This window comes from Kryptolebias marmoratus, linkage group LG17, assembly GCF_001649575.2.
Source record: "Kryptolebias marmoratus isolate JLee-2015 linkage group LG17, ASM164957v2, whole genome shotgun sequence".
NCBI lineage: Eukaryota > Metazoa > Chordata > Actinopteri > Cyprinodontiformes > Rivulidae > Kryptolebias > Kryptolebias marmoratus.
The window spans coordinates 19,272,103-19,344,191 of NC_051446.1; the positions used below are offsets into that span (position 1 = coordinate 19,272,103).

Below are 72,089 nucleotides of genomic sequence, written 5' to 3' on the forward strand. Positions count from 1 at the left end.
TGATTTGCCAGTGATATTGATGATGTGTCCACATTTCCTTCATTATCTCATCCCAATGCAATGATTTGCTGGAAATCTGTGGGCTTTGACATTTATGCAGGTACCACCCACTTAAACATAGTTCTAGATTGAGCAGACATCCCATCAAGGCAGCAACCATTCAAAGGCAGCAGAAAGATGTGCTTCAGCAGCACAAAAATGCCTGGAATTGCACAGCAATAAGCCCAGTCCACCAAGGCCCTGAAACCCACAGGACAGCCAACATCCATGGAAACTCAGAGAACAAAATATCTAACGCTGGTTTGAAAGATTTTAACTGATGCTTTTAATGTTGAGCCTGATTATTACTTCCAATTTATTTCCAAATACATGGCATTTACTGTGTCTATATTAGCCTTGGTTTTCTGTTGAAAAAATAAATGAAAAAGTCTTGTTTCTGAAGTAAAAGAAAAAATCATGATCAGATTCAGACCTGTGCAGATGCCATTTTTGAATTAAAGCTTTGATGAAAAAAAAAGGATATTCAAAGGAAAAAAAATAACAACAACCTTTTAGTATCTCCGTGGATTTTAGATTTTTTTTTTTACTTACATGCATTTTCTTCACCCTCGTGTTTAGCACACAACAATGACCTTTAACCCCTAATGGGTGGCAGATTTCCTCTCCCTAATGTGTGTAGGTGTGTTTGACTTGTTTAATAAGAGACTCAACAAAAATGAAAGCAGTGTAGACTGATCTGCTAATGGCATACACATGAAAAACAGCACATAAGGTAAAAGAAAATCAGAGATGGACTCTTAATAAAAATAATGCCCATTGAAGTTTGGGTGATAGCATATACTGTCTTTATACACCGAAACTAAAAATCACCATCTTCAAACAAATAGGTAAAAGCCTCCTACTGAAAGAGTACTGCAATGACTAAATGCTAAAGTTGTCTAACCCTGACTCGTGCAATGCTAATCTTTTTATTCCCTAACATGACAAAAGACACATGCTTCAGTCATGGAGAAGCTGAAACTGTGCTAAAAGGATCAAATCCATATTGTGCATTAAAACAAGAAAAAAATACTAGGATTATAAAACTAATACTCATTTAATGCAATATCGAAACCTGAAAAGATAGTGGTTGACCAAGACTTTCAGAGAAGAAATGTGGGTAAAACACAGTCAAGTGCAGCAGTTGGAGAATATTAACATCACATGAAATCAAATGAAACTATCTAAACCTTGAGGTTCATGGGAGTGTTTAAAACTGAGAGCATTTCCATACAAGAAACATGAAGAAAACTTAAGTTATATCGGGACAGGATCAGGTTTAGCCATGCTAAATAAAAAATGAGCTCAAGGGATTCCCTGAATATTCAAAATGACCAGATTCCTTCCAACAGAACAACCTCCAAAACACACACAAAAAATAAAGTTCAAAAATAAATTTAAAATCTGCAATATAAACACAAAGAGCCACAAAACAAGTACAAGGCAATTAAAAATATCATTTCTGTTTTGCAGTTTCTTTGTCATTCTGACTTACAATTTGGTCAACAAATACTTTATCACATAAAGAATTGTGTCCAGTGGATAAATGGACTGTACTTATATAACGCCTTGAAAATCCAAAGAATACCAAATATATACTGAGCTACAACCAACGCAAAGTGAAAAATAAATTCAGAAATAAAGGATTTATAAATGAATTATTTAAACAATGTTATTGTTTATGTACTAACATGTTTTGTAAATTGCTGAGCTTTGTTGAGTCTTTTAAAGGATTGGAATACATGATGAACTTTTATTTTTGCTGCTACAATAGCAGATGCTGTTGTTACTGTCATGTTTAACATTTAGACGGAAATGCCCAATCATTGCTCTTTGGAGAGGAGCTAAAGAAAGATGATGAGTCATCGGAGTAAAATGATGTACAGATCCACTTTACTTGTGAAAGCTTGATTCACTGTGTATTTTTATACACCAACACTATTCATTTTCTCCTTTCCTGTTTGTGTATTCCTTGTATTGGGAAATGGGTATGACTTGTACAGTTTAAATGCATGTCTCGCCTTAAGGACATAAAATTAATTTGTATTCAGTTAATATGTCCTCCATACACAAATGGACTTATGTGCTATGATTTAGAATGCAACTTTGAAAGAGTTTTGTGTTAAAAAATGAAAAAACTATTGACAAAAAATTGTGAGTGATAATGTAGTTTTGCAGCACTTGACCAGCTCTTAATAAAAAGTAATTTTCTATGACAGTTTTGAACGGAGACGTTCTTTATTCTTCGAAGCATTAAAACTAAAACGAAGGCCGGATTTCAGGTATCAGAGGTCATTCATGCTATTTTCAAACAGGCTCTTTCCCAATGATGCGACCCCAGTTTGAGTTTAGCCGGACAGGTCGGCAGGTGAAGTTCAACATTTACGTCACAAATCCTTCCCACAAGGACACCTGTTGGCTTTTGGTGATAAGAGGCAGCTGTTTGTTGGCGCTCTATCAGCAACACTTTCTGCAGGGCAGCATTGAGACAAGAGGGAGGAACTGGGCCCTTTACCAAATATTTTAAAGATATGACAGTGACCCTTCTCTTACGCAAGCACAGTCAGGAAACAAGAACTTCACTCATGTAACTTGTGAAGGAGGTGGAAGCCGTCCTAAAACAGAGGGTGAAAGAGAAATTAGATGTTTTTTCTGTGCAAATTAAACTAAACAATGCAAACTTAAATAAAAAGGGGGCTAATTCAAAAGGACATGAACTGCTTGAAAAAGCTGTACAATGATACAGAGATTACATAAAACTGACATGATTTGTAGCTATTTTTTGTAAGGTTTTGGTTTTGTTCTTCTTCCTAGTTGTGTTTTGGTCCTAGTTGATCAAACTACACACTTTTTTTCTGTTCTATGATCACTTCCTTAATGCATATTTCTAGTTTGGGCTCATTCATGACTGGACCTGTGCTTGTGCTCAGCCCAGCTTACTGTATGTCTAGTTTTATTCACAGATCTAATACCTGTATTTTAATTGTTTATTTTCCCTGAAACATTGGATGTCATAACCTACCTGCCCCCAGTGTATTGCTCACCTGCTTTTGCTTTTTCTCAACTTTTCTATGACCAAAAACTTGATTATTGTTTTCTTCTTATTATTTTTTTTAATCAAATTTGACTAAGGCCTAGGAAGTTCAACAAAAAGGATCTGGCACCAGTGAATGGATGAATGCATCATGAAACTATTTTTTGTTTTGGGGTCAGGGTTATTACTAGAGATGTGATGTTCACAAATGATCCAAATCTTTTAAATTTCTCTTTAAGATGAATGAAAGGGAGCCAGATTGCAGGCAGTAGAGTCATTTATGTTACTTCTTGTTTTCCCCCTTAGTTGCAGACACACATGCTCTTCCTTTGCTGTTCTACTGAGACGAAGAACAGGCAACAGAAGGGGCATGGAGTTGTTATAGTTGGTGAACATGGCTCTGGAGGATATTGGGGTTGCAGGCTTGACAAGTCACGTGGTACGTATGTCACTACGCATGGCTGTGCAGTCTTTTGAACGGCTCTTTGAATGTAAGATCTGCAAGATCCGGATCCCTTTTAAGATCCATAAATCCCATCTCTAGTTAATACTGACACTATAAACACCCCGACCCATTTGTCTAACTTTCCATCTATCTTCTGCTGCTTATCTGTGGTTAGGTCTCTGAAGCAACACATGTAGGAGGGAAACTGAGACATCCCTTTTCCCTGCAGCATCCTTGGGAATCCCAATGCATTCCTTGGCCATCTCCCACTACATCCTAACATCACTCATGAGCAAGACTTCCAGATACTTGAACTCCTCTGCTTGAGGCCAAGACTCACCCGGAGGGAGCATTCCACTTTTTTCCAGTTGGAAACCATGGCCTCAGACATAGAGGAGCTGACTCTCATCCCAGCCCCAGCAGAAAACGGTTGTGGAGAAAGCAAAAGAATGGATGAACAGAAGAATGTATTTAATAAGTAATCCAAAATTTATCATTCTTTTTACAAAGCCGTATCATTAGATTAATATTATATACATATATATTATATAGATTGTCACCCATTCTTAGGAAGCATTCTGCAGGTGTTTATGGATATCCGCGTCATGCCACAGGTTCTTTGTCTGACTGTAAAGACTGAACTTTACAATTATAATCTATATTGCTGTGTTGCTTTAACATTATGCTTAGGGTGATTGTTATCCATCCCCGTTTCATTTCTCAGGAAGAGTCTAACAGATTTTCCTCAACCTGTGTCTTTATTTTTAATGTTCTGAAATTCTGAGCAAATTTCCAGGCCTTTTAAAAAGAAATATGCCAACAGGATGATACTGCCAACATCTATGCTTTCGCTATGGAGATTCTGATTAGATGTGCTGGGTTGGAACATGCAACACATGATCAAGTAGTTGGGCAAAATGAGCATTGAATTTGCATTCAAAAACAATACTGTTTGATTCACAGACCACCACCATCCCCCACCACCCACCCAAAAAAAAAAAAACCTCACACTGTGTCTTTTGTACAGTTTTTCCCCCTGCCTTGAATCCAATCATCTGTTTTGGTTATTAAAACTCTTGTCAAGCATGGCCTTCATGGACAGAATCCAGAACTGGTCCTATCTTTTCCCTCTGGCTCTTATCTCCTTCGAAAGTCCTTCACAAGTGGTATAAAGATGCGAGCAGGTCTCCTGATTCTTTGCTGTCACTGTTGAAGACAGACAACATGCTGCCTGCTGTAGCAAAGCTCTGCTGTGGAATCTCCTACCCACACCTCAGGAGTATGGCAGGTAAACACAAGTACACAGTTTGACAGAGGGTGTTTCTCTTTCTTTATAGCAGATCCTGCATACTGATTGGGATTTTTCTTTCAACTGTGCAGGACTTCAGCGCACAGCTGTAGCAGTGATAGGCCAGGAGATCGCACACCTGAAGCAATGGGGACGAATCCAACATCTCATGGGAATACATGCTGGTGAGAAAATATAGTCCTGTTTGTGTTACAATGGGTTTTGGAAAGCACATGTTGAGCTTTTACTAAGAGGAGTTGCTTGCAGAACCTAAACAAGAAAATTCCAAGTCTGCAAATGAAGAGCAGCTGTTCTATATTCAACACGGCCAAGAAGCAATGAGAAAAGCTCTCAGTATGCTGGAGGACAGAGAAGGGTGGAAGGTCGAGATCAAAGAGGTAACTCTTTCTTTGTATCTTTATTGTTTCACTCGCTGTAAAATGAGTCAGACCTATATATAACCGTTAGACAACATTGCTCCTCTTCAGAGCAATGGGGATGTGATCTGCAGCAAAGTGATCCCAGGGTCCAGGACGGTGTTCAGGTTGGAGGCGGTCTTGGAGGCCAGTGTGGATGAGCTCTATGACCTCTTGTTTGTCAGAGTTGAAGAGATGCCCCGATGGAACCCAAGCATAAAACATATCAAAGTGAGTGAATGACCATATGAAACATGTGCTCCAGTTGCCATAGATGATAATTGGAGCACCTGTTTCATTAGATGGACTATACTGTGTTTTCTTTTTCCAACCCTGTTAGAAGTTAGAACTGAGCTCATTCAGTATTTCTGATCACAGCAAGTTCACTCGTCAAAATTGAATGTATCCGCAATTGCTAAAAAAAATGAAAAAATAAAGACACTAGGCTGCATGTTGCTCCGTTTTGCAGGTTGCTCTTTGAATTTAGATAAAACAGATGTGGCTCTAATTTGTGTTTCTTGCAGGTTCTGAAACAAGTTGGGCCTGAAACTGTTGTGACTCACGAGGTTTCAGCTGAGATGGCGGGGAATCTGATTGGCCAGAGGGATTTCCTGACTGTCAGACACAGCTGCAAACAAAAATTTGGAGTTTATCTTGGAGGAGCTGCGATTCAGCTGGAGTCATTCCCACCTCAGGCGGGCTTTGTGAGGTATGAGATCACCTGCTGAGCTTACAGATTTGAACAGGCAAACACCATGAGTCATAAATCATTCAGTGCAAAACTATTCTCAAACGTTCTATCAGACCTACTATGTTACAGCCCTTGAGTTGACAACAAAAAGAAACAAGTGTTTAAGGTTGCTCAGACATTTTCATTTGACCTGACAATCTCCATGCACAGACCCTAAATGTTTCTGCTGACCTGTTTTATGTCCAACAAACGTATAAAGGCAATGATGTTTTGCCTGCACACACATGTATGTGTGCATGTAAATGTTTTTACCAAAACATTTTATCAACCCTATTACAGATTTAAATGAAACTCTCAGAATGGATGTACATCTACAACTGATTAACCATTGGAGTTAATCCAAATTCAAATGGCCACCACAGCTAAGAGGCATTATCAAATGTAAAAATGTCTGTAACTTAGTTAGTTTTGCAGATATTGAGCTAAACTTTGATGTGGAAGTAGCCAAGAGTCATTCATACATACTCTAAAAGCTAACACATGATGCAACACTACACTATTTTGACTAACATTATACATAAAAGTACATTTAAGGTTTAACTAAAACAGCTATAATTCTGCCATTTCTCAAGATGATCTTATTCTGGTATGAAAGATAATGGGCAATATGCATTCCTTCATAGAATGCTGGGTCCTTAATTTGCCACAATTTTAGTGGAATTCAGCAGAGTGTGCACAGCAGCTAATCGTTGACATGATCCTGTTCATTTGGTATCAACAAAAAACATTAATACATTATATTCAACAAGTATAATCTTGTTTTCTTTCTTCATTCTGTTTGTTGGCAGCAAATGCAGCTTAAGTTTATAACTAAAAGTTTGAGAAGGTTTGAAAGAAACAGACAATATACAGCTCATGAGACAAGTGAAAACTTTATTTAATGCTAAAGTTAGATTTTCTTAAATCTCTGCAGAGCTGAGGATGGACCAACCTGCATCGTCATCCGGCCTCTGGACAAGGACGCAACAAAAAGCAGCTTCACATGGCTTCTTAACGTGGACATAAAGGTAACTTCAGAAGCATTTCATTTTGTCACAAATAACACAAAAAGCTTTAATGTGTACAGAGTCGCTTTATCTCAGTGAACAAGTTTGCTTCAGAAAGGAACATGATTATTTCTGACAAACAGCAAATTTCTCACATTAAGCAACATCTACCATGCATAATAAACAATTATTAAACAACAAAAAATATTGTTTTAGTAAGGAAGAATGCTGAAATGATATGGGTTTTGATTTGGATAAGGCAAAGTCGAATTTCAGTCTAGATACTTCAAACAGGGAACTCCTTTTCAAATCCTGACGGGTAAACCTGAAGGACCCTGTTCATATTTTCCCACAATAAAACCTAGACGCCTCGAGTCACCGGGATGTGGAATGCACATTTTTGAGATAAGTGGTGGCTACAAGATAAAAATAGGCACATCTGAGTATGCTGGTGACAGAGATATGAGATCAGACAAGAAAAGGCCAAGGATGCTGGGGGTGGGGGGCACGTAACACGTAGTTGATGTGGAAAGGAAGCTGCGTAATTTAGAAAAAAAAGGATTCGATTTTTTATTGCTTGTCTGTTAAGATAAATTTATGTCTCTATTATTTATTGTAAAGTGGCCATGCTAAGCAATTAATGGCGCTTTGGTGCCCTCTTTTCTTTTACAATCATTAAATGGGATTCAGGGCTTGGAGAGAAAACTTGTTAGCAGATCCTCTTGGAACAATTTGTAAAATCTTTAGTCTCTTTAAAGAACCATATTTGCACATGAACGGCACCTTTGTCATTTAAAACCAGCGGAGGATCCATCCTCCTCTGTTTAGCAAGACTAATGCTCAACAGAATTACAATCCATGTCTGTAACAAAGATAACTTTCTTCACAGGGCTGGCTGCCTAAGTCTATTGTCAATCAGGCTTTGCCTCAAGCACAACTGGATTTCACACGTCACCTTCGCAGACATCTCAGCCTGAGATGAACTGAATTGTTCTGACGGCCACACTACAGCGGCACCTTGTCATCGCTCACAGAGGAAGAATGGGAGACGGGGGCACGGTGACAGACTGGCTGCACGGCGCAGGGCTACCCTTTTGGAGAGACAAGCTGACCAGGAAGAGATGCTCAACTTAAAGGAGAGCCAGCCAGGACCAGTGCCAGCCTGGCAGAAGGAAGCTGGCTTACAATAGGAAAAATTATCACATCGTGCCACTTAAACCTCATCAAGAGTTCCTGTTTGAGAGTCATCACTTGTCTCTTGATATGACGACCTGTATATGACCAGATAAAATTAATAAAGTGTTTAAATGTGCTTAGACTGATTTATTTTAATCCGTGCTCATATGAATAGCTTGAATACATTAATACATACAGCAAGTGGCTTCTCTTAATTAAAATACAGCAACTTTGTGTGAATTATGTAGATAAAACTAATCTCCTAATCAGAGGAGTTCTGCACAGTAAGAAAGACACCAAATTTCAATATAACATTAGTAAAAGCAGCTCAGTGGAGGGCACAGAAATAATGAGAATCTTTGTTCTTTCAAACGTATTTTACTTCGCTCACCATACCACTTAGAAATTCAATAAATATTATCATTTAAAGCTTCCATTCATGTCTGTATATACAAGAACTATACAATGAACATAATGAAACTTTTTAACAGGAAGCAGGAACTGTGTAACAGAATGACCAGTCAAACTCTGAAGCTTTTAGGCTTATACTTTTTTTTTTTTTTTTCCAATCGCAACTTTCATAACTTCAAATTTACACTATATACATGATCTGGAAACTGAATGAGTTAAAAAATATCCTAAACTGTTTTTTTCTTTCAGATTTTGTTTTTTTCTCTCCAGTTTTTAAAACATTAGGTGACAAACACTGACAAAAAAAGACAAAGGCCATGCTACAGTACATAAGGGGTTGGCTTGCAAACAGACTTAATTTTTTTTTATTTACCAGTGAGGATATTCACTGTTGTGTTAGATTTTGACAATAAAAAAGAGCACCAGAGACAGAGAAGCCATGAAGCTCCCTGCCAGGAGCGATGACCATTAAAACCATCAGTGTGCAACTAGACAAGATTACAGACTTTTCAAGTGCCTCGTTGTAATCAGTTACAAACTATTGCGAAATTACATATAAATGCGGCTTGTATAAGTGGGACATTTTCAAATCTTATAGCATATGTTCAATAACTTGGCTGACTGAAAGGAAGGGAAACAATAAATATGAAGCAAGCTGCCATCTGGTTTTGTTTTGCATTAAGATTAGACATATGGGACTAAAAATGTACAATTGTACCACAATCTTGCAGTTAATTGGCTGTAATGGTCTAAACACAAGAGAAAATAATGTGTAAAGGTGAACACAATAGTGTTAAAAAACTAATTAGACAGCCTTAAATAACTCTTATTGTGCTAATATAAGATAATCAACAAAATTCTAATAATTAATGACTAAAAAGCAAATGGAAAAGCAGAAAAATTTAAATAAAACAATGTATTTGGTAACACTTCTTGCACCTGAAACTCTTTGTTTTACCCACCATCTCATATAAAAAAAAAAACCTTCCGATTAGTCAAACTGCTATAAGAAGTAATATGTTATAAAGAAGTAACCTTGTGGTTGTTGTCGTGTGAGATAACCAGCCTGTCTGTGGGTTTTATGATTTGATTTTGGAGTCACTTTGCTTGCACCATTTTAGTTTTAAATTTCAGAGCCAATTCTTATTTGGAGTTTGCAAGTGAAATAATCAGAATCAGAGAAAAAGAAAAAGAAAAAAAAAATTATGTTAAATATATTACTAGGGAAAGTCAAGAGTAAAAGGGAACTACAACAAAATTATTTCTTGTGTTTAGGCTGGAAAAAGGATAATGCAATTTTATTTTAATAAACAAAGTCTGCAAATGATTTATGAAGCCAAACAAGGTCAAGGTCAATAACTGGTCCAGTGGCACACTGAAGAATGTTTAGTGATCACCTCCATGTTCACAATCCAAGTTCAATAGTAGTTCTAATGCACTTGAAAAACAACAACAACAAAAAAAAAAACAGGCTTACACAACTGTACACAGATAAAGACATGAATGTAGCTATGCAGTCATCACATTTTGAACAAATCTCTTAGTCTGTTTAGTTTACAGCACCTTTGTTTTGACAACTTCTGTTTCATATTTTAAGCACACGTAACGCTCCAGAGTTTTGACGAGGTAATCATCACTGGGCTTGTCTGGGTTCACTGGCATGGAGAAAACATGCTGAAAATAATTCAAATTAAAAAAAAAAAATATCTGCAGAAAAACAGACGAGTGAGCTGATTTTTGAGACAGTCCTACTGCAGTCTCGGTCACTGTTCAGTTCTGAGCTGCCGCGGTTCTGTGCCTTAAGTCCCTCTCTGATCCTAAACTGTCCCTTCTTGAGCTGGCAGCGACGGGGCCTAAAGTGCTCTTTGGACTGTGCTCTTTGGTTGCACCTCCGTTAGAGTCTGCTGTGGGCCACGATGGCCCTGGAGGTAGACGAGTCTTCACATCAGAATCTCTCCTCTGATCAGTTGGATCGGAGTCGGTAGCTGGATGCAGGAGCTGAACAGCCTCGGTCGGTGATGGCGTTTGAGCCGCGGCTGCCGCGGTTGGTGCAAAGATGGTGGAAAACAGTCGTCGTCTTATGGCTCTAGTGGTTTGTGGCAGGGACTGGGCTGTGGTCGCTAGCCACCAAGCCTTGGGTGAGGCAGAATGAATGAGAGTGGAGGTTTTAGGTTCTGTGTTGGGCACATCTGGAACATCTGTAGTAAAATCTTCCCTCTTGTTGCACGACTCACAACAAAGTTTATAATATCCAGGAATGGAACAGTAACGAGCAAGGACTTCCATTTGACAGAAAATCGATTTATCCCCCAGACATGGCTCATCTAGTGACAACAAAAGACAGAAAATTGAGCAGTTAAAACATTATTTTTTTAGCTTTGCGTCACCATGACTTTTTTTCTTCTTCTTTGTAATCACAAATCGACTTACTGAAAGAGATTTTCTGGACAGGATTTTCAGGAACCTTTTCATATAAATCTTCGTCGTTCATTGTAGAATTTTCAGCTTGGACAATGAGTGAGGAAAATTCTAATCCTGAAGCGTAAAACAAAGAGAAAAAAAAGGAAAGATTTTTTAAAACTAAGAAATCTCCAACAATTTGTTTCCTCTAGTAAAAGTATATATTTATATATATATATATATATATATATGTGAAGCCATAAAAAGGCCATAGCACACAGCCTATATTACATCTTTGTGTTTTTGACAACAAACCAAAGAGGACTTGATTATTTATTACCAGTCTAGAGAAACAGGAAGAAATGTTCACTTTGAGCTCTTTAAAAAGCAACACAACAAAACCTGCAGGAGGTCATCATTGGAGGAATGTTTTGACGCACGAGCTTAAATATCCTGTCTGATTTTTTTTTCTGCCTACTGAATATATCAAAGCCCAAGAGCATTTTGAACAACCCGAGTGAGTCATCTCGCAAACAGAAAATCACATCTAATAACAGGGCTCTCTATACATTTCAATAAATATAGCCAAAACAGGTGCCTCTTAATTCGAGAATAGCGGATTTCCGGACAATAAGAGTGCTGGTACACAGTGATTTAATTTGTAGTGCTTTCCTGAATAAACCAAAGTTTCAACTCTGTGCTTTAAAACATTCTAAAATATCTTCTCTATTTTCTCATTTATGCTTCAGTTAAATGCAGCCTTGATGTGAGAGACAGATGAACAGAAATTGCTACATGACAGATCCTTTGTTCTTTAGGTATTTGTGAGAATTCACAGCAAACCTCTTCTATGCTGTTTTCTGTTTGCTTTCCTCCAACTCTTTATTGTTACGTCCACATTCTCGCAATATTCTCATAAAAAATAATAATATTTGACATTAAGTAAACCATAACTGTTATTCATGCCATGCTATGCTAAACTAAAAACAGTTATTTCCATTTTCTATCATATCCTAACCTCTCGGGTGCCAGTGCAGACTGTTTCAAGTCATGTTTAACTCGTCCCACTCAGAGTGTCCAGCTGTGAGAAGCAACATGTGTGCAGACGGTCTTATTTCTCTGATATTACACAGTTTGGGTGAAAAAGCTGCTCTACATTTCAGATTGTTGAGATGTTTTGATTTGCATTTATAACAAGTTTTGAACTGAACATAAAATTCATTATGAGTAAGGTGATTTCTTCCCCACTAGTTTGTTGCAAACATGGTTGGATTAAGATTAAATGGTGGCAAAGGAAAAAATACTTCCTTAATGATGGACACTGTTGGTCAGGTGTCCCCATTTTGCTGTATTTGACAGATGTTTTTTGTTGCAACAGATTATTGTAACATTAAGAGGATCTGTGCTCCTTTGTGTCTCTGGGACTTGTGGTATTTCCTGTACTAAGTTCCAACTTATTGTTTTAAATGTTCTCTCACTTTTGTTTTTGTTACATTTTAAAGAACACCCCAACTTCTAGAGTTTTTCTACTGACATGTAGCTGGCTCTCACCTGGACATGGACTTAGTTTGCAGATAAGGACTGTTTCCGGCTTCTCGCCCTCACAGTCTCCCACCGTGTTGTCGCTGGCCTTGCATACCACCTGCCTTTGCTGAATCCCTTCTCCACAGGTCACCGAGCACTGTCACACACCACCAGACACACAAAAACAATTACAGACAGGTGTGTTTCCATCATTTTAGGAAACTTGATATTGATGTGTATTTATTCCTAGAGACTTAGACAATAGCTAAACAGAACCAGGACCTGCAACATGATATATACTCAATAATATATTTTCCAACCATCTTTATTTGTCTTTTTTTTACTTTTTATAAGATTCTGTAGTGAATATCAAAATGCTTCCTTCACCCCTCTGTGCAAGAACATAGACACATACTGTATTTTCATAGATTTTCAATGACTGCACACAATATGAAGCTTTAATGTGCTCATATTCTAGCAGGAAGTTGATCAAAACCTGCAGCAGCAAAAGCCAGTGTGTGTAAAGTCCTGACACTTGCCCCATTTATTCTAGTTTTATATCCTAGCATATGATGGATGTTCATAAAAAACAAGGACCGTTTTTCGTTTTGTTGCTATAAGACCTATATATCAAAAATGTGAGTCAGAGATCCAGACAGCAGAAGCAAGATACTGTTGAAAATCTTCAGACTATGATAAAGGCGTTCAAAGTTGGTAAATCGTAGAGGCTAGAAAATATTCCTCTGCAGAGTATAAGGCACTCTCAGCATACAGGATATGTGTAAAAGAATCCAGCAGACACAGAGAAGAAAAATGACATTTCCAGATAGTTTAGCTACAATAATTTACCCCGGTTTTATCTGTTTCCAAACTTCAACATTGAACCCACGATAAATCATAATAAATAACCTCTAATGTTAGCAATTTTATTGTTTGAATTTATCTTTCTGTAAGTAAATTGCTGCAAAATACATTTTGGGCTGACATTTACCAGACTGTATAATAAAGTCACAATTACACATTTCTTTTTACCGTAATCAAACCAAACTAATTATTGTATATAAAATGTCTTCCTCATACGTTTGTTATAAAGAGGGAAGTATGCTTAAAATACTAATGCTATTGGTTAAAACAGCTTGTAAACATGTTTATAACGGCTGTAATATTGGGCATTTGATCGTGGGGATTTTATGAAGTTAAAGAAATGAGTTTTGACTACTTTCACATGCACTTAAGGTTTTTTAAGTTAGCTGTGAGTGAAGACAGCCATATTTTAGGTTAATTAGAAACCTTTTCCCTAGAGTGTCAATCAAATATATTAACAGATGAAATATTATGCCTATGACAGTCATTTGCAGCTCCATATCATCTAGCAAACATGAACACCAGGCATGTCAGAATCCTACCAGCATTACCTACAACAACCAGGCTTAGTTACCTGAGACCACGCCCCAGTCCTCCACTGGGTGGGGCATACAGTGTGGTTACATGCCCTCCTCATTTCTGGTCGACCAGTGGTGCAGTGTTTGCTGTGGACGGGCCGGTTGGTGCCATTGTGGAGCGACTGCATGCACTGCACCACCCTGGTCTGGTAGCCAAGCTTCCCACAGGTTTTACTGCAGGGACTCCAGTCTTCTACCACCCACCTTTAAGATTAAAGATATCTATCTATTATTTCCATACTGTATATTAGAGTGGGAATGATGCTGCAGGAATAAGACAGATGACTGTGGCAGTGTTGTGATATTTTACAGCTGAAGATCACTTACGCTGGTTGGCTGCAGTCCTGCGCGTTACAGCGTTTGCGGATGGGTTTAGGCTTTTTACTGGTTTCACAGAAGTTGCGATGTACTAAACGGCTGTCACTCTTCCTCCTGCATCCATATTTTGTATACTGTATGCCTAATGAAGACAGAAGTGTGCATAATGAATCTTCCAACAACAAAAAAAAGTCAAACTGTAAATTTTATATTAACCAGAACATTTGAAGACTCAGAGATGTTTCAAAACACACGTTTGAAGCAATCATCTAGATTAGATTAGGTAATTGTTGATGACCATGTAAATCTTTTGTAGAAAAAGTTAATTTATTAAAACATTTATATCCTTCAGTGGAAGGATAATTTAGACAACTCTCATCTAGGGTAGAGAACATTGCTTTGCATATTTTGGAAATATGTTTTTAATCATTTTAAAAGAAATGTTTCAATGGTTTGGATTTTTGGACAAAAGTAATAATACTCCAACAGATTGACTGCTACAAATCTACATAGAGGTTTTTGCAAAAATTACTTAAAGACAAATCAAACCCAAGGAGAGCTGAGTATTTTGGGCTTCCTGTCACAATTACACTGATTACATCGATTACATCGATTCTCAGGTTTTGGAGTCCACACACAAGAGCTGCTGTCCCAAATCCAAACAAAATATTCTTTAAATCGTGGACATTTTTTTAAAGATTCATCATTTTACTCTAACCCATCATTATCATTTAAAGTAAAGTAAAACAGGAACATCTGCACTAATCAGTCATAGCATGACTAATACTGAGTAGGTCCCTCTTCAGTTGCCCAAACAGTCTTAACCCATTCAGATACAGTTTAGTGGTAATGGTATCTGTTACCAGCCGCCAGGTTCAGACTTGCTTGTTCAGCACATCCTACTGAACTTTAACTGGACTTATTATTATATTTGAATGACAACAGACTGAACTTGTGTGTTGTGTTTCTCATTCAATACCTTTTTGAAGGACTGAATGGATCATTATTATGCTGAAAGAAGCCACTTTTACAAAAGGGTTCAGATTGTGTTTATGAGATTGGCAGAACCTAAATTTTCCTAGTAGAACAACATTCAAAGCGTTGTATTACCCTTTCATAATGCAGCTTGTCCATAACCAGACACTTAAAATAAAACCCTACTCGCCATGAGAAACACATGACAGTGAAAAAGGTAAACTTGAAACTTGCTAAGTTGAAAACTTCTGATCTCTGCTAGGACGCTCTGATCCAGAGGTAGCAAAATGATTTTAAACTCCAGCAGTGCATGAACCACAACAAGGGGAGAGGTTAATAGAGGCTGTAAACCAGCAAGGTACAAAACATTATTTGGACAACCTTCTTTTTCAGCTTCCCACATTTTGAGCACCTAACCAACAAGAATAAAACATGTATAATGTTTTGTTTTGTGTAACGTCTAGTTTATTGTTAATTTTTGTCTCAAAAACCCAGCCAAGGACTAGATTTGCAAATTAGCCTTTGGCAAGACAACCACTCTACAAAGCAACTGTGGCATCGTTTTAACATGAAACATTGTTTTTTTGCTGTTCTTTTCAAATAAATTTACAAAACTAAACTTATCTAATGTGTCCAGTTTCAGGTGTAAATTGTAAATTAATCAATCCCAAACAATTGGAAATCAGTTGATTGTAAATTGACAGCAACTCAATCGCAAAAGAAAAGTGACAAATCATTTTGACATAACTATTTTTCTAACAGACACAGCACTTACAAACGAAAATCAAAACTATAATAAGAGTCTGACCCACACATCAGGATTTCTCTGAAAACATAACAAATTCTATCACTCTTTTCTTTTCTTTTAATTTTTTTATTATTTTACACAAACACTCACTGACCTCCCCCACATGGTTTGGAGCACTGAGACCAGCTCTTCAGAGCCCACTCATACGTGTCCAGTTCAGCCAGAAGCACGTTGTTGTTGGTAATGAGAGGCAACAGATCCTCATGTATTATGTATTTATACGTCAAGCTAATTTTTACGTCTTCCTTCATCGGATTGACCTGTAACAAAGCAGGGAGAAGTTATATATTAATAATAATAATAATATTAGTCAGTGCAAAGTTGTAGCATCACTCACCAGAACTACAATGCCTTCATGCAGAGGACCAGAGGTTTTCAGTGTCTCCCTCTGACCATCATTGGCATACTCCCACTGTAAACCATTTTCAATGAAGGTCTTCGATTCGGCATCGTCGCTCTTTTCATTTAATATGAAATTCTCCGTAACCTGATTCTTCACGGCTGTCAGCAATGAAGACAAAGATATTCAGGATTATTAACTATATGGGGAAAAAAAAACAACTATTTGCTTGCCATGACATTTTTTTTGTAATGAAAAAGGAATAAAATTAGAACTAAAACTCAACCATTTCTCCACTGAACAATTCAGCAACAAATTCTGAGATTTCAGTCGCTGTTATTCTCCAACACTAAGCCCTTTGAGCCTTGTATCATCTCGTATTCTCATGAGCTTATAAAAGCCACACAGGAAAAGAGCAGGGAAAAAGAAGAGCGGGGATTTGCCAGTAAAAAATACATGTCAGTCACACAAAGAGTCATTGTACGTTTTAAGATATGAGTCTGTCACTTCTTTTATAAAGTTTTCAGTCTCATATTCTTACTATATAATAAATATGAATATGTGCCAGAGTAATATTATTCAAATGTCAACTATAGAATATTGTGTTAGCCTAACATAATTACAATATTTCTAATTTAAAACTAAAGATTTACTATTTTTTGTATATCTGCTCAGCTTCTAAGCATGAAGTATTTTTTATTTAATTTCACAATTTCAGTTGTTTCAATTGTTTTATTACTTCCCATAAAACTGTTTCTAATCAGTTAATATGTTTATGAAAGGAAATGTGAAAATCTTCTTAAAGAACTGAGCAAATAATCAAACAATCATTTCTATTGTGGATTTATAAGCAGAAAAAATGAGGATAAACTTACCTACCTACCAGTACGAAACAAAGTTTAGCTTGTTTTCATATATTAATGATGTAATATGATTACTAATAAACATCGACAGCAATGACTGTTCAGTTTTGGATTTTTTTTTGGTCGTTCAAAGTTAATTTCAACCCATATTTTAACCAAGTTTGCAAACTTTATAAAGAATAGCAAACTTTTCAGTGCACATTTTATTTACTTAGAGCCCCCAAAATATGAAACTACACAGTAAAAAAGGGGGTTAAAATTTACTCACCTATTATATGAGGGGAGGTCTCATTCTCTTCAATGGTTATGTGGCGAGCTCCCATTGGGATGTCAAACATTTTCAGCATTCCTAACAACAAAACAGGATAAATAAGGGTTCAGTTAAACAGTGAGCACTTTTTGGGCTGTAAAGCTAACAATTATTGAATTGATACTGAAAGTATGTTTCTATTATGAACAATATCAGACAATTACCATTTTTGGGGGTCTTAGTGAGTGTGAGCTTCACAGTGCGACAGTGGGAGTTATCCCCCTCACACACTCCACATTTGTCCTCCTGTTTGTAAGAGCCCACCTCCTTGTCGCAGCCTACGTGCTGCAGGGAAAGAGCAAAGGCTGTCAGTCAAGCCAGCGCCGTGCTGCAGTGGACTTGTACACCGGCTGAGTTTATGTGCAGAGAAAATGATGTCGTGTGTGGCTCAAATTTGATTTGGGTTGTTTAAGATCATGCATCTCAGGGGGAAACACGTAGACATAACAGGGCTGTAGCCAAAACACAGAGCCTGGTCCTGCAAAGACTCAACTGAGTGTCCAAGGTGAAATTGGAGATATAACAAAATCTGTGTTAAAGACATGGTAGTAAAAATCTCTAATACAAATACATAATTATGAATTATAAAAGACATTATATATTTATGTTTTAGGTGGGATTTTCTAGAATCATAAATTGTTTCCTAAAGCCTTTATTTCAGGATGGTAATTTTAATCAGACTCACCAGACACTCCCCCCGAGCGCACACACTGAAGGGGTCTGAGTAGCTGCACCTTGTCCCATCATGCATCACCTGGTTCATAAACACCACCTCTCCTGTTTCCTTCGATTTACAGCTTAGCTCGCATTTACGGGCCTCTAAAAAACCCAAAACAAAGATTCATACACGCCTTGATTAGCCAAAAAATGCTTCTCAGATCTGAGAAATGCATCTGCAAGTCCTTCAAGTTATTTAACACCTAAGTGAATCTGAACGTGCGTGCAAAGAGTTGCGCCTGTAAATATCATCTGTAAATGCTTTGTGTTGCGTAAAAACCACCTCTGAGCATTAAGTGAATTGTTACAAACTCACCATCTGTGTGCTCATATGGCAGCCAGGTGTGCTTGATGCTGTTGTGGTATTTGTTGCTCCTCTGGATGCACTGCTGAGCACGGAAGTCCTCGTACGGGCCAGCGCACTCCTCCGTGTTGCACATCTGGTAGTCGAAAGCGGAGCCAGGGCAGTCCCGGCCACCGTAGGCGGGCCTGACCGATGACAAAAACACAATGCAGTGAAAATACTTGGCTTTTTTTAATATTCCCAAAGAGCCAAAAGTACATTTTTGGAACAGGAAACAATATGAACTAAAATCCCAAAAGGTCAAAAAGGAAAGAAAATAACTTGTTGAACTTGTTCTGAATGGGAAAAAAGCCTTTCAGATGAGTTGCCTTCTATTCAAGCAGCTAGGGATACAATGAAACTAAGTCAACAGTCATTTAGAACTATACTGAAGTTATGATAAATTAAAGTTGATTAAAAGTTTTATTTACATCTAAAACCAGCTGTTGTTTCTTTCACATGAACAGCTGTGTGCAGTGGTTTGAGCACGACCCAAGATCCTTGCTAAGAAGCCTATTTTTGGTCTAAACTTTGTAAACTCTTTGGTCACAATTTAAAAAGCTAATTTTCTAACTCTGAACTGAAGACTGTCTTCTAATCTGCCTTTCCTGATGATATGTATATTGTACATATAGGAAGAATTTCCCCACGGAAACTTGGATAAATAAACCATTAGGGCCTTTCCAAGAGCATTAGCTCGACGTAGTTTGTATCAGTTTTGTTTTCAATTGTGCTACAAAAACAACAGTTTTCAGTTTCACTTCTTTTCTTATTTCTATTCAAAGTTTTTACGTTTTTTTCCCCTTTTATACAAGCAATATCGTTTGTGTGGCAGCTACGCACCTCTGGGTTTCCGCTGCAAGGTGGTGCTAATTTTGTCACTTAACTTGGCACTATACGCTTTCTTCACCGCAGGTACATTTTGCTCGCCTCAGTTGGCAAAACACTGTGCAAATATTATAACGAATAACTCTTTCATTCAAGTGCTCCAGTGAGTTATTATTGTGTAACAGAGAGTGAGCACAAACAGTATCACGACCCTGAAACCAAAGCAGCAAAATGTAATTACTGCTTTTAGAACCAAGCTTGGCAGCTAGCTGAAGCACCTCTGAGGATATTGTAGTTTTCTTCTCATCTTATTGTTTTTTCATGGGCCTTTTTTTTTGTTGTTAATAATGCTCATTTTTTGTGTGTATTTTATCCTAATTAGGATGTGGCAGCTTTAAAATTATTTTTGCTGGTAATTTTGGCACAATTTAACATCTTTTATAATAATTAACTGCCAATGAAAGAGTTTATTTCACACAGAGAAACGTTTGACTGAGCTTTTATAAGTGTAACTATTGTTCAGAGCTTTTTGTTACAGTAGCAATGTTTTATTAGGAATGAGCTAAAACAAGTCTGCTATCCAGGTTTGCATTTGCACTTTTACAGTGCGTCTTTTCTTGCGTGACCACAAATCATAAAAAAATAATATTTGCCACTGCAGACATAGATATTTTACAGTGTGCCCTCTTTAAGACCAGCTTCCTGCTGCTGAAGCACTCACGGGGGATTGTTGCACTGTCGGTTTCGGGAGCGGACTCCACCGCCACACGTTCTGGAGCACGAGCCAAACTTTGACCAGGAGCTCCAGCTTCCATCGTGTCCCAGAGGCTCCTGGCTGGACCTCCAGATGCAGTGGCCCTTAAAGCACCACTGAAAATGAAATAGGAGGAAAAACGAATGAAAGAAAGGTCAAAATGTTGTGGAACAGGACAATTGGTTGCTTTGTGATTTTCCTTTTTTTATCTTATTCTCAAAGAACTCTATTTTAAAATGATGTTGGAAAAGAAAAACTGCTCCTACCTTTCCTGGTGCACACTCTGTCCCATCTACAGGAGGACCTTTTTTGGTTTTACAGAAATACTGGTTGTCAGGATGGCTGCACCACAGCTGCTTGCAAGGGTCGTAAGTTCGAAACTAAATCGGAAACATATATTTAAGCTCCAGTTACTCAAACTGTTCAAATAAGTCAATACTTTAGATTTTACACTGGTGTGCAGGACTTACTGCTGTGCACATTTTATAACCAACACCGAAATCAAAGCGGCACTGCTCATCCATTGAATAATTTATTCCAGGAAGCTCAGGAAGCTTGGGCCATTTATGTTCAAAAGGATCATCCAGGAGGCAGTCATAAGAGCTGTGGAAAGTTTGAGAATAATGCCGTCATAAATGTGACACAGCCTGTGGGATTTTTGGAAACCAGACAGAGCATAAACGTCTTATGGGAGCAGGGAAGAAAGATGAAAAAGTACTATTTAAGAAGCAGAACGTACTGGATGTATCTGTTGAGCTCCTGCTTGCTGCATCGCGACCAGTGGTAACGATGGAAAGCTGCTTGGACAAGTGGTGCCATGATGCTGCCCATACTGGTCTCATCGGCACAACGGTTCCCCTGACCGTCGTGCTCCATACCCAGACTAAAAAAAATAAAACGTGGGCTGCTTAGACAGCAGTGCACACAGATAAAGAGGAAACTGTAGGACTGTAAGAAGTGGCATGCATTTATTATGCTTAGTCACAGATAGCCACCATATATTACCCAGTCTTTGTTGTCACTGTTTATTCTCATTAACAGTTCACATGACATCATCTCATAATTACAAATGACCATTGCACTAAAAGACATGAAGGACTGTGCTTGAAATCTCACCTTGCATAAATAAAGAGACAAAAGTAAAGTCCTGCAATGCGCAAGTCCTTTTTTCTGTTTTTGCTAAGTTGGCAAATGAACCAAAATGATTATTTACTGAAAATGTATTATTATTATATAATTTTTCCTAACAAATACGTATTATCTGTGTTATTTGTATGTTTCTGTTATATCAAAAGATAAGTATTGTGTTTTGTGACTTATCAAGGCTAAATTATTTTGCCTTGCAGCTTTATTACTATCAGCAGACCATCAGATCGACTTTGTGTTGCGTGACAGAAGTTATCATAGCGTTGGATTGACTGTATTTTCTTTCCCTGTGGTTTGTGGGCAGTGTCAGACCAGTGGGAGGCAGCCACGAGTTCATGTCAGCTGATGCTGTTTGAAACAATAATTGAGATAAGTGAAAGCAGACATGAACGGTACACGTCAGCATGAAGTCATCACTAAATCTGGCCTTCTTCCCGGCTGACGATATAATGACCTGCAGAAGGTCAGGGTCATAAAGTGCTAATAAGTACTGCCGCTGCTCCACACAAATGATACTGTTTGCATAATTTCCATAATTTCTTTTGTTTAGTTGTTCCCTTGTTTTGTTCTCACATGCTATAATTTATGATTTAGTTTTATACATACAACTCTCCAAAGTGCTGCAAACGTCTACATACATATTTATACCAACCCAGGTTAATTGGCTGCAATTGGCATCAATTTTCTTCCCTAACACTAGAATTAAACCGTTTTGCAAAATGTCAAACTGCTGCTTTCACATTTACAATCTAAGCAGACTGAAAACCAGGAAAGTGTGGAGCCTGAAATGCAGAAAAAAAATCATGTGTTTGCAGCACAATAGTTGACAATAAAGAATGCAGTTTCTGAGACACCCTGTAGTTTCTGTAACTTTTCCAATTGTAATCGTTTCATTGTTGTTTAATACATGTAAGTCAATCACAAGGTATTGTGTGATCAAGATTGCAAACGATAAACCCACAAAGGCCTTTTATTGGCAGATCAAGAATGCCTCCTTGACAGATTATAAAAACTATTGCATGAAACAAGTCAGCAACAAGGTTTTAGCTCTACAAGCTTTTGAAATATTGACAGAGCCTCACCAGATGTCAACGAAACACATAAATATTTTTCTTTGGTAAAATGAAGTATTTGAGTTTAGGTAGTCATTTTAGAAGTTAGTGCTCATGCATATCCATAAAATTGCAGGCAAATGCTTTTTATAAAAACAGATAAATAATAAAAAATATTGAAAACAAAATGTTCTGTAGGACAACAAATGCTAAAACAGATTATTACAATCCAAATAAAAAATAAAGAGATGCTGTAATCCTCCCAGACTGAGTTTGGAGAAGACTTTCAGTGGGTTTAACCCTCCTGAAGCCGTAACTGAAGAGAGGAAAAGAAGCCCTTTTAACTTTGGGTCTATTTGACCCGAAGGCCATGTGAGAGTTAACACTGTGGGCCACCTTTGAAATGTAAAAATATGACTCACAGTTAGCATAAAACAGTCAGTAAGTTGCAGGCTGTTAATACCTTTTTTAAAAGTAGATAAAAAAAAGTTTTTTTCTCTTTAACTGATAAGCACAGTGGTTGTGATCAGAAAGTTTGAGTTTTAACCCTCCCGTGGCCTTCACGTCAAACTGACCTTAAGTTACAAGGGTTTCTCTACCTCTCTCTAGCTCTCTCTCTTTTGAGGGCTTCAGGAAGGTTATAAAAGCTAAAGCAGTGCAGAATCCATTTTCTCTTGAAAAAAAGAATAATCGCTATAACATATTCATCCACTCAGCTACACGTCTCCATAACTCTCCTCAGGAGACCTAAAAGTTATCGCAGCATGCTGGAGGCAGACTCAAAGCTTAAATCTATAGAACTGCGTCATACCTAGCAGCAAAATCGAATTTTATTTAATCTGACCTGAACGTGTTTGGACTGCGAATAAAACAAAGTAACCAAAGCAGCAGAGACAACCCAGACACTGTCTGATTGGTCAGGTTAGGTTTTGGTTATATGCTAATCGTTACATACAATAATGTTTTTGCACATGTCTTTGCATCTGTGTGTACATGTGTTTGTTTGTTTGTCTGTTAGCAAAATATCCCATAAACCACTGGAAGGATTTTAATGTAACTCTCAGTAAGTAATCACTGGATGTACAACTGATTTCACAGCTGATTGCCGCCTCAGCCAACTAACCTCTCAAAACACAAAACTGGCTATAAGTCAGATATTTTTTACAGATATCAACCTAAAATTTACTGTGTTAGTAGATGAGACTCATCCCCAACTCATACTCAAATAGCTGACTGATCACACAAGATCTGTTTTTAAAACTTTGCCTCCAATTATTGAAGTAAACTCTGTCTTTTTGTTCCTTGAACCACTGGATGGATTTTATTGAAAGTAATCACTTGATGTACTTCTACAACTGATTAACTTTTAAAGTTAACTCAAATCAGTATAACTCTGTCAATTTCAGATATTTAGCTAAAATTTGGTGTGGTAGTAGCTGGGACAAATTCATAGCACATACTCCAAAAGCTTTACGTTGGGCAACATCTACGCTTAAAACTTTAACAATCTTTTTACATAGTAAGACAATTCTGACTCAACAAAAACACTTTTCCTATCATTCCAAGTGTGTGTGTAATTATTGGAAGTCACGTGATATTAATACATTTGAAATTGAGCAAAACATTTTAGATGAGCAGCTGCTCAGATCTAACTGCTCGGGAGGGCAATCAAATCCAACAAGTTTGGATTGCACAGGTGTTTTCTACCATGCTAAAAGAAAACAGTCAGCAACTGACTGGTGCAATTAAAGGCAACAGGGTGCATTTGTAAATTAGGGCAGTAGATTTCTGATATTTGTTTGTGAGCTGAGAACGATCACATCTTTAGATGATTATTATTTGCCCCTTTTTAATGTGACAGAAGAGTTTGAATGCAGATAAGGCATTCAGAAAGAATAAACTTACATCCTATTTAAACATCCTATTTTCCTTCTAATGCCATTTTACAACATGTCAGTCAGGGCTGTCACAGCACTCAATAATAACATCTGTTTTTAAAACCATAACAAAAGCAGTCTTTCGGTAGTTGCTGATATAAAGGTCAGAGGTCACTAACATACAGAGTAGAGTCTGTTCCCCTTCCACTATTAATGGAGGAAGAGTTGGTGGCCTGCTTTCTGTTCTTTTGTGTGATGTAACTGTCAATCAAGTCTGTTTGGCTGGCTTTTGATTCCTGTACCACAGTGAGAGTCTGGGTTCACAAATGTTACACCACTTCATTTTACTTTAAAGCTCATTTAGACAAGAAGGGTGTGCGTGAAATGGACCAGCAGTTACACACAATATCTCTAGTTTATGACCACAAATAAATGCCTCATATTTATCCATGATTTTAACCTGTTGCAACATCAACTCTAAAGAATGAGCTAAACAACTCCACAGTAGTGGAAATACATTATCGTACTAAAAACACTACAGGGCTCATCAACAAAACTTGTATACCTTTCACTAAATATAGTAGGTTACTGGGCTGCGACTGTTGCAGATGAGCTGGCAAACATCATTTAGGAGGGAGTCTCTAAAATGTTTGAAGGGGTTCTGAATTTTCTTGTGTGACAGAGACTAGAGTCAAAATACAGGTCTAAAAACAATGATAAATAATAATAACTATAAAACTGGTCCAAATCTGCCTATTTTCATTTCAAAAGTGTACTCCAGTAAATTATATCTTAAAACGTGGGTCGCCTTGTTGCAAACTACAACAGACATTTGTGTATTTTCTTGCAATTTAGAGTCACCAGTGACATACAACCTTTAAGGGTCATAAACATGGCTCTGACTCCTGCACCAAACTGTCTGTAATTATTGCCCACTGCTGAAAAGCGAAGGCAGACGATAATGCTTTTGCTCTTGACTGTGTGTGAGCGTGGTTTTTAAGGTCATGTACAACTGACCTTAGAAAAACACTACACTGCTATAATTCACTCAGTTTTACAGATATTGTGCTAAAATTTGGTGTGGTTGTAGCTGAACTTTATTCATAACATACTTCAAGTGCTACTCATTGGGTAAGATCTTTGTGTCACATGACATCCTCCATCTTCTCTTATGTCTTTTTTTAAGAAAAAAAAGGACAAACATAGCAATAATATAAGATGTTATAAAAACAATAGATGTATTTACTTCTTCAAACTGCTGCCCTTTTATCTGAAAACATATGAAGCTGAAGATGTCAGACCACATGCTGTTTCATCAAGCCCACAGAGCCCCATTAAAGTTTGATCACAGGCTGCAGTTATAGACCACCATGCAAAACTATCATCCTAACTGAATGTGAAATGAGAGACTGCCGGGCCTTTCATTGTGAAGCTGTTACTCACACATGGCCGGTTTCATGAGCGACCACGAAGGCCGAGGAGAAGCCGTCCTCGTGGTTCAGAGTGCAGCTCCTCAGAGGGTGACACATCCCGGTCACTGGAGCATAACCTGAGCCAAAGAAAAGACCACACGACCCTAACAATCAAGAACCAGTACGATAAGGAAAACATCTTCACACAGTATGAAAGGATGGAAGGTATAAGAGAACTAAATGGGGTGATGGGGTCATTGTGAGAGTCTTTTATAAGTTGTTTTCACACCAACTCTGGTGTTTGAGTACTCTAAGAAACTCACGGAAGAGATGATTACTTAATCTCTTAAAAAACACATCTCTATGATAAATGAGTAATGATCCGGTGAAGCACTTTGCATTCAGGAAGGAACACTCTTTGTCTCTCAAGGTAAAATGCTTCCAATGAATCACTGAAGAGTAAAAGTAGCTGTGCCTCATGTTCATGTTATGAAGTGTAAGTGATGCTTTTCATTAGGATTCAGTGATTATTCAAGAAGGACTGCCTAGTGTGTCTCTGCCTGGCAAGTGGCATGCACAAATGAAGCACTAATGATTTTACATGTCGAATAAAAACACTCTAAAGGTAGCTTGTTTAATAAAATAAAAAAAAACAAACCCTGTCAACATCATTACCCAGAAGACACCCAGCTGGCATAGCAACTTAGTTTTTTTTTCAGTGCACCAGGGGACAAAAAACTTTTTCAGCTAAGCACAAACATGATACATAACTCGATCAAGAGGTGTGCAGCATTTCAGCTTTTGGTTTGGTTCAGAAGCAGCGTTCTTTTTGGCATCTTTTAAGGTAATTTTCATGCTTTCTGACTATCAGAAGCCTTTTTTTTGGCATGCAGGTAAAAAGCAGCAAATGCAGCAGGCAGATAGCTGGTGGTAAAGACTCAAAAGGCGTGTGTTTTGGGTTATTTTGGTGGTGCTCAAAAAAAGAAGAATCTCAGCAGCAAGTTTTTTTCAGTTGAAGCATGTTTTTTTCTTTGTTTTATGCTATGTGACTGCGCTGTAGCAAGACCACTAAGACCACTTTCTAATCCAGACAACTGATGACTCCAATATTAAGTGACAACATAATGGGCAAATTAATGCTGCAAAGTGAAATTAAGCAGTTATAGAGCATGACTCTTTATCTGACAGGCAGATAAAAAGAAATCAGGAGAATGCAGATTGCATTCCCACAAAGAGGCCAGCTCTGGAGCTTTGCACACTGAAGAGAAAACGTGCAGAAGCAGCAGCTATGGATTTTTTTTTCCTACTCAGTGAGTGAAGTGGTCTGCCGTCAAGTTGACAAACTCAAACAAGATATGTTGCATGGGAAACCATTCAGTGAAAACAATTTAAAGGAATGTTTACAGTGAATCATTGTCACAAAATGACTCCACTGAAGCAGTTTATGCATTCACAGTCAGCTCATAAAATCATTCCCAAAAGCTAAAAAAAAAAAATCTATATTTGGATAGAGAATCTACCATCCCACAACTAAACGTTGACAAGAAGGTGTGATGTCTTCTTGTGACCCCAGGACACATCACTGGGTCCAGGGCAACACAGCGCAAGGTGCCATAGAAACCAGGGCTTGTTATGAACACAACACAACTGCAGCTATGACAACGACTGTGGGTGTGACAAGCAAGCAGGTAGCCTAGGGCCGTCCTCTAAACATGGCACATGTGCTTTAAACAGGTAAAACTGTACACAGGTTAATGCAAGATACTGAGCTTGTTTGCTCATTCTGCAGTCAGTTTCTGTAGAAGTTTGGCTGCTCCCTTCTTATTGTTTTGAAGGGCTGAAAAAAAGAAATACAGGGTGAAATAGTTTGGGGAAACAGTGTGTACTGTAGAGCACAAACTGGCTTATAGCTGCATATAGACAGAGCTGTGAGAAAGTATTCAACCCCTTACATATTTCTGTTGATTGGCTTTTTTTGTCCCACTTACACATTTCGGTTAATCAAACAAATGTTAATATCAAACAAAGATAAACTGAGCAAATAAAAAATGACGTTTTTAAATGATGATGTCATTCATTAAAAGGAAAAACAGTCACCCAAGCTAACCTGGCCCTGTGTGAAAAGGTACTTGCCACCTAAACCTAACAACTGGTTGTGACAACAATGGGGAAAATAACTGCAATAACAACAACTATGAATCTTTCATATGGCTGTGGAGAGATTCTGCTGCTGTGCTTCAGGTCATTGTCCTGCTGCAGAACCCTAACCCCCAGAGACCCTAACCCTAGCCCTGAGCCAAAAGGCCCTAACCGCTTAAGGTCACAACCAGACATTGCCCAGACATTAATTATGGCAAAGTCATCCCGGTCTCAGAGCAGCAAATCAACCCCAGACCATCACACTACCTTCACTGTGTTAAACTGTTGGCATCATATTCTCCTTCTGAAATGAAGTGTTTGTTTTACACCAGAAGCAACGGGGGACACACCCTCCAAAAAGTTCCACTTTCTCGTCAGTCGAGAGAATATTTTGCCAAAAGTCTTAGGGGGTCATCAAGATGTTTTTTCTGGTGAACATGACACAGGCCTTGGTGTTGGTTTTTGTCAGCAGTGGTTTAAGCCTCAGACCTCTCCCATGTATGCTATTTTTGATTTTTGTCTCTTTCTTATTGTTGGTTCATAAACATTGACCCTAACTGAGGCCTGCAGTGCTTTATATGTTGTTCTGGGTTCTTTTGGGACCTCCTGGATAAGTTCTTGATGAGCTCTTGGAGTAATTTTGGTCGGCCAGCTGCTTCTGGAAAAGTTATTTGTCAATAACTCAGTTTTAAAAAAGAAAATCACAGTTAATTCATGATTTAACTTGTAAAGGACATAGCTTTTTTCCCTTAATAAATGAAACCATGTTTTAAGAATTGCATTTTGCGTTTATTCAGGGAATTTTTGGCTGAGATTAAAAATTGTTTCCTGTTCTGAAACATTTAAGTGCAAGAAAAAAATCTGTAAGGGGGCAAACACTTTTTCATAGAACTGTAATATTTATAATAACTTTGAAACTAATATATATATATAAATAAAAAAGCTCATACTGAACTTTAGAAATCTGAAGAATGATTTTAAAAGACAAACTAACCAAACTAATCAACATTTCTGTTTTTTCTCTACATGCCAAAACAATCTTTATCATCATATCAATCGTTCATTTCTTTAGGGTGGCATCAACATCAAGTCAGCAAGGTTTTGGAAAGCTCAAAATGTTTTTCTGTGAGGGCAGAAGTTCAGTCCGTGGCCTCAGTTTCCATTGACCTTACCTGGGCAAGACTTGAAGCCAACCCCTTTGTGAATTGAAGCAGAAATCAGCACTCAGTCTGCACAGGCCTCGATCGAGAAAAATACAGTACCTTGCATACCTGCGGGACCAAAATCTTGCCTTGTGAGGAAGATGGCATGGTCGTGGTACTCGGCGTGGTCCGGGTCGTGGCGCTGCTGCGTGTTGGCCCATCGGCACACCTGTTCCAGGCTGCGAGATGGGTTGCCACGCTCAATCAGGCTTATAGACTGCACAATAACAAAGAAAAGAAAAGAAAAAACGGCAAACTGTGAACGGAAATGTAATTACTTATCCTTGTCAACCCCCTCCACAGGGCTCCAATCTTTTTCAGGTGGAAAAGGACCCACTGACATTTCACCTGTATGTGATGTGCACAGCCTCTCACTTTGAAATGTATGAAAGGAGATAAGTTGTAGATTTATTTCTTGGGGAAAGTTGCAGAGAGACTGCACAGCCCAAAATAGATTCACATAATAGTGTCTGACAAACGGTAACAGAATTCTTAAGTGACTCTAAGCTTCTGAGCCTCTTTTCTTCCACCACCATTCATGTGTGTTGCTAAGAGACATTTGAATAAAAGAAAACTGGACTCTTTTACTATCAGTAAACTTCAGCAAGTTGTACTTTATGTGCAGATAGTAAAAGAATATTATCTTATGAAAGAACCCTTCCACTGCCAACTGACATGAAGTTTGTTAAAAAAAAAAGTTATGTGATTGCACAGGTTATTTCAAAGTTTTATGTCATTTGTTAGCACTTCAAGTGTGTGCTGGTGGTTAGTCTCAGCTACTACCACACCAAATTAAAGCTCAGTATTTGTAAAATTGACTGAGTTATGGCCAGTTTTGTGTTTGCTAAGCTGTGGTGAATATTTTGAACCAGATTGACTCTAAACATAAATCAGTTATAGAGGCACATCCAATTATTGCTTTCATTTACCTGGGGTTCATGAGATATTTTGCTAACAGACTGACAAACAAAGAAACAGTCACACACAGGAAATAACATGATCACCCATCTTTTCATTTCATAACTTCTACATTGAAGCTAAAGCAACAATGGTGTGAATCACAGCACAACGAGGAAATCAATTTTTGTTCACAAACCACAAGAAGTGTGTTATTTCTCAAACTGCCACCATGAAGATATGCTTGCAAAAGAACAAGCTCTGCTGTTTCCTCCATGTTATAAATAATTTGTCCAGTTTGATAAGAGGACACTGATGCTTTGGGATGGACAACTACACCGCCTGTGCACAGAGCTTATTAGACCAGGAGAAATGAAGGGGCCCCATGAGATCTTTCTAAGCATTTGTATTTTCTTTTTCCATGTCCACAGCAAGCAAGGCTAATGACCCGTTCGAGTTCATCTAATTGGGGTTGTACAAACAGCTTCTTTCTGCTTTGGCAAACAAACAGCAAAAGTCAAAATGTCCCATCTCCAGGCAGCATCAGCCAATTATGCAGATTAAAAGGCTTTTGATGACAGATGGGAATGTACATATTGCAAATGACTGAAGAGTAGCTGTACCCGAGCAGATAATGTACAAAACTAAAGGCGACATACAGAAAAGTAGCATCACAGACAAACAACACCATGGGTTTATATAATTCTAGAAAACTGCAAATATGGAAAATAATTTGACTGGATTACATATTTAATTTATTGAAATGCATATTTTTTTCTCTTCTTTCCAGTTACAGTAATAAATGAAAGAGTCTTTTCATTTTTAAGGTCTCAGAACGAGAACCAGTTTCTGAATGCAGAAGTTTAAATTTGACCGTTTGAATATTTATCTACTGAGCTTTATATGTTTAAATTGCTTACTGAGGAATTTACAATTTACTGAGCAATTTAAATGTCATTCTTCTTGGGACACATGATGTCCATTTTCTAATACCTCTGTGTTGGACTTGCAGCTGCGGATGTCTAAAAGTCCATTATTCTCATCTAAAACGAATGCTGTGAATATCCAAAATAAAATTCTTATTAAAGGAAACTTGCATGAAATATCTGGTTTTAAGATCATGACTATTACTTTATCAACTGGCTTGCTGTAATAAGTCTGTTGCTTTCTTTCTTGTTGTTTTTCCTGCACAAAAACTGTTAGTAGCCTAGGAAACCTCAGTATTTGTATAAATTACAAAAAAAGGAAAAAAGTCTATCTTTAAAAAGAAGCCAGGCTACACAAGGAATAGTTTTGGTTTATATGATGTTAAGTTGTCTCCTTGGTTCCTTAAATTCATCTGAACAGAGAGCCTGACTTTCTTTCTAAATGACAGATAATTTAAGAAGTGGCCTTATTTCCCAAATTGGTTTCAAGTGACTGAAAAGATCCATACAACTAGTTAATGTGTGCAGTATTCATAAAACATTACTCTGCAGTGTATTAGTTTCCGAAAGACTGGAAGCAAAAAATAAAAAAGTTGACTCCATTTGCATCTCATGTGTTCAGTAATAAATATTCTACATTTTATGTGTTCATTCTGTAGAGAGATAACACAGATTGATGTCTTGTTTGGGTGGAGTTGTATATAACCTTGTTTCAAAGACTTAAGACCTATTTCAGGACTCTGAAGGCGTTTGTGAAGAAGATGACGAAGTGTCTGGAGTTTCCATTGCATCATTTTCTTTTTCAGATTTCATGTCGGTGAGCTCAGTCAGTCTGTCTTGTTTTGAGTCCAATCAAAACTGAACGGAACATAAAATCATTTCTGGGCAGCGGCAGCAGTATTCATGAGTTTCAAAGCGGTCCTGTCTATTTTAATGTTCTTACTCAAACATGTGTATAAAGGAATTTAAAAAACTCTGGAAACTCAAAGACGAACAACAGCGTGTGCCGTGGCTCACCTGTCGATACCCGACCATGATCATCCGGACAAGGACGACGTTGATGTTGGTTCCCAAAGATTCATCATGGTAGATTTCATCAACCTTAAAACAAAGAAATAAACATTGTCGCAGATTAGAAAAGTGCAAACCATGTGATGATTCTGATCATCATAAATAAAGTGATGCAGTGCAGAGAACATGGCTGTCCTCGATGCAGAGTGTTACTACAAATCTTCTGTCTGTGGGAGGAAAAGTAAATAGTTGTTACTCAACTTGAAAACCTAAAATTTGTGTGGGCAGGGTTTTAAACAGGCTTTAAAAAACTAAAAGCAAGGATCTCTGGGTTCTTCTTAAGTTTCTAGGGGACACAGTTTGGCTAATTAAAGTCAATTTACTACAAAAGTGTGTATTAACAATACAATAAGTAAAAACTCTAATTGTGGCTTAAAATATGCAAATTTGAGGCCTCATATCCATCAAGTTGGCTACTGAGTACTGTTTTATTTAATGGGTCTTTGATAGAAGAAGCTCTGTTGTCTGTTTCATATGTGTGCAAATTTGAAAATAGATCGACTATTATAAAAGTCGTTAACAGGATTCTCAAGTTCAAAGCTAAATTATGTCAAGGTAATCTTTCTGCAGAAACAATATATCAAATACCTGATGCCAAAAGGCAAACTGTAATGTTTCTGCCTTTGTGTTCGTGTGTGTTTGTGTGAGGGTGTGTTTGTTTCTCTGTTTGTTACCATGATACAGTACATCGTGAACCACTGGATAGATTTTAATGAAATTTAAGGGAATGAAAGTAATCATCGGAAGAACATCTAGAACTGGTTAACTTTTGGAGTTAATCCAATTCAAGATGGCTGCCACGGCCAACTGACCTCGAAGATCACAAAAATGGCTCTAATTCGGTCAGTTAGTTATTTACCTGACATTTGGTGTAGTAGTAACTAAGACTGACCCCCAACCCATATTTTGAGCACTAACAGATTGCACAAGATCTTTGTGGAATTTTGTTTTGCCATTAATTATTCTGACTCCATCTGTTAGCAAAATATTTCATTAAACAATCGTTGGATGTACATCCACAACTGATCCATTTCTAGAGCCAATCCAACTCAAACAGCCAAGTGATCTTAGAAAACACAGAAATGGCTCTATTTTAGTCTGTATTACAGGTATTGAACGAAAATTTGCTATGGTAGTACATGACAGTCCAGCACAACACATACTCCAACTGCTAACAGAGCTTTCAAGATCGTGTAAGATATTGCAATATTGCATGAGATTGTGACAATGTTTTATTCAAGGTTTAATAAAAACATCTACAACTTTCTCAGCATATGTTGAAAAGTGGTGAGTGATGTGTATTCCTTTAAGGCAGTGGTCTCCAATCCTGGTCCTGGAGGGCCACTATCCTGCATGTTTTACTTGTTTCTCTGATCCAACACACCTGATCTGGATCAATGGGTGATTAACAGGCTTCTGCAGAACATGAAGAGGTAATTTAACCACTGAATCAAGTGTGTTGGAGCAGGGAAACAAGTAAAACATGCAGGATAGTGGCTCTCGAGGACCAGGATTGGAGACCCCTGCTTTAAGGAATGCTTGGCCTTAAATTATAACTGTTTTTTTAAGCTTTTTTTCACAGCAACCATTAGATATTGGAGGCATTTAATTGGTAGCAATTAGCAATTTGAGCCACTAGATGTCGCTAAATTATACAAGTCCTCTCAAGACTAACATAGTATGGAGCTAATATGTCACTTGTTTGTTGAAATCACTCTGCCTTACCTAAAATCTGATCAGGTTTGCTGTTGGTGCTGGTATAGTACTGCTTGTTATTTCTGATCTGCAGTGCCAAACAGAAAACTGTATCAACCACTTCTAAAAATAAAAATGAAGTACTTTGTGAAATGTGTCCACTGCCTTTTGGCTTTATTAGGCTGACAAAATAACCAGAGGCCGAGCTAGGCTCTCATTCAAATCCAGAGTCCAATTTCCACTTGAGTGTGATGCCTTTTTACAAATTGGTTGCTGCATGTTTGCACTCATTCTGAGCCCCTTAAAGCTAATCTGCTGCTACTTACTGTAGTTGATTTATGGACTTCAGAGGGGAGTACAAGGTAGATATATTAATAAGTCATTTAGTCTCATAAAAGTTCTGGATTGCAATAAACAGGAGTAACTTTAGCTTCACTAAGCACCCTCATATTTCTTCATTTTAAGGCATGTAAGGCTGCCTGTGATAAACGTACAGATTTACAAGCTTCCATAATAATTCACTGCAACATATGAACCTAATACATCATCCTCCTCCTCGTAATTTGTCCAGTAACGTTTTTATTAGGAATGAATGTCAGACAAGCTGCTCCTGCAACTCCTAGCTGGCCACCAAAATCATAAATATTTCCTAACTTTTCTGTTTATTAGAACTTCACAATAAGAGATTATCCCAGCAGGCACTTTCCCCGGATCCTGTTATATCAGCTTGTTACTTCAATTGCATCCTCTTCAAAGTGTATTTTATTACCCACTAAGCTCACAGCTTGAGGAGACAAATTTAAGAGCAAACTTTGCTCCTTCAGATTGTTAATGCTGAAAATTGCAGCTAAAATAAAACAAGTTATATATAAAGTGTTAAATCACTCACCTACAGCAGCTGCCTGCAAAAAGTTTGTGATTTGAATTAAAACCCTGTCAGAGTTATTGTCTGTTGATGTTAATTAGTCACTTTATTGAAATAGTTCACAAGAGTAATGGTAGGGGTTCATAATCTTGTATATATATTTTTTCATCCTACAACTCCTACCTCATATGTCAGTCCTCACATTACCACAAAGGGTTTACCGTTATACCCATCATGACCCAACACTTTTATTAAGCTCAACAGTGTTCAAGATAAGTTAAAACGACCACCTACTAAATGCTTAGATTTTGACTTATCTAAAAAAGCTATAATATAAAAATAAAAACCATTTGGGAGATCAAAGCTTCTGATTTTACTCTGTATAAATTACTTTACCCTTGTTTACTTTTTAAATAATATATGTTGAATATGCAACACGCACTTTGCCCTAGGCTTGAAAGCATCTGAGTGGATTAATAAAAATCTTTAATTGTCTTCTAAGGTCTTCATCCCAATAAATGTTTTACAAGCACTGCAAAACTTCAAAAATAAAGTCATGGATTTTCTTTTTTCCTTTCTTTTTAGTCTTTTATTTGTTCATTTTGTTGAAAGCTTATGAAAGCTTTAACTGATCGTGCATGTATCACTATTCGGCTGATTGCCTCTCAGCCAGGTCCTGCCTCTTATTAACACACAGCACTTGTCTAATAAAGGTCGTCTGGTTAATTAGGGTCACCATGCCCTGAAGTGAAGTCCATTGATTTCATTATTGCTGCAGCAGATCAGCCGTTAGAAAAACAACCTGCTTATGTAAAAGACAGCTCCTGTCTTTTGGTAAATGTGATGCACAAAAAAACAAATCAACTTAGAGGGCACTGGGAAACCTTACAGTTTCATGAAACTTATATGATTTTGTGCAAGGGCTTGTAAAGGACATAGTTTCAGCTGAAACACCAACAAATGTGTGCCATTTAGCTTACTTGGGTTTAAAAAAATGACTGCACAACAAAGGCTCTATCACCAAAGAAAAGCTATCTTGGCCAAATTTACTCTGGGAGGCAAGTTAAACTCAAAGCATTTAAGCAAATATTCCACCTACAGAGGCCCACTCAGGTCAATAAATGCTGTAAAGAACCTGTGGGTGACCTCACGTTTGCCCAGATTTCTAAGTCAAATACCTTTATGGGCCAAGACTGACCTATATACATGTGTTTGTATTGGACTATAAAGTAGAAGGTTAGAAGAAGAAAAAGAGGATGGCATTAAAATAGTATCATAAAAGTTCTGTTAGCAAATATTTTGGTGTATATTTTTCTTACAGGACTCAGGTCCATGCATTCCCAACTTTCTGGTGAGTCCAGCTGAATGATGGGCCAACCCACTGAGATAATTACAAAACCAGGAGGAGCACAAGAGGACTGAAATGAAACTGAAAATGAGACTAGCAGCTGGGGTCTGCAGGCGCTAGGTGTCCCTGGCTTGCGTACAGCATCACACTGACATGGACAAAACCTGGTCCCCCGGTCAAACAACGCAGCCATTGTGCCGCAGAGACCTCACCAGTCACCTTGGCTTTGTGCAGACAGGATGTTCAGTAATCAATCCCCCAGGGAGAGTTTCTCCAGGTGGTACTACGCATTCTGCAGCCACGGAGCAGGGATTCAAAGGGATTTGAGCGGGCAGAGCTCTTTCAGACACAGCAAGCCCGTGGCTTATGAGCACAGCTAAAGAGTTTTGACCCTCGTTTGTTTAAACTGCTCTTTTCTCTCTCAAAGATTCTTCTTAGATTTTTACCCAATACAAAGATAAATACATGGAAACAAGTTTAAATATAGTTATCTCACAGACTTCCTCAAACTGATTTGTCTTGCCAGTGATTTAAAACGCTATTAAGTCATCAGAGTGCATTAGACTCCAAGGACTCATTAGTGTACTCTTACAGCCACTTCACAATTTAAGAAAAAGAAAAAAAATGCTGACCTTTTTTTCTTTGTTAAAGACATTTCAGACCAGACTATATATTTCTAATTAAATAAACACATCATTCTACATATTATGGTCTTGGCAGTGCAAGCAAGCTTCTGGCACTGTTTTCCATGACTGCCATGCACTGCTCCAACTCAACTTTCTAAGTGGTCTAATGCAGCTAATCAGGCTGCCATGCCGGCTCCAAATGGTAACTGTTACAGAGTGAAACAAGCTCCCTGTGAAAATCTGACTTGGGGGATTTGGGCCCAGTAAGTAGATTATGGTGGTAGGAGCTGGTGGAACCTACAAAGAATGAGCTGAGATTCTCAACCCCCCACCCCCCACCCCCCCTCCTTTTTTTTCTCATCTGTAATCCATCAACAGCAAAAGAAAGTGTGGCCAAGACTGATGTTAATGTCCACTGGAAGATCAGATTACCAAAACATCACATCACATTCAGCATAATTTATATGCTGGAGAAGAATGTCCTGTATCTAGAGCTGCTGCAGTTAAGCAGAACATTAACAATGTCATTTTTGGATTGGTCAAAACAAATCACAAGCAGTCATGGCGCCATCTGTTAATATCATTTTCCCCACAATATTTGCATTCAAAGGCTGGTGTCATCACACTCCCAATTTTGTGTTTCTTAATCAGGATTATAGATCAGAATTAATGATCCAAGATCAATCTGGTATCACTGGTCAGGTTCTTGGACCAACTGGACCAAAAAGATGTCTAATGCGACCAAATATTGTGCTTCTAATATTCATTATGCATTTTATGACTCGAAGACAGTAAAAAGCTGAAATTCAGCAGGTTTTGTCTTTTCTTTTCTGGGCAGGTTGGAAAGCAGGTTGACGTATCACAGCTATAGATGCTTTTACTGTAAGTTTTCCTCACAGTTTCTGGGCTGCCAGAGTGTGAGAACCCTTGTGCCTTTGGTTTGCACAGTCAGACTCTGCAAGCAGTGACTTGTTTTATGCCTTTAAAATTACTCCTGCAAACGTGATGTAGTACAATTTTTTTAATCGATTATCAATTGTTGTGAAGCCATGATCCAAACAGAAATATGCACAATTAGAGGTCAACTAAAGAGGGTTTTCAGAGTTGATCTTTAGAAATTTAGGGCTTCTTTGTTAGCTTGTTTTTGGCTTGTTGATGCAGATTAGTTCATATTTTCTTGCTTTGTTACTGTCAATATTGTCACAAACTTAAGTTATTCACGTTTCTTCTCAAAATACAGTATGGCCTCTTTTACCAATTAAATAAGATTCTGAAAAGAAGATTTAAGGTCTTCCCATTTTTCCCCTTGTTATATACATCTGTTTTTAAATCAGCCAGTATGGTAATGAAGAAAGCACCTCTGCCATGAAAGGCACCCTTGTTGCTGAAATGCATGGGAGAAAAAAAGGCGTAGTGTCACCATGCCACTTATAGATGTCTTTTTACTGCTTTAATCAAGTGTGTCAATGTTCTCTAGATTTCACTTCAACCTTTAATTCCTTGTACTTTTTTCTATTTGCCAGCTAAGTCTGATTAATGTGCAAGCAAGACATTTAAAGAGACATTTAAACTTTCAACTTTAAGTAGCTGTCCATCATTTTTTTTTTTACCACTTATCAAGATTTTATGCTGAAAATCTACACTATCAATGAAAAGGTGGAGACAGCTCCATAAGACATTTACCAAAAAGCAAACTTACTATGTTCATTAGGGTGAGAACGTAGTTTTGCACATGCTCCTTGCCGTGAAAGCGCACCACCGAGTCGTCCACAGCCAGCAGCACCTCGATGTTGTAGTCTTCCTTCTTTGCGTGCCTCCTCTTACGCTCGGACTCAGACAGTTTGTGTTTGACAAGATCCAGGGCGGAGGGAAGGTTCGCGATTCCAACATCTGCCACTGCAAGATACGAGCAGGACATGAAGAAATCAGTCAACATGCAGCTGGAATCTGCTCCATGTATACATCCTCTTTTATTTCTGCTTCAGTGAAGGGATTTGTGCTTTTGTCAGATGTGATATGAAACAACTTTCTGTCTTTGAAAGAAAAAATAAAAGCAGGTGGTATCTTTTGAGATAACTCCAGGACTGTGTTAACTCTGTTTTCATTGTCTTGTTAACACACTCAGACAAACTGACTGTTTGGATGTCTGCAAAATCAGAAATTTTACTTCTTGTTTTTATGAAAAATAATAACTTTGTATGTATGATTACCAGCTCACTCCCACCATGCCAAAACAACATTCTTCCATGTAATTACAATACATCATAATATCAATAACAAGATATTTTCAAATAATTATAAACACAATATTTAAATGGAGTATTATTGCTACTACTGCTATTATTGGAATACTTTTTTCAATTCCAAATTAAAAGTCAACTCATGTGCATCTAATGCCAAAGCATAAATATGATAAATCATCTATATTACTACAAAAATGTGAACTTTTTCCCAAGGAGAAAAAAACTTGCAAAGTTGTGACTGAAGTGTCTTACAAGGACAAAAGCATGTGTAGACCAATTAAATTCACAGAACATGTTTATAATTATATCTGTTTGTTGTGATAAGAATATCGAGGTTTTGTGTAGATTTTCTGATTACAGTCATAAAACTGTCAGAACAGTGTCTACCAGCGATCTTTTAAAGTAATATATTTTAATTACTGACTGCTAAATGTATCATAAATATTAGAATTACATAATGAAAGCTTATAATCATTTGAAAACTATTTATTGAAAGCATGCATATGAGTCAAACATGACAAACTGAAAATGTTAAGTAGCACACGTTTGACTCATTAAGAGATTTTTATTTTAGTGTGAAAAGCAAAATCTCACCAACTTGAGAATCAAATTATCTTTAGTTCACTTGTCTTCCTTTCAAACATGAAAAAAGGCAGAACTGAATTTCCTTTCTGGAATATTAATCCTAAATCCATGATAGGAATTGTTTCCTTCTAGTAAATGCTTTTGTGCTAACGTTATCAGGTAAGTGAAAAGTTCTTGAAAACGTGCTTTGGGATGTAACCCACATGTGAGGCTTCCATATTAAAAAGTAATGTGGACAGAGCAGATATTATGTCATCTACTTTGCATTTTTTTCTAAAAAGTATGACCACTTCCATTGATCTGCTTTCTCAGTAGTGTCTGCTAAAATTTAAAGCCTGAATGATCAGAGCACTTGTAGTAGTTTGCACAGGTAGAAAAACTGCTTTAAACCTGCACTGATTTTGATGACCAGAAGCGAGGAACACGTTTAATTGTACAAAGGATTGTCAGATTGTGCAGAATTCTTAATCAGTTTCAACTGGAGATGTTCAGGAGAATGTTTTGCCACACTGATGACCACACAGACACTTCACAAGCTTTCTACTGAGTTGTTCAACAGCAAAGGAAAAGTCCCTCCTTTTTTTCAGCTCCCCAGTCCTCCCCGCTGTGCCACAGGAGCACAGCATTCCTCACATTACCAGCTGGTTTTGTGAACACTGCCTCCACTTCTAATAAATACATGTAGTTTAGCTACAGAAGTCTCAAAGCTGGAGAGTTGAAATAACGCACCAAAATATGCTAAATTATGTGTCCATGAGGGTTTAAATTGCATGTTTTAGCTTCTTAGCTGCTAATATTTTATGTTGTTTAACCCTATGTAGGTCTTCTGTATGTTTGGGGCTAAGAAAGCAGCACAAAGTGGGATTATTAGAGTCTGCAAACCAAAACAATGACCTGTAATATTCTGAAAGACTGATTCAAGGACGTGCATAAGGCAATAATTCTGTGTATGTTTGTCATGTGAGTTTCTTTTCTCACATTCAGGAGTCATTTTCTCTGAAGAAATCTACTATAAACTGTATTTGATCATCTACTTTTGCTTTTTAAGGCTTTATCAAAGGATTCACAATGTGATTGCATTGGTTTTGTTAAAGAAAGTGGAAGAAAGCAAACTTGCATCATCTCAATAAATCATATGGTGCTGCTGAGCAGCTGAGACGCTCTGAAGGCAGCAGAGTGCTTGTCTTTAGTAAATGTCTGCTTGGTCTTTGGTCTTGACGTGGGCTCATGTTTGTGAGAATGTTTTAGTAGAAGTCTTCAGAAGGAAGGCCAGTGTTTGTCTGTAACCTCTGTGTAGCTGTCTGCCTCAGCATGAACATCTGTTTTGCCCGTTTTAGAACCTCTGGGGTACGTTTTGGAGCAAAAATTCTCAATTTCCCACATAAAAGTGTGAAAGGAACCACATCCTTCACTTTGCAAGACCAGTTTAATCGCCAATAAGACTAAAATACTGCTTGTGATTTTGGACAAGAAGCAACTAATTATGTGAAGCATAAAAATGAAGAAAAGACTTGTGCATTCAATTGGGCATATTCAAAGGAAAACAACATATTGGTTTAGTTGTGAAGAAAATGAGAAGAAAAATGGATTTTTACCCGCTGCCTGAGACACTGTGTTATACAGTTGCAACTGCTCACTACTGTTTGAGTTCTGTTGCGTAACACCTTGTTTTTTTCTTTTCCCTGCAGACTAACATTTTTAATAGTCAGGTATAGTGAACTCTCTCATATGCTCTCCTTCTTGTATGCAGTCACAAATCTGAAACCCACACACTGCTTTTTGTTTTCCGTGATGACAGGCTCCGTCTCTTCACCCACCTTCATTGTGAAAGTCCTCCCTCCGCTGGCCTGCCTCCAGCTTGATGGCTGATGGGCGGTAAACCACGTGCACCCGTCCCTTCGCTTCCGCATCCTGTTGGCCTTTCTCAAGGGGTTCGATGAAAAACTCGCCAATATCAGTCCTGATCAGGCCTGCCTGGAAAAAGACAGCTTTGAATTAGTGCACCGCTCCTCCTTTAAAGAAAGAAATTTCACCCTGAGCCAGTAATTAAAGTGTCACAGGTTAATTGGCAGATTATGAAGAATGATGCCAGTGAACACAAATTGTGGGCCCTGAAGCTTTTCAACAATAGTCGCTAAGTGTAACAAATGTTTTAGCCTGGAAGAATAGACAGAAATATCCAAAATAATTTGTTTACTATCTATTTTACATTTTTGACTAATTCAAACAAAACATCTGAAAACAGGAGTCTGCGGTGTTGAAAGAGTTCAGTGTGTGTTGACAATGTGCTCCTGACTTTGTAAAATAACTCTCTTTCTTAAATTAGTTCCCTAGTTTTAAGAATGTCCAAACTCTTCAGCTTTTGGTGCACAAATTTACAACAGCAGAGAGTTGCAACCCCAAGTATGACTCTTTAAGGTACATAAACATCGATAATAAGCCATTTCAATAAGATAATAATGACAAAACAAACAGGCTCAAAAACCAAGAAACTATTTCTTTTCCAACTATGGCTATATTTTGGTGTCTCTTGTAACAAATTCGCTATTACTTATCACCAGTCAAGAGTCGGTGACTAACACTGCTTTGTACTTAGCAGGTGGTGTAATGTGAATAATATTAGCTGATGCCGAAAACAAAAGCAATTGGAGGAAACTAAAGGAGTAAACTAAAAAAAGCTAATTACTGCTTTTTACTGCTGAGTTTTAAAAAGGCTACAGATATTTTCCTGTAAACTGATCATTTCAAATGACCTCAGGATCACCAGTCGTCATGTCATCCATTGTTTACGTGGCAATATTGATTACTGATGCTCCATTGTTGTGTACACAGAACGTATTCAGAGGCCGTGTTGAGTCACATGTTGGCAGAGCTCTCACACAGTTACTGCTGTACAGCAACGTTTCTGCACAAACAAACAAAACAACATTAACTGATAAGCACAAACTCGCTTTATATTAATCTCAAATAGTTGTTTTATTTAGGACATTTTGTAAACATTTTCCAAAAAGCAGAATTAAAAAAGGTAACAGAAAACAAATAATCAAACATACTGCAATTCGAGACTTTTTCATATGCACTGCATTTTTTTTTTCTTTCCTTTTGAAAAAACTTTTCAACCTATCATCATCTTCACAATGAAGAGACACCAATGAGATTTTAGCAAGAATGTGTGTATTTATAGACGCTGAACGAAATCTAAATGCGGAGCAGAAAACATAGCCCTGTGGGGACAAAAAAAAGAAACAAAAACTCAAATTAAAATCTTTGGCAAGCGGTAACTCTGCACACTTAAGGTTGAGCATTTACAGCAGAGATGAAAAAAAGTGAAATAATCTCTTTAGTTTCTGAGCAGGAAGTATGACATGCTGTGAAACCTTCTCAGTGGTGTTTTATTTTCAGCTGTGGCAGGGAAGTAAAGCTGACTCTGAGGGCTAGCAGTGACTGCTTGAACCAATACTGGCTTGAGCCCACTGAAAATAACTAGAACTTTGTTAAGAAAAAATATACTTGTGTCAAGCAAAATAATTTGCCAATATTTAGTACCTATCAGCAGTAACATTAGTCATAGAGCACAAAATATGGAGAAAAGGGCAGAAGTTTTCCTACAGGCTAGTCAAATGGCCAATTTTACAGTTTTTCAGGCTTATAAAAGAACTCTTATGTTTAGTTTGTCACTGTTTTCTCAACCGATGCCTGTGTTACTATGCAAATGTATGTGTGCTGAGCATAAACAGTGTAAATGTTGGAGTCCTGATGCTGCTGAATGTATCAGGCCGCTGGGGGTTGAGCCGGTTTAATATTAGCTAATGTAGCATTCTTTCACACCAGCGTGACATCTTGGGAAAAGAGTTGTTTCAGAAGCCCGAAAACCAATAAAAAATGGACCCTTGTTGAGCTAACAATTAATCCAGACTGCATGAAGTTTTCTGCCCTTTTCTTAATTCTTTGTTTTTATTTTTGATACGGTGGCTGATAAGGTACTAACTAGTGATAACTATTTGACAAAACATCACTTCAGCAATGACCAGACCACCCCTTCAAGCTTTCATACACATCACATATAATAAATGTGTTCATCAACAGAAACTTCATTGTCAAAACGCTTCAGTCTTTTATATTCAAGTGCTTTTTTACATGTCACTGTAAGTTGAACACTGTTTGGTCATAAAATTTTAAGCCATACAAAAGACTACATTTTGATTACGCAGAGAGTGCAGCTGTTTTTTGTTTTTCCTCCTTCCTGTTTTGCATTTTATAATATATTTGTGGTGAACATCTAATGAACTGATAAAAAAAAACAGTTATTACTGATAATACAATACTTCCACTATACATTGTTCACTAAAAAATAATAAAAAAACAAGTTGAGTCCATCAAGTCTCTGCAGAGACTTCTGACAGGTTTTTAAAAAAAAAAACAGCATTGATTTAACATTTTGTACTTTGTACAGCACTTTGCTGAAGTAGGGTTATTTATAAAAGTGCGTGGTTGGTTGTGGTCCTGTCACTTCTTACTAACCAGATATAGATTTTTTTTAATGAATAGATATATTTTGTTGTCAATTCAAATAGTTTTGACAGGGTAAAGATCAGACAGCCACATACAAAAGTCTCAAATACATGCAAAGTTTTAAACAATATGTTTCTAGAAAGAAAAAAAAACAAAGTCATTCTGTTTCTGTCTGTATGTGAGCATAAAGGTCTTTTTTTTGTTTGTTGCTTTGTAAGATCCCATTATAGAGCCTCTGGCAGTATGTTCCAGCTGTAATAACTGCATCATCTCTTTATCACATTTCACACCGACTTGTCTGGTGAGTTAATTAATGGTTTGAATTTAATGTAACTACTCAGCATGTGATGATAACATCATTATCATCACCCATTTCCAGAGAAATCAAACATTTCTTTCTATTTCTGTCTTATTATCAGCTGAGCTCAAGTGATGTGTTGGGATGAACCTCCTGTAGAAGTTAGTGTGCAGTTTGCTTTTGCAATCCATAAAAAAATTTAAAAAAAAAAACCCTGAGTCATCTAAACATCTTAGTGTCACCACGGAACAAAAGCAAATATGTCTGAACCTCAGGCTCGCCGGTGCACTAAATTCCACACATCTTTCAGAGCTACTTTGAAGCTGGGCACTTTCGTGAATGTAAAACTGACTCTGTTATAGGCTGTTATGTGTTTTTTTTTTTAAGTCATGTGGCTGTGGCAGCCATCTTGAACTGAGCTGACTCCAAAAGGTTAATCCGTTGTAAAGGTACATCCAGTGATTACATTCTGCAAGTTTTATTTAAACGTCTGCTGTGGTTCATGAGATACTTTGGTAACAAACACATGCGCAGACACACACACACACAGGTACGAGAGAAAAACACCTTCATATTTCAGCAGCAGGCAATTACAAATGCAAAATGATGAAGTCAAATCAGTTTAAACACAGATGAACAACCAGTCAAATTCCAATACTCAATTAAAAATCATAAGGAAATGTTGTAACTGAGCTTAAACTGTTTTGGTTCGTATATTTTGATAAGAATGGCAGCATTCTAATAAATCATCCAATCTATTCCTCATTTATATTCTTTCTTTGCTGTTTTGTACATGATTAAAGACTGATATTCCAGATAACAGGAAAAGGCAGAATCACTTGTTTGCTTCAAGCATGGTGGTCTACTTGCATCATCTGCCGAGATAATCTGATGGAGACATCCTTTATGGCGCATGACAGACAAACACAATCTCAAAGCGGAACCACAGGTTATGGAAATAAAAAGCCAGCTTTGGTTCCTGTAATTTGTGGCCTAATATTTAGAAACTTCACAGTTGGTTTCCAGGCTCGCTCTTTGTTGACTCACTAATGAGACACAGAGCGTTAAGAGGGTGATGCACTATTACATCTGAGGTGAAGGTATGCACTCTTTACTCGCAGCAAACTCCATGAACTTCACTTACAAGATCTATTATCCCAACTCTATCATTGAGAGGAAGAATTAAGACTCCTGACGTAATATTTATAAGGTGCTGACAGAATCGGACATGTCTGGTGTGCTGGAAAAGCTTTTTTTTGTAGCAAAACTGGGAAAATCAATAAGTGAGAAGGTGGATCACGGCTCAGTGATGCTGCAGAGTTGTAGGCTGTGAAATTATTTAATGGGACAGGTTGTGAGAGCAGGGGATTATTTTTGATTCCTTTTCATCGGCTTTCACATCTCACTGTGCTGAGCCAAAAAAGGGCGCACAAAGCTGACGATCGAGATGAGGATCATAAATAGAAAATTGAGCTGATAATCAATGACACTTATCTGAATGTATTCATGGTAATAGTTCAGTCATTAAGCAGATAGCTGAATTGAAGCAGAAAATTGCAAGGCAACTAAGAGGAGGAAATTGGTTTGAAATCAAAATCAAAGTTTTTAAAAATGCATTTTGATCTAATTGCAATTCCTTATAAATCTTGATAGTACACTGTAAAACATAATATACTGGTTCAATTTGAAAATAGAACTCAAAAAGGCTGCTTTAAAAATCTAAATACACTTTATGTTGCCTTCAATAAAATAAAAACATAATGTACACCTCTTTGTTACCTTGGCTGATTAATATTCAGTAACTGATTGAACTTTTCTTTTCAGTTGATTCAATCTACATTTCTCATTTAGCTCCATTAAAAATGTCTGGTGATTAGAATCAAATTTGTAAATTGATTGAACTACAAAGTCATTACTTTAAACCTAAATGTCATTTTCTACATAATTAATGTGGCCTCTTTAAACAAATTTGTCTTAGACTTTTGTACAAGATTTAACTCATCGTCTAGTTGCTTCAGAAATCCCTTCCTGTAGTTTGGTTGGAGGAAATCCTCAATGCCTCTAAAATCTTATATGTAAAAAGAAAAAAGAAAAAAAGATGGAGGATAGTATTAGCCTTAAGTGGTCAGGGCAGAGCACAGAAACAGCGATGATGCAAAAGTCTTATTCCCCCCACCTGATCTACCTTCAAAGTCACATTGGCATGCATTAATAATTTAGTTACACACATAATTTCACTTTAACCTGTTTTGTAGTTAAGATATTAGTGTTCAACTAATTAGGTCCTTTTAGTTCAAGAACATCATCAAAACTCATCATAAAAAACTAAAGCACATTGGGATTATGACTTTAAGGTAGTCAATCAATACCAAGATTAAAACAAGACTGAGTTAATGCTGGAAGTTTGAAAATTTCAAACAATTCAATAAACTCTTTGTGCCATATTTAAAAAAAATCATACAGATGTTTACGCTGAACTTGATGAACAAGGATGCAAATGCTACCAACATTAATAAAACAACATTCACATTAAAAGTAATTAATCTTACTAAAAATAAGAAAAGTAAAATTTTTATGTTTCTATGAACATAATTGTTGACAGTGATGGAATACTGGAGCTAGATTCATATTATGTGTTTTCAAGCAATCACAAAGAAATATGTGTTGCAATTTCTTTAAATCAGAGGGGGAAAAAAATTAATTAAGAAACATTAAAACTAAATCTAAAACAACTGTAATTTAGCTAGTCAAATAAGCATAATTACATATTCTGAGTGTCATCAGATCAGCTTTCCCATTCTGAGCTGATCTGATCATGAATTTTAGTGGGGGCAATTGTTTGAATACCTGTGATTAAAGGTTTAGTTTAATTTGATATCACAAAGTAGTACTATTGATCCCTTCTTTTGCAGAAAATCAAACAAACTGCCTCTCTAAAGACAATGAACTTTGTTTTTTTTAATGCGGTTTCAAGCTTTGCAAAAAAAAAAAATCAATGATTTAAATATCAGAAGTTGCTCATTGAAATGGAGTCGATCAGCTGATAATTGACATTATCAGTTGATGGTATTAAACTGTAGCAGAAGAAGAGGGTATAAATTGTGCCAAATAATATGGAAATATTCACTAATGGGGCTTTTGGTAGATCAACATTACATCCATGCTGAAACACCACAGATTTCTTGAATAACCAACTTGGAGCAGTCATTCACAAAACAATTCATGAATAGAGTATTTCATCAGGCATTTCCATCTACATAAATGGAAAAAGGCAGCCCCTAACCCCCCCACCCCCTCAAAAAAAAAAAAGAAGCAAGCTGGCTTTCTTTGACTGTTGCTAGGCTGGTGCTGCCTCTTTTTCAGCAATGGCCACAGAAATAGCGCCCTTCATACAGTAACTGTTTATATGTAACTCATGTTACCATCACACGTGTAACTCAATCGGCCTGTTATCTGGGCCAGTTCTCAACACTGGTGTAATCATAGCCATCACTCATTGCTCCACAACAATAGTTCAGGCTTGACTAGAAAGCTCAGCTGTTGCCATCAAGAAGGGGTCATTTTAAAATGAAACATCACAAACAAAGAGATATTAGATAATCAAACAGTAAAGCATTCCAGTGGTGCTTTAATCTGATACCGGTTTAACACAGAGCTCTAAAGTATGCATGGGTTGATATTGTACCTTGAGGCAGAAGTTAGTATAATTCTCTTAATTGGAAGTCCTCTTTCAAGAAGCACACGAGGACACACTTACACCAAAGCTTATCAGAGGAACCCTGCACATAAAGTGCTGCTCTGATCTTCTTAGTTTCCAAAAATGGGGGTTTAAAACGCAACTGTGATGATAAATGTGCCCCAGTTCAGTGCTCTCGATAGGAGAACCAAATGAACCACTTTTTGAAGGTTGTGTGCCGGTGGTGTGACAAAACACGCAAAGTATGTCAAAGGTTTGGCCCGCATTCGTTGAACCAAGCGCGTGATGCGGATTCTTACACCTTTCAAAGACAGCTCTTTCATCAGGCATGATCTGCTGCGTGTCTCCCACATCAAGCACGCGTGTCAGCCCGTCTGTGCAACTTCAAATGTTCTCCTGAACACTCCTGCATGCACAGACAAGTCCATGTTTATGTTGGCTTTGATGCAAGGAAACACATGGACCCTATTTGTCAGAGTCTGACTGCAGCCTTTAAAGGATGTGTTCACCCAAATCAAAAACAAAACTTCGTGATAGGCATCTGCCTCCACCATAATTTGATAAATGTGATGTTCAAAAAAAATCCAACATGGTCTTTTGATATGCGTTTCATATACAATGCATCAAAAAGCCACTAAAAAGATCACAGAGACAGGGACTTATTGAAGTTTGATCCTACTGCATGTATAAAAAGATGGAATGTGGACTAAAATGTAAATAAAAACAAAATGATGACAAACGTCAAACATTACTAAAAGTATTCACTCACCCAACCATATCATTGAATACAGGTGTTCCAATCACATCCATGGCCACGGGTGTATAAAATCAAGCACCTATGCAAACTGCCTTTACAAACCTCTGGGAAAGAATGGATCGCTCTCAGGAGCTCAGTGAATTCCAGCGTGGTGCCGTGATAGGATGCCACCTGTGCAGTAAGTCCAGTTGTGAAATTTCCTCATTACTAAATATTCCCCAGTCAACTGTAAGTGGGATTATAACCAGGTGGAAGCGATTAGGAATGACAGCAACACGGTCATGAAGTGGTAGGCCACATAAAATCACAGCGCAGGCTCAGTGGATGCTGAGGAGCATAGTGGACAGATGTCACCAACGTTCTGCAGAGTCATCAGCGACAGACCTCCAAACTTCATGTGGCCTTCAGATTAGCTCAAGAACAGCGTGTAGAGAGCTTCATGGAATGGGTTTCCATGGTTGCATCCAAGCCTTACATCACCAAGTGCAAAGCGTTGGATGCAGTGGTGTAAAGCTTGCCACCACTGGACTCTAGAGCAGTGGAGATGTGCTCTCTGGAGGGATGAATCACGCTTCTCTGTCTGCCAATTCAATGGATGAGTCTGGGTTTGGCTGCTGCCAGGAAAACAGTACTTGTCTGACTGCACTGTACCAAATTTAAAGTTTGGTGGATGAGGATTATGGCCTGGGTTGTTTATACAACATCTCTGCTGTTTTAGAATGCCATTGTGAAAAGTGTTTGAGAGATTTTACAAAAGGTGATTTTTGAAGCAATTGTTTTAAACAAACAGGGTCAAAAATGTTCAGTTTACAACACAAAATGCACAACAGTGAACGAGTCAAAAGATGCTTCAATCAAATATTAGTTTGAGACTCATCTTTTATTGAAATTCCTTTTTGTGTATTCTTTTTTTTTTCCTGGAATTTTCTATGTGAAGGATGCTGCAGAGATGGCATTGATTTTTTTTTTCTGCCTCATTCCATCAATGTTGTTGTTGCTCCTGTCTTTCATTACAAACAAAATGACCCCATTACATGTATTGTAAATCTTCAAAAAAATATTTTAGTTTCGGAATAGCAATTACCAGAACCTAGTTTGCAGAATAAATATCAAACAAAACAAATGCTACAGTATCTGAATAAATGGACAGATCTTGCTGCTCTCAACACCAAAGAAACAAAACAAAACACAACTATACAAGAGATGAATAAAAACAGCCAACTAAAGAAATCTAAAGAAATCATTATGGGTAGTATTTTTCTCAAGGCACTCATTACCATGTGCGATGTTCTTCAAGGCTGTGTGTTTGGAATGAATAATTTACTAATTTCATTCATATTGTGAGTCACAACTCAGCATCAATCACTATGGGAAAGATTTTTTTAACTGTTTTTTTTTTTTTTTTTTGACTGTCATTTCATTTTTTTAAACATTTATTGAAAATGTGCTCTTGGTTGAGTACAAGTGGCTAAGTTCTCGCCCAAAAAGATACTTTCAAGCCATCTTTCAAATGTGTCTAATTTCTGAGAATTAGATGGACGGACAGCCGCACTGCAAAGGCATGAAAATCTTTTCTTTCATTACTGTAGGTGAATACGGCTTTGTGCTATATAAGACCAATACGTCACATGCAGCCCTGAGTCACGAAGGACACACAGTTGCCTTTCAGGAAATTATGTTATTGGAGTACACAGTGTGGCATTGTCCACGTAACATTCACTGTTTTACATAAAGAAAGAAGACCCAACTCTCTCTGTGTTGTTGTGTTAATAGTAACATGAAGAGAAAAGAGGAAAAAGAGAGATTTTTTGCTAACTGCTTACAGCTTTCTCACCAAAGAGTCAGATCAGGTGATAGGTTTTGTTTTTGGTTTTTTAATGTTTTTTACGGAAACATGGGTGAAATGCTGTGTGTCTGCATGACTCATTTAAAGCTCCTGGGTCATGAGGTTATCTTCACTTAATTTAGTAAATGTTATTTCTGTCAAGAGCAGTTCAGGGAGCTGCTTTAGAACAGCTCGAGAGGTGCTTTGGCCCGGTCAAACCTGCCAATTCAAATGTCACGAGCCGGTTTGAAAATGAGCTCCAGTTCGCAAACAGCTCTTTGTAGCGCTGCTCGGTCACAGAATTAAAACCCACTCAAAACCCACAATGACACGCGACAGAAAACTGACATCTTGACGTGATCTAGGTGGTTGATTAGAATTCAATTTGTTACAGATGATCACACTTTTTTTTTAAACTTAGGAATGCCTTTTATTAAATTCTGCGTTTCCCTTTTGAATCTATAAAGTTTTTACACGAGTTTGAACGTCAGAATGAAACTTGGACAGTTTTCACCGATCGTCCCACTCAAAAGATCAAGTTTACATTTTTTAACTTTTTTTGCAATGTGCTTTACATTCCTTCTGATTCATAAAAGTTGCCATAGTGGTTCAGTTCAGCTACTGCAGAAAGTCAATTTAGGACAAACTGATTTGTAAGAACAAAGAATTGAGAGATGACGTGACACCCTAGCTGCTCATTATTGATTCCTCAGCGCACAGCTGCTGCAGCTGTGACACGTAAACTCTTGGCCTAGATGTGGTTGTTATTGTTCGGACTTCAGCTGCCGCTTTGGTTCAGTCTGTGGCTCTGTGGACATTTCCAGCTGTTCTATCATTTCAGCCTTCCGTCCAATATTTCACCAATATGCCATAAAAACAACACCGCGGGGAATCCTAACAGCCAACGAGCAAGCAGCAGTGACAGCTGTGTCATCTCAAACCTGCAGTCACGCCGGTCAGTAAGAGAGCTGGCAAAGCACTTTTCCGTCTTGTGCCTGAGCAGCCACAGCTGAGCGACTCTTACTGCAGGCATAACAGGCAGCAGACTACTGTATAACAAGTTATCGTGTTACACCTCTGCCTCTCTGCGGAAATGAAAAGGTTAGGTAATGGGGAGGGAGGCAAACACATAAGAAAGAAAAGTAAAAGTAGCCCTAAAAGATCTTTGACTCTTTTAAAGCATTTCTTCAACACACATGAGCTACTGCCTCTGCTTTGCAAACAGTCAACTATCTCAAGATGAAAGCTTTCAGATAAACTTAGCACATATTTAAGCCTGTGTTTTAACACTTACCTGCTCTGTCACTGGTTATTCCCACTGCTCTGACCCAGACATTAACTGAATAATTAAGTGGGTTTGATCAGCATCATTGATTTGGAATACTGCACGTATAGATGGCCAATAAGGACATTCCAGGAGTGATACCTAATGATGTGTTTGTTTTTTATTTTTAATGAAGCGACTCCTCATTAAAAATCTACATTAAGAAGACACAACAACATGTTTTTAAGCCCCTAATGTTAAGCAATCTCTCACTGCACACAGAGGCAAAAACAGCTACAAGATGGAGTGTTGCTTTAATGAATAATTTGTATAAAAATATGATGCAAGTGATAGCTTAAAGGGATAATTCAGGTCTTCTGAAGAGGACAGGATAGGACTAGTCAGTATCTTACCTGCAGAAGACATCACTCAGAACAATTTCATGTTGGAGAATCTGAATTTGAATGGTTAAAGTAACAGCTTGTTTTGCTGTGCCCAATTAAGATTTTAGCACCCTAAATTAAGTTTTAACAATTTAAAATAACTAACACCTCAGATTTCTTTATAGCTGTAAAAGAAAATGCTATGCTGTAAAGTTTTACATCACATTACCTTTGTATCCGATAGTTACACAAACTATTTGTTTAACGTGTTATATTTTCTGATGTGTTTTACTTGGAATGTGTTGCAACCAACCACATATTGCATTTAAACATGGACAGTGCTTAGTGTAAAAGAAACCCATAGACATCAAAGTGTAAAAGAACCAGTGTAGTTTAAAGCATTCACTCAAACTATTACAAAATGTTTGAGGTAGGAAATGTTTTAGATGACTAAAAATCATTTTGGAATAGGCCCCAGTGCGCAAACTGTTCATATGACTCCCCCATATGAATTTCTTCCTGATTCACCAACATGAGATCACTCTGACTGCTGTCTTCTGCAGGTAAGATACTGACTACTCCTATGAGAAAGTGCATTCTCTACTTTCTTGTCACACTTAAATATCATATGTGCATGCATGACTTACCAGTCCATCACAGTTGCTGATAGCCACAGAGGCTTCTGGCATGTCAGTCACATCTCCAGTGAAAACACAGTCCCTGTGGATGCGCTCCTTGGTCTTCTCTTTAAAGTCCTCCTGCCATTCCACAAACGCTCCCGGGGCCACCAGCCTCCTGTTGGCCCTCAGGCGAAGGTGAAGTTCCTTCCCGAACACAGTGACGTTGAAAAACAAATGCTGACCTGAGGGAGAGGTGACTGAGGGCATCTCGGGGGCACCGCGGGCCACCCTTCTTCTGCTGCCAGGGCTCGAGGGATTTTCAGTAGCAGCAGCATTTTTACTTTCACTTCCAGCAGAGAGCACGTGAGAAATGTACCGGCCGTGGGAGTCTGTGCTGAATGGCACGATAAGACCATATTCATTTAACTTTCCAGAGAGGTGTTCTGATGGGACAAACAGTGTCAAAGTGAGAATCACAGTCACGGACCTATGGCAGACAACCTGCTGTGGAAAAAGACTATTTACAAAAAGGAAAGTATAAAAGCATAAATAATGAGAAAAATATGATGTAATTGTTCTTTTAATAAAGATGTGTGAGCAATATATGCAGCAATCAGTGAATATTCAGTGGAAATCCAGCAATCTCTGCATTGTTTTTAATCAGGAACAATAAGGCAATCAAACTTATTTTGCTGACTTTTTCAAAGAAGGCATTTATGTTTATTATTCCTCTAATTTTAAAATACCAGAGTGCCCTTTCTTTGCCCATTCCTAAAGGCGCAATATAACAGAAAATAACTGGCTACTCACCATGTGTTTCAGCAGCAAGAATATGCTCCAAAAATACTTGAGTGAGTGAAAAGCACATCAGCAAATACATACAATCCATAGCGAGAGCTGTGGTGCAGAGTTTTCTTTTATGCTGCAAACTTTACGCAGAGTCCTTTCCCCCCCACCCCNAGGCACAAAGGCAGGAGAAAAGTGCTCAGAGCTGAGCTCCAGCGAGGCAGCCGGGCATTTCGGAGCGCTCCCGGTCTCTACACGCCAACGGGACGGATCCGCGCAAGTTGCTTCCAGTCCTTTGGCCTGCGCTGAACTGCAGAGACCGAGACGGCCCCGTCCATTTAGGGAGCCAAACTGGGGGGGATAACTGGGGTGCTGATGACGACAACTCCCCCGGTATAAGAACCGGGATGGTTTGAAGTGGTTTGCCCACTTTTTTTTTTTTCCTCTTTCCTTCTTCTGCTTCGTTTCTTCCTCTCCTTTTTCCCTCCTTAATTAACTTTTAGTAAGTTAACACACGCCTACGTTGAAGAGAAAGGAAGAAGAAGAAAGAAAAAAACAACTTGTAGGGTTCAGATGCAGAGACAGAGTGTCCCGGTGGTGGAACATCTGCCGTCCAGTCGTGCACAATTACGCACCGATGGCTCGGCTGCGGAAATTAAAGGCACTACGGCGCACAGCGGGAGCGCATTCTCTCTGCTAGACAACCACACATTAAGTCAACCAGTTTTTTTTTTTCGTCATAGGAGTCCCAGGACGTTATATCATCATATTAAGTGGGGAGGAAAGACATTTCAACAGCTGATGGTCCGGTTTTTTTTTCTGTAAAAGGGTGGGGAAAGTCCAGATGCAAGGTAATAACTCATAAACAGCGTGTTTACTTTAGCCCCACAAACACATGTTAGTAATAACATGGCAATAAATCAGGGAACACATTCCTGCACAGCCAAGCGATCCACACTTCCAAATAGACAATAAAATTATGGAAATACAAGAATAAAGAAAAGATAAAGAAGAGGCAAAGATGCTTCTTTAGTTATACCTAAACATTTTTTTGATGGCTTTCATTCTAAGAAAGAAGGATTAAGAGTCTTCCAAAGAATCAGTTGTAGATGCCCATCCAGCGCTTACTTGTTGAAATTTCCATCAAAATCTGTCCAGTGGTTCATGAGATCTTTTGCTTACAGACAAACAGCATCGTCTGCAACAGTTAACGCTTACGTTTTAAGCAAATAGCTCACACAATGAGTAACACTTGGAGCATGTGTTGTGAATGACTCTCATCTACAGTCAGGACAAATTTTAGCACAATATCTGTAAAACTGGCTGAGTTACAGTCACTTTTGTGTTTTTTACGATCAGTTGGCTGTGGCAACCATCTTGAATTGGGTCAGCTCCAAAAGTTAATCAGTTGTAGATGTCCATCTAATGATTACTTCCTGAGAGTTTCATTTAATTCTGTCTAGTGGTTCATGAGATATTTTGCTAACAGACAGGCAGATACACAGACACACACTGGCCAAAAACATTTTCAATCTCTCACCTGGCAATACAGGCAGTGAGAACCACAAATATCTTTCAGATACATAGAATATGAGGTTATTTCTTTTAAATCATCTTGTGTTCTCTGCAGGAAACATGTCTGCTTTCACATTCCAGTATCATTACTCTGGTATCAACTAAATTAATTTTACATTATGCAACTCCCTGTTCTCAAATGGGTTTCATCTTCCTTCTTTTTCTTTTTCATAATCTGGCCTAATTCCTGCAGATGTCACTGTGAGCATATTTGCAAAAAGAGACTAATTCCAGTGACATCGACAGAGGTTTAGGATGTGTGAAAACTCAACAGCAGATCTCTCAGGCAACTGGGATTTCTTTTGGCTTCTGCTCGCTCTGCTGGAGTGCAGAGCAGGTGTGGGTTCTGCGCAGTCATCGCCTTGGGGCAGCTGAGAGGAGATTGGATGGTGAGCCAGAGCTGTGCATTAATAAGCAGTGGAAACTAACCGCAGTATTAAGAGATGGAAACCATTAACTGCCTGTGAGAAGTTTTATGCTGTTTTTCCATCCATACTGTTTGGATTTTTTTTTTTCTTTCATAAGTCTCTAAAAGCCAGAAAGACATTCCACAATATAGCATAGTATTCAATTGGAAGCCTTGTTTTTTCCCCTTAGAAATGAATAGCTGCACTCAGAGTCTGTGGTTAAGTCCACACACACGAACAATTTTCTACAACAGAACACTCTGTCCTTTACAACACAAGTCAAACTTTAGTGCACTTTTGTCTCAAAGTGGATCTCAAAATTTGCACCAAATCACCAATGTTCAAAAAGCACGCAGAAGTCATTCCAAAAATATATACTTGATTCTCCTCAAACACTCAGACGTAGATCTCAAGGTCTAAAACACTGCTGAATTCATGCACATGTGGCTGCAAAGAGTCAAGCCTATTCCACCCTGTGTTTCCAGCCATATAGAGAGAAGTTACAGTACAGACTGTGAAACGGTGCATGCCTGAGTGTGTGCTGTAATGTTGTCTAGTCATGCCAGCGTGCTGAGAAAATATGTGACTTTGCAGAAGATGCAAAGCAGCTGTTAGTCTGGCCAGCAATTTAAGGGAAGAGGAGTGGCTGCAGCGAAGTGGATGGAGGCATCTGGGTCTGAAAAAGGTCAAAGTCAGGGGTTAAGTTTTACTTATCACGCTGAAGAAGGTTTGATTTGCAAGGCAAATCAAACCTTCTTCAGCAGCTACTGTGACATGACCATAATTACATCAAGAAATCATAACAGAGTCATTTGTTTCCTGTTGAGAGTTAGATCCGATCCAGACATAGCTCAAACGACGTGATAAAATACACTTTTTTTGATGGATTAAAAAGTAGAACACCTATCAACGTGACACCATGAGTTATTGGTTCCTTCCTTAAAATCCTGTCATAGAGTCGTCTGACAGCAAAACTCTTAAAGAGCTACATTCATAGATACTGCAAGAGTCCGGTAAATACTTCAGCCTGGAGACTGACATTTGTGTTTGTTTTGGCTTTACAGTATGTATATGTTACAACCTTGCTTTTGTTGATATAGTTCTAGTACTTTGTTGTTTTTCATGGTTGTAGTAAATCAGATTAAATGAGCTTTATGTAGGATTTAGTGCCATCTAGTGAAGAAGGAGCAGATTGCAACCAACTAAAAAAACCCTGCCCAACTTCTCAAATTTTGTGTTGCTCTTCTTGGACAGACAGTATCATTTTTTTGTCACTGACTGTCTTTTGAACTTGTCCTGAATGTAATCAGTATCCAGCAAACATACCAGGAAATTGCTGTGCTTCCTATTCCAATGCCAAGCTAAGTCATTCCAGTAGTTTGAATCTCACAATCACCCTAATGCAGAGGTTTTGTTTTTCTGTCGATAAAAAAGGCAACATGTTGCCAAGGAAAATAAGAGAGGCTAGGAGGAAGACAAGTCATTAATTATAAGGTTAGCAGTTCAATTTTGTCTTTTTCAAGATGTCAAATTACTTCAAGTGACCTTAAGTTAGACTGTATAGACTAAAAATGGTTGTTTGTTTGGCTGTAGATCTCAGTTTAGGTCTGGCTTTTCTGATTTTAAAAATTTTAAAAACTGCAGAATGTAAAATGGCAATTTCTTGAGCTTTAGTCAAACTCCTATATTTACTAAGCTGTCCTAGTTCTTTCATTGTCCTAAACTAGAGTTGGTGTCCCACTGGGCTGCGGCTCTTGGAGGACTAGTTGGTGGCTCAAAGTTGTGGGAAAATTGCAAGAAAATAGGTAAAATTTCTGCTGCAGTCTCACTGAACGCTTGAGTTTTTTGTGACCAAGTGACCGGCAAGCTGTGAGCCCACAATTTGAGAGGCCAGTTTCTGAAAATCACAACCTCTTATCATTCACACGGTTTGCAAAACTGCACCTTTATCATTTATTCTTATGAGGTGCACTTTTGAAATGAAGACAGGCAGATCTGGACCAGTTTCTTAATAAAAATGAATGAGGCTGCTGAATATATCAGTCTGTCAGGAGTTGAGTAAACATTTAACTGGCTAAAGGTGCTGATCAGACGGGCTGATGCTTTTGCCTCTTTCTCCATACTCCATGCTCTAAGACTGATGTCACAGCTGGTAAGGTACTGATAACTATTTGACAGAACACCACTTTAAAGTTGACTGTATTATGCCTTTAAGCTGAGCAACTGAACAAAAGAACTTGACCCGACCACAGCAACATTGTTTCCTTGTTTGTGAACTGCAATTTCAAAACTCTGAGGTTCACTTGCACATTGCCAAAGAGAAAGAGTGGACCACAGTTAGTATTTGAACGTGTATGCTTAATGTCCCATCAGGTCAGATTTACAGTTATCAAGCATAATGTCCATTATAGCAGCCTTGGAGTTTTTAATGCAGAAACAAAGTCATCCGTAGCTCTAATGTAGAGCTTCTTTTGTTGTGATGTCTGAATTCAGTTCATGTTTGCAAGATAACAAACAAAATTGAGTTAGGGCTTCTCACTAACAAAATCTTGATTGAGGAGGACCAGAAATTGAGTTTTTTGTCAATTCAGTCATTACTTTTTATCCTGCTGGCTGAGAATTTTCATTACCCTGCTCAGTGGGGTGTGTAATATATGGCCTATCAGGGATTCAGCATTATTGCTTGTGGTAAACGAAAGCCTATAGACGTGCAGATTTAAGCGCATCACTTCACTGTCTCGTTATTATCAAATCCCTTAGACAACTAACAGCGTGCTCGAGTCTCAGGAGGTGTTTGCCCTGTTGCCTTTTTGCAACCCAAGAACAATCAAAGAGGACGGCGATGCACTCGTGCACCCTCACACCAGCAGCATGTCTCCTGTCCAGACCGGCTCTCTCATCTGCAGCGGGAGGCTTTCCACATGAAGTTCATTACATCCTCTCTTGCCGCTCTCCCCTCAATGCCGCCCTTTGTCCGTCGTAATCTCTGGATCCTTCAGAACCACTAGCTTGAGTTTCACTTTGGGGAGTACCTCAATGAGTTTGGAAGGGATTTCAAAGGCAAGGGGCCGCTATATCATCCAAGCATGGTCCTCATGTCCTTAGCTTATCTTGACCTGGAGTCAAGTTGGCCGCATGCTGCAACTGAATAGCCCCTCTCCATATCCGAATGTTGTTTTAACCGATTTATCTCTGCCGGCAATGCAAAATTCACAAACAGATGCAGTACTTTGGAAAAAGCTTTCCAGCATATTTCATTTAATATACCTCTCAAACCCCATCACCTATAGGGTCAAAGTATTCATAGAGTCAAATGATAATTAAAGGAAACAAATACGGCAAACTCTGAAGCACAATTAAGAATTTGGATGACTTGGTTTACGCTTACAACAGGCCAGAAGAGGCCGCGGTGTGCTAGAAATCCAAACAACTTCCGCACTCCCAAAGATAAGACTTCTGTGAACTTACAAGACGGGAAGTGATCTGAGATATCAGTCTTTCAAAGCAGGCCAGCAAAGCCAAGAGAGCTTCACAGATGTGCCGGCCGGCAGCTTTTAATCCTCGCACAGCCCTCTATTCTTGAGAGTGACCATATTTTTTTTTTTTTTAATTAAGACCCTACCTGTCCACATCAAAAGGTTTTTCAGATTAGTCTTTTGATCTGACTAAGCTCTTTATTAGGGTGTATGGAATATGTTAAGATTCAGCCCAACAATGAGTCATCTGTTTTGTGTAAATGTATGCTGCTTGATGCTTATAACCCACTCGGCTCTCCGAGGCTGGCACTGACACAAGACAAAGAGGCCGCACGGATATACGAGAGGTATCTTAGCTGCGCGTATCTGGTGCAAGAGGATGATGCTGAGATAAGGAGGGGAAGAGGAAAAAGGAAGCCGAGGAGGGAAGAGACAATCATCTGGCTCACCTTCGCAAAATCGGAAACTTCAATAAAAACCTTGCACAGTGGAGATTTGTGTTCACAATATTTACGGTCAGTGAGTCCTTCAAGACACCAGATTCTTCACACAGAAGGGTTTTATTTTATCTTGTAAAAAGCAATGCCATGATACCAAAAGCAGACATGCAGGTCAATCTGGTATTTATTTTAGCCTCCAAATAACAAAAGAAATGGCACTTAAAGTAAATAAAAGGCAACACATCGTCTTAATAAGGAGCTTATTGAAAAGGATTACAAAGAAAAGCTAAGGAATTAGGGTGTTATTGCAAACCATAAATGTATGTTCTTGTGTTAAAAGTCACAAATTTCTAAATGCAAAAAATCCACATAAAAATACTTTTCCAACTTACTTTCAATTAACATAATCTGTTTACTCTTAATAAGTTATTTGATGCACAACAAACTGAAAAAAATTGGAATAAGAGCAATTTTCATTCCCTTTTTCTCATTTCTCTGGTTTTAAAGCAGGATTTATGCCAACTATGCATCTTTGCTAATTAAAAGAGTAACAAAATGCCCTACATGATAAAAGTGCTTGGTCATGAAGGAAATGCTGTACAGTAAAAGTTGCCCTGTGTAGACATGGGTAACAATAACCGTCACGTGTTCAGTGTAACAACCGTATCCTTGTTGCTCCAACTGGGTGACAAAAGCAAAACAAAACTTTTTTTTGTTTTGTTTTCCAAGCAGTGAATCATCCAACTGTTATTTCTTTCCACTGACGTCACCAACATGAGCTTCAGTCAACCCCATCAAGTGGTACCAAGTGTTTCTAAATCCCAAGTTACACACCAAATATTTGCCGTTTCCAGCCATAAGTCTTCCACCCAGATGCTCAATTTGATTCCTGTTAGCAGACTGGTGATGTGAAGATTGTGTGACCTGTTTATAAAAATGAAACTCCACAAATTTTTCTGACATCCAAGTCTGTTTAAAACTCTGATTTTGTAGCTTGCTGCTCATCTCTGTTTGAGTCTGACAGCTTGAGGCTACATTAGCTGCAGCGTTTTCCCACAATCAGGCTGTAGGACCGCCAGTGGGGAGGCTTCTGAAAGTTGGCCAATCAAAAGAAGCAAGCTTTTCGAGACGGAGACTTTGAAAAGACAGGAGCCTAATTAGGTCAGACATGAAAAATTAGATATTTAAATATATTTTAATTCTTCTGTAAATCATGCAATGCTTTTCTATTGGAGTCCAACAAAAATACAGAGCTTTTTTTTTTAAACGGAGGTGATGTTTCAGGAAAATTTCATTTAAAGGACCTCTGTAAAAATAATGTAACTATCACCACTCTGCAAACAAACCAAAAGACATAAATATGTTCATAACACAACTGACGTGTTAGTACCTGCATCATGATACTTCCAATTAAATGTAAAAGAAAACAGGTACAAAACAGGAGCAGTGCTGCTGTTCTGCTTTTAAAAAAATGGCAGAATCTTGTGCTCTCTACATCATTTACGCTAACAAGGATTAGAAAGCTCGCAGGCACATTAATACTTAAATAAAAAACAGGTTTCATATACACAGGGACTCAAAAACCTCCGATCTTTCGTTCTAACTGGAGGAAAAGGTCAGGGACACGACAACAAACTGCCGTGACTGGCAACCAAGAATAAATGGCTAACAATGGAATTTGTTTCTTTCCTTCATAACATTTAACTCTTTTTCCCAACAGGAGCTTTCAATGCCCATCACAATAAAAAAAACAACATTTTAAACCATAGAAAATAAATGAATTATTAGTACACTGGAGTTCAACATTTATCATTGATTGAAAAGGCACAAAAAATGAGAAAATTACCAACTTCTGACTCAAAAAGATCTTAACAAAACTCAACATTAATCAAACTGTTAACATCATCAGTGAGTAAAAAAAAATAAAATAAAACGAACACAAAACATGGTGTAAAGGCATAGAAGAAACAAAAAACTAAAAGCATAATAAGGTTCCTGTAAATGTCTCTCTTTCTGAAAAGCACAGAGCTTGTTTTGGGGCATTCAGTGATCCTTCTCAGATGAACTCCCCTCGGAAAGGAAGTGATTGAATGTTTTGCTGCTGCCAGCGGTAGCGCAGCCTGGCCAGCGGGGTGTCTCTCGGGTCTTCGAACTCTGAGAAGCCCAGCTGGTTGAAGATGTCATAAACTCCAGCTCTGGCAGCCACCTACCACAGAAAGACACAAAGCGGCAATTAAAAAAAAAGAAAAATCAGCCAGACAAGACTTCATCATCGTGTGTGAGTGAGAAATGGCTGCAAAAACACAACCATTTTTTTTTTGCTGTTTTGTTTTTAGAGCCAAAACATGCTGTTTGGTTTCCTGCATGTGCAGCTGTTTCAGTGGAACAGTAGGTGTCTGCTGTGGGTTTGGAAAGGACATGATGTTGAAGGAAAATAACTCAGGATGCTTCAATTTTTTTTATTTTTTTTTCCGATCAATTGAACACATCTTGTCTGTAACCAGGCTTTTACTAGCTGAACTGAGCTCTAAGCATGTTTACATGAGACAGACGTGAGCTGTGGAGCGCCTCGGTGGAAACAGATGATCATTCATGAATGATGGAGCCTGAAAATAGATCTCCAGGTCTTATACTGTTGTACAATGTTGAAGCATCTTTGGGCAAGCCATTAAATTTCAGCTGTGTTTACAAGTTAGGTCTTGCTTGTTTGCTCCCTGCCTACATGAGTATGAATGGGTGAAATAAAAGCAATTTATGAACAAAAAAAATTGTTTAAACCTCATTAAGTGAAACCATTATTGTTTGATTTTGTTGTACCCATTAAACCTTTATGAATCAGAAGTCCCAACCACCTCACTACACCAAGGTGGGCAGAATCTAGGAACAACCTTGGGGCAAAATTACAGAAATAAAATCTGTTTCTCCTTCTCAGAAAATTTTATGAATGAATCCGAACGTTTCCTCAAGAGGCTTCACTGTTCGTGATAGCCTGCAGGTCACGCCGAGTTACGGTCTGCCATGATGTCAAACACCAAACGATTCATGGGAAACACAGCGAGCAACCAGAAACATCTGCGCACAAATCAAACAATCTCAGTGAATCAATGCAAAACCAGCAGACACAGACTTCCCCGAAAAATAACTTTCAAAAGATTGAATGGCCAATTAGAAGTGCCGCAACTTGCCAAGTTTACTCGACAGGGGAGGCTTCAATGTTCAGTCACTTCCATGAATAAAAATAAAATAACACGAAGAAGTCAGTTCTTGGGGGAAATTCTCCCTTGCATGTGAAACACTTAGTTTGGAATCAGCGCAGAAACTGAATGAAGCCACAGGACATTTAAGAGAGAACATGGCTTAAAACACTGCCAACTCATTTTTTTTCTTTTTATCCTTAGGCGGTCAGGAAACAAGAAAGACGAAAGCATGAGAAGAAAAGTCTAAACACTGGAGCAAATAAGGGCATATTTCACTTTTATAGCAAACAAAAATGGAAAATATGATTCCGATTTGTATTCGTATGGTTGAAAGATAATCATTTAAGTGCTACTTGAGATACGTTCAAAAATGGGTTGTCATGGTAAACGCTGAGAAAGTCAAACAGGAACAATGAACAGGAATAATACTATCCAATATTTCTTTCACTAACAATGATTATAGATTAGATGGCCAGGTTTGTGCAGAAACAAACACAGATATCGCTTAGTATGAGCTGGATTATCTGTTTACTGACAATGCACAGCCAACTTTACAATAGATAGATAAAATTCTGCTTCATAGACAAATTTTAACTCTTTATCAGATGAATTGCATGAGTAAAAAGAATCCCACGGCTTCTGTTTGCCTGTTTTAAAGCAGCTGTTTAGAAGTAATCCAGTTCTTTTCATTCCATCCATGTCTAGGTCCGACGTGTTCCTGGAAAGCTGACAGCCTGCGTGTGCTCGACAAGCTTTTTGATGGGAACAAATGACTTTGTGCAGCTGAACCATTTGTTAGCAGATGTGACTCCTTAGAGACACTCTAGATTTGCACAATTAACTAGGACAACCTGACTCATCCACTCCACAGCCTTGCAGGCCTAAAAAAAAGGGGGATGTGTGGAAAAATTGCGAACAGTGAAAATTTGTGTTTGAGACTTCTGAAAGAGGATGTCAGGGGGATCAAATAAAAAGTGATTATATGTAAAGCTGAGGTCAAAATTTGGTGTATTCTATGTCAGATAAGTTGCTTGGAAAGTTTTACCCCCTCACAACGAATATTTGATCCCGTCAGGTCAGTTTGACTATAACATGATGTAAAAAACTGTACTTTGAACACAGAAAACATACAAAAAGTTAAGTCCATGTGTCTTAGTAACAAATAGTACATGTTTAATCTATCTCTCTTTTATTTCCAACTCTTGTGAAAAGTTAAAAAAAAAAGCCTGAAGAAAAGATTTAGCCCCCTGCAAGGCCAATATGTTGTTGAAAAACCTTCAGTTTGCACCTCTTGGGATAATTCAATACTCATTTTTAAAAACTGTTATTAAATAGACTTTTGATGCTCTTCTCTACAGGCATGTCTTCATCATTTTAAAACTGAGGTAAGAACTTCTCGAATCCATCTGCCATCTTTTTTTGTTGTGAGGATATAGATTTTTTTTTTTACGTCTCTACAGTGATCTAAACTGGCTCCTCAGTAATCATAAATGCTAATTGCTGAGAATAGATTTTGAGTTAGAGTAAACAATAAACTTTAAGGGTCACATCACTTTCCTTTTAGTAAAGACTCACTAAGCCAAACTCTTCACTGGCCATTTAAAATGTGAAACCTCGGTACAAGTTACATGAGAGCTCGATTCTTTTACAACCCATACTTATCCATGGTGGTCCTTTTTTTTTCCTTCAGTATAGCAACCACAGTTTAATGGGCTAAAATTATTAAAAAGTTAACTTTATGTCTCTTCAGAGCACTAAATGTGAGCTTGTGTGATAGGAACCAGTGGCTGGACTCATCAAAAAGTAAGTGTAGTGTTTACTTGGGTCAGTGTCAGTCGGTGGTACAGTAAGTTTAAAACATCTTCCATCTTCTAACTCTTTTTTATATTAATGTATGAATATTTAAAAAACTGGAAGAAAAGATCTTTTATCTCGAAATGAACTGTCTGGGTGAAACAAAAAGCAAATAAGAAAAAAAAAAAAAAAATCGAAAAATCTTTCCTATCACAGCATAAAAAAGTCAATGTATAAAACTATTGCAGGAAACAGCAATGCCCTCTGATACTGATACTGATCCTTACTGCAGCGAAGGAAAAGAAGCCTCAGACTAACACTGACTTGTTGCTTCATCAGTATAGGTGGTGTGTGCTGTTATTATGTTTAGAGGTTTGTGAAGTTTTCTTTCTAGTCTCTAATGATAGATATTATAGTAAAGATACACGATGGTCCTGTGCAGCTCTTTGCACAGATCCAATCTTCTTTTTAATCATATTTTTGTTTCTTTCGAGTTCCTGGCTCTGATGCTGCTGCTCAAACAAACGACTGCATTATGCTTTGTTCCCGCACTGTCCTCTTCACCCCATCACGCCAAATGATTGTGTGGCGAAAATAAAAAAGCTCAAAGGGGAGTAATATATAAAATCAAAGCAGACCTTTATATCTGCACTATGTAAAACATTATTAAAAAATAAATAAATAAAAATATTGTTTTGAAATCATGGTTTTAAATCACAGCATCGTGCTTCTTTTGATGCGCTCGGTTGGTAAACTGGCCTTGAAGTTGCTGCCTGGTGATGCCTTTTTGGAAAGATGTCTTTCATGCTGCATTGAAATGATCACTAACACCAACACTCATTAGGTGGCTGGAGCAGCAGTGCTGGATAGAGGGGGGGAGGGTAGCGAGGAGGCACCGGTTTTTCCCATAGTCAGCTATCTCAAAGGCTGCACATACTATGCTGGTATGGAAGGGGGGGTGGGACAGGGAGGCCTCTATGCCACACATCAAAACAGCTGGAGTGACTGATAGAGTACTTCTCCTACAGGCATCTGAGGTATGCACTGTACACAAGTCCTGCCATTGTGCAAAATCAAACATTTTTGGATTAGCAAACGTGAATTTCAAATCTAATAACTCTTCTGATCTTTTTGCTCTGATCTGACTTTATGGCCCCGATGACACTACAAACAGAACTTTCCCCAAATGTGTTCACAGCGCCTCAGTCAGCACCAGTTACATCAAATGCTATGTACAGTATATAGTCTTGCGATGTTGAGATTCTCACCAAGCTTGGGAAGGAAACGGTTTCAAAATTTCTTCTGCAGCATGACGGCAAACCCATCAAAGGGCCACAGAATCTCACGAAACCATCTTCTGGCAAAAGATAAACAAGACGACCAGCGACACACAATTCTGTCACTCCTTTGAACATCCAACATTTGAGACTTGGAAAAAAAAAAAAAAGGTACTAAAAATGACTGCCTCGAAAAAAGAACAGATGCCTCAAATAGCACCGGAGTGGTTTTAGAGTCCAAAAAAAAGGAATTTTTTTTTCTGTTAAAAGTTTATAAAATAGGAGCAAAATTAAAAACAACCATTAAAAAAAACAAATGTTCAATTCTTCAAATGTTTATTTTTGGTTCAGCTTTATTTAGAAACTAGGAAAGTAAAGATTTTGGTAAACAATACCTATTTTCTCAAGTTTTCGGTCCTCAAAATATATTTTATTCTGTTGCAAAAAGCGCCTAACATATCAGAAGCTGGCAATGTTTGTTTCTCAGCATGCCTGGAAACAGTGCACTCCTGCTTTTAATGGCCACAGAAATCTAATTAGACCACACGCATAAAGCACAGCCAATATAGAATGCAGGACAGACGATGGCGCGTAGACCTGACAGGTTGTGTATCCATGGCGATGACCCTCGACTCACGCCTCTGGCGATGGAGTTTGTCATTACTGATTCCGCCACGGTCACTGATGATAGGCTAGTGATTGTGCCCTGGGGTTGGCTGGGTCAGAATGATTGGGCTGCTGCCAGATTGTGCTGCAACTGGGCCACTAAATACATCCCGATGCAGATGGTGAGACTCCGCCATGTCAAATGTTCTTCTGACCAATGACACAAGGAACTAAACAAGCTACTTTTGTAGCTTCTGACACATGCATATTCACTGTCTGGTTTGAAAATATCTCAAGACCTCAAAAATGAATCAGTAAAAAAAAAAAAATCATCTCACAGATACAATCTAATCTTAACTCGAACACCAAAGACAGTGGTTACCAAGGAAACCATCTCCCTTGCAGAGCTTGACTGGTTCAAACAAATAGCTACCTCATGTATGAATAGTGGAATTTATTTAATGATTAAATAAAGAAACATCTTTTGTGCTCTGCCATTGGTGGTTGAGCCACAGATACCTCGGCAACTGGGGAAAAAAAAAATACAAATGATTTACAATCTATTTTTCTGGATGTTCAAAAAAATCATCATTCAGTTTTTGCAATCAGTTAAATAATTATATTCCAACTGACTATATATTTTAATTTTTTTTAAATGAAAAACATAACTAGTGTTAATAATTAGAAAAAGAAAATAATGATCAAGCCATGTGACAACACTTTAGAGTTTGCTTAATCGTATCGTCATTAATTCTTCTGCTGAACATGGTTTCTGTAAATCACAGTTTTTTACTCCCTGACATTCGAACATGGGAATAACAAACGGACTGAACCTGACTGACTCAGCCAAACTTGACATTAGCTGAAGTTAGAGCGCGTACACAGAACTGATAAATTATGGCTTTTAGCCGTCCTTGTATTTAGTTTGAGAAGAACAGAAAAAACACACACACAATTTATGGTACTTAAAAAAAAAAAAACACTTAAAAAGCAAAGCAGGGTTTGTGAAGCCGTTTTCCATTTAACTCGTGGTTACAAACTGTACAACAGAGAATAAAAATTGGAAATTAGTTTAAATAAAAACAACATTTACTGTGTTCTTTGTAAAAGAATGATCCTATTGCTTAAATTTTGTAAATCTACTAATTTCTTGTTTCCATTTATTGAATGACTTATAAAACACCAACTAAAAGTATAAGGTATATCTTTGCAGTGACGTTGCAGTACGACTTTTTATTCACACTACAGAACCTAAACATACAGGGTTAGTGTCAGATGGAGTGACTGGGTGTAATCTCCCCTGCTTTACACTGACTGTTAACATGTGCAGCATGAATGTGTGAATAAGCACAAGAAAATGAACAAAAACCAAATCAGAAAATGTTGCAAGTTCAAACATCTGCATGTTTCCTCTGACACTTTAAAAAAAGCTTGGGGTCAAGCCAGGCATCTGTCAAGATGATTATCTTGTTAAGTGTTCAGCCATCACAAGTATTAGATTTAAATAACGCCTCACACTGCAAGCTGAGGCCGCGGTTTAAATGATAATGTAACTCTTATTTCCATGAGTTTCATTCTTTAGTGACTCAGCTAATATTAGCAGGGCTCCACATTTGTATTACAATGTGTGATTATACAAGTCCTTTCAAACCAAAACAACCTTTTTCACTGTTCTTATAACCATTTAAACCAGTTTCCTTCCTTTTATGCTTCAGCACTGCGGGGGACGATGGCCATCTATATAAGCTATATAAGTGGTCCCCAATTTTCTGTAATTTTTTTTTACCACAATACAAACTAATGAGTAACAAAGGAACATAATTGGTTCAATTGTAAGCATGTATTGATTAAGAAATCCATTTATACAGTTTACCTTAGGTTTTGTTGCTGACACTGGTCCAAAACGCCTCATATCATCAGCAACATGTGACGTCAGTCGCTAAACAGTTAGATGTTGTTATGTCACAAGCAGCGTACACCAAAACCCTGCTGAGGTTCTACTAAAAGACCTCTTTTGATAACTTTTGACCCTCGTTTATCATTCTTTTACATTACTTTTGTTTGGTGCTTCCCATGTCCAAATGATTCATTGTGCTTTAAAAGACAATATGAAGTTAAATGATTGGTCAGCATTCACCTTTTTTAATATCAGGAAAAACTCTCAATAAGTTTTTTTTTGAGGTGTCAGCATCCATCCGATGAACAGCACTGGTAATGCTGGTGACTTGTTCCTCACTCCTCCTGCAGAAATTAGGCTTTCGTGCTTCAGGACATGCAAGACAATTGCCAGATATTGATAACTGTGAGGTGCAAAATGTCCCGTGAGGTCAATAACCTTCAGCTGCGAGTAATTTACCACAAGGACTAAATATGGTTTTTACAAGGTATAACACGCGAGTTTCACAGAAACACCAATAAAGTTAAAAATGATTTAGAAAGTGCAGTTACTGTAAGAAGAGCAGCATAAATCGCTGGTTTTGAAAGTTCTTTATTAGCCTCTTTAAATGCCACAAACTTAACATAAACAAAGCTTAACTGAACTGTCTTTATGAAAATGAAACTGGTGTTTGTTAAAGAAGAAGCTCAAGGTTAAGATTTTCAGAAGCTGCTACTGAAAACAAAAATAGGCTAAAAGTGGCCGATTTTTTTTTACAGTTAAATAAATTCAAAAAATGTTGTGAACTCGGGAGCAATTTCCTGAGACCTGCTACCTGCATAGCTTTTTGTATTGACATTCGGAAACAACTTTAAGATGAGTGCAGAAGCTGAAAGCAATATTTAAAGTGGAAACTAAATGCTATAACCTCAAGTTACTGTTGAACTAAATAAAAAAATAAGATGTTCTGTCGTGATCATGGTATGAATACTGGTGAAAATAAATAAAAATAAAGTTATAATGTAGCTATGGAAACTGACAGTTTATAAATTTATCCCAAAACTCTGAACATTAACTTCTATTTGTTAATCCTTTTTTTCTTGTAAACAAATAAACCAATGACCTTTTCTTTTGCTGACTGATTTAAATTGGACGTTTTCGATTAAACCATCATAGGGACAACTGTTCACATACTGTGATCAGCTCAGCTCAGCAAATTACTGGAGCTTTTGTTCACAAAATGGCTTTTCCCCCCAATCAGCATAAAAGTAGAAATACATGCAATAACAAAAGTAAACATTATTTTTGACATGTTAGAGTAAATTGATGTGATTTCTGTTCTTTTCCTTTGTGAGCTACCCTGTATTTTCCTATGGCATAACTGGGCAATTAGAGCCACTCTGATGCACCACATTTATTTGCTATTCATAACAGGAATTATAAGCCCCGGATGACTGCACATATTTCTGTGACAAATGTTTTCACAGCAATTGTTCCGGTTTATTTTAGGGGTTTGTTTTTTTTCTTTGAGTTTAATCCATTTTACTAAGAAAAAAAGAAGAAGAATTTTTTTAAAACATTCTTGGGTTTTTTGGTGTTTCCTCAAATTATTGTTCCACAGATGAGAAGTTTTGAAGTAGCAGGCTTGACTCCAACAGTGACTTTGGCATCTTTGATTAAAAATAAATTATTTCCACCAAGGACAAAACATACTGGAATCTGCTTTTGCAGGAATTCGCAACATTTTAAATCTTTTTTTTTTTACATTCTGCAAAGCTACAATAAAAAACCAAATATTGTGCTGCAACAAATACCGTTGATTAAAATGCTGCCCACTCATGTAAATGTAAAATCAAAGTATTTCATTCCGTTTTAGATAGATTTTTTGAGCTGTCACGTTCCATAAAAACAGTCTTTTTGTCAACCAGCCAAACTGCTGAACAGTCTTGACATCACATGATTGTAACATCTAAGGAGCGCATTTTTATTGTCTGCTGGGTACAACTTACGCACACCTCATTTGTTTGGAGCGCACAGAAACTCCCTGCAGAGGAACAGCTTGCTGAGAGATTAATTCACTCCCAAAAACCACAGAACAAAGACAATACGAAGAAGCGGGCCTCTGTAGCACCAGCACTAGGTTAGAAATTCCTGGAGAAAAACCCCAAATGAAACTAATGAGTTCACAATGTGCACAGGCTTAGGTGGAAGTCGTTTTCCATATGAAAAGTTACGGAAAGAAATGTAAGGAAATATAGATAAATCAGTGGCAACCTTCAAATCTTGCATTTGGAGAGCAGACTTTAAATAGGCCTTTTACTACAGAGAACATTTAGTTAATGACTGTTTGGAAAAAAAAAAAAGATTTATGATATAATACCAGTTTTTTTTTTCTTTAACAGCTTTGGAACAGTGAGAGTTTAAGGTGGTGGATCCCTTTATATCAGGGGTGGAATGGTTTTCAGAATCCACCGTTTGGTTCGCTTTTGGGGTGTTTTTCAGTTTTACACTTACACTTTTTAAAATATCAGGCAGTCTGAAGGACATGTCATGAAGTCATGTAAATCTTACCCACGTTACTGTGACAGTCTTCGGTTAAAGCTAGGTGGGATTTTTCTACAGCGACAGGCAAGACTGTGCTTATTTGAAAATGTTCTTCTTTCATTTGGCAAAAATGAAATATTTTTGCCAAATAACTATTTGCCTCAAGCTTTTTCAAAAATACAGTTTTACAAGCTGTACGCACAAATAAGCCACAATGTTCAGAACGGCTTGCTGCTCACCTGATTGCAAACACACAGAATTCAGTGAGAAAATTTGCGGATTTTCTCGCAATATTGACTCGAATTTAAGTTGCCAACTAGTGTCCAACAGTCCAGCCCAGTGAAATACTACCTTTAGGTGCATAAAAGTGAATTAAAAGAAGAGAGAGAAAAACGAATAAAAAGGTACCTGTTCCATCCACACGGAGAAGCAGCGCTGCCAGGAGTCCTTCTTCTCCAGATGCAGGTATGTGTTGAAGAGGATGAGGTACATGTAGCGCTCCAGGTACCGCCAGCTCTTGAGCATCAGCTGCTGACACTCCTTTTCACTCTTTTCATGTTTGGCCTAAGAACAGACATAAACAGTGTTTTATTAGTGTACCAACAGGGTTAGTTTCCAAATACATGTACAGATGTTTGCTGTAACTCTGCCTCCAGCCACTGAGCTTGGCATTTGTCTTTTGAGAAGCTTGATCAACTTTGACGCAATGTTTTTAGTTTTCAATAGTTAGTACTTGATCAGAAGAGACAGCGGTCATAACATTGTCTGTGTTACTACTCGAATGTTTGTGTGCGGCACAAAGATAGATCATGTAAAGTTTCAAAATCTTGCAAGCACAAAAGTCAAGAAAAATGTTAAAAATATAACAACAAACAGCATTATAACTCATAAAATCCAGTTACGTGTGTTATCCATTCTGTACATTCATAACCTTTTCAAGCTCAAGACTTTTTTTCTTTCCTCCTTGTGATTCAACCATTGTGTGTGATCTCAGTTATCTGACTTCAAGCTGGGTTTTATATGGCTGATATACTCGATGCACCGGCAGACCCTCCTCAGTCATCAGATTCTTTCATCTTTTCTGCCCTTTCATCTGCTGACAATGCTCCATGCCAGATATGAGTTTTGACATTTGGAGGGAGTTCAACTGGTATCAAGCAAAACACTCATCAAACATACACCTGCAGAACAAACTACCTGTCGTAATAGTTGTTTACTTCTTGGGCTTTTTAAAACCTTTAAAATCAACTGTTTTACTAAAAGTGTAATTAAATGGTTGCTCCTGGGATAATTACTAAATAAATAAAATTTTCGCTACATAACCCTATGGTCAGCAGCACAAGAACAGTGCAATTACCCAAAGTACAAGATGGTCCAATAATTCCTTTGATTGTTACTTAAGGGACAAGATAATAACACTTTTACATGACTAATCCAGTGTCTGTAACAAAGAGAGGAAAAGTCTTTGAAAATCAACACTGAATAAAAGATAAAAATGTAAAA

General features: G+C 37.9%; 3 protein-coding genes across 10 annotated transcripts in view; 1 reads left to right on the forward strand and 2 right to left on the reverse strand.

Annotated features, from left to right (window-relative positions):
- Positions 1-4,645: 4,645 nt before the first annotated feature.
- On the forward strand, positions 4,646-8,139 carry star2 (steroidogenic acute regulatory protein 2). Its single transcript, XM_017435921.3, has 7 exons — positions 4,646-4,806; positions 4,899-4,991; positions 5,074-5,204; positions 5,295-5,453; positions 5,747-5,931; positions 6,887-6,980; positions 7,849-8,139. Exons 1-7 carry the CDS (start codon positions 4,743-4,745, stop codon positions 7,939-7,941), a joined length of 819 nt encoding a protein of 272 aa, XP_017291410.1. The 5' UTR covers positions 4,646-4,742; the 3' UTR covers positions 7,942-8,139.
- A 513-nt stretch (positions 8,140-8,652) lies between these two features.
- LOC108249956 (A disintegrin and metalloproteinase with thrombospondin motifs 14) lies at positions 8,653-53,561 on the reverse strand. Of its 2 annotated transcripts, none has more exons than XM_017439640.3 (22): positions 53,419-53,561; positions 52,636-53,051; positions 41,070-41,226; positions 38,124-38,320; positions 31,837-31,920; positions 29,066-29,213; positions 25,687-25,792; positions 20,908-21,051; positions 20,639-20,771; positions 20,435-20,548; positions 20,136-20,284; positions 18,560-18,732; positions 18,212-18,345; positions 17,691-17,811; positions 17,485-17,565; positions 16,351-16,514; positions 16,108-16,273; positions 14,240-14,372; positions 13,909-14,116; positions 12,498-12,627; positions 10,977-11,081; positions 8,653-10,870 (listed from the first exon to the last, which is right to left on the reverse strand). In XM_017439640.3, the coding sequence occupies exons 1-22, from the start codon at positions 53,495-53,497 to the stop codon at positions 10,317-10,319; spliced, it is 3,696 nt and encodes a 1,231-aa protein (XP_017295129.1). In that variant the 5' UTR covers positions 53,498-53,561; the 3' UTR covers positions 8,653-10,316. The 2 variants fall into 2 exon arrangements, with proteins under 2 accessions (XP_017295129.1, XP_017295122.1); XM_017439633.3 differs by having other exon boundaries at positions 29,057-29,213.
- A 5,832-nt stretch (positions 53,562-59,393) lies between these two features.
- Positions 59,394-72,089, reverse strand: part of pald1a (phosphatase domain containing paladin 1a) — a 47,826-nt gene continuing 35,130 nt past the window's right edge. For 6 of the 7 annotated variants that reach the window (XM_017438954.3, XM_017438995.3, XM_017438980.3 and 3 more), the window contains exons 19-20: positions 70,995-71,150; positions 61,349-61,498 (exon numbers count right to left, since the gene is read on the reverse strand). In XM_017438954.3, coding sequence (XP_017294443.1) covers positions 61,349-61,498; positions 70,995-71,150 — 306 coding nt within the window. Of the gene's footprint in view, positions 61,499-70,994; positions 71,151-72,089 lie in introns of all 7 variants that reach the window. The other variant, XM_017438946.3, reaches the window with a different exon arrangement.

What these genes read in the sequence shown, in the direction of transcription:
- LOC108249956 (XM_017439633.3), bottom strand. Translation starts at nt 53,497, where the DNA reads ATGGATTGTATGTATTTGCTGATGTGCTTTTCACTCACTCAAGTATTT. An exon ending in GCCATATGAGCACACAGATG is followed by an intron (nt 18,346 to 18,559) that starts GTGAGTTTGTAA and finishes TGGGTTTTTTAG; the next exon opens with AGGCCCGTAAATGCGAGCTA. An exon ending in CACTAAGACCCCCAAAAATG is followed by an intron (nt 17,566 to 17,690) that starts GTAATTGTCTGA and finishes TTTTGTTGTTAG; the next exon opens with GAATGCTGAAAATGTTTGAC.
- star2 (XM_017435921.3), top strand. Translation starts at nt 4,743, where the DNA reads ATGCTGCCTGCTGTAGCAAAGCTCTGCTGTGGAATCTCCTACCCACAC. An exon ending in CAAGCATAAAACATATCAAA is followed by an intron (nt 5,454 to 5,746) that starts GTGAGTGAATGA and finishes TGTTTCTTGCAG; the next exon opens with GTTCTGAAACAAGTTGGGCC. An exon ending in CCTCAGGCGGGCTTTGTGAG is followed by an intron (nt 5,932 to 6,886) that starts GTATGAGATCAC and finishes AAATCTCTGCAG; the next exon opens with AGCTGAGGATGGACCAACCT.